This window comes from Ricinus communis, chromosome 5 (genome assembly GCF_019578655.1).
Source record: "Ricinus communis isolate WT05 ecotype wild-type chromosome 5, ASM1957865v1, whole genome shotgun sequence".
Classification (NCBI taxonomy): Eukaryota; Viridiplantae; Streptophyta; class Magnoliopsida; order Malpighiales; family Euphorbiaceae; genus Ricinus; species Ricinus communis.
Window position 1 is genome coordinate 12,960,001 of NC_063260.1, and position 70,417 is coordinate 13,030,417.

The window sequence follows — 70,417 nt, forward strand, 5'->3', positions numbered from 1 at the left end:
GGAATATTACTGCCTTAATCACCACCTGGTAGGGAAGCAGTTGACCGTAACAATTTGCTCTCCTCATGTTTTTAGCCGTAATTATACTATCATGCCATATGTGACCCAAGTTAATGGAGCATAACTCATGTTTGGAGGACAAGGAAATATGAAAAGAAAATAGGAGGAGAGAGAGAACAAAGATAAAAAGAAAACTAATAATTTGTGTATGATACTGGATAATCTTGAATGCTACTTCAGATTTATACACCAACTATCCTACTCTCCTAAACAATAGCTGCTCTAACAGTTAATTGCCTAGCATTCTCTATAATTCAGCCTGTAAAATTAATCATACTACTTCATTTCTGCTCATTCCTAACAATTTGTGAGAATAATGAATTTTAAGAGGAAATAAAAGGAAGGTAAAAACAGCTTAAGCAAAAAAAAACTAAAGCTATCAACTGTTTAAGAGTGTTATTGAACAATCTCATGAGAAGAAGCGCTCGAAACACAAAAAGAGGCTAAATTTTTTTTTTTTTTAATATATAACACCAAACCAAAGTCAGTTTATCGATTTAGCTTCATTTTCAATCCACCCCAACACATATGACCCATAAATTCCTGTTTGATTTTCTTCATATTACTTGGTTTCTTCGCTGATTTGTTCTGGTTAGCAGGTTGGCTCTGCCCACCACCACTACACAATGCCAACATAGGAGAGTTGTTCTTAGAAATCTAAGAATATACAAGTAAAAAGAATAAATAAATAAAATAAAATAAAATAAATCTAGTATAACCACAAAGTGTAGGATTTGGAGTTTCAAAAGGCAATCAACTCAAATAATGTTGAAGATCAAGTTGTGCAACCTCATCATCAGAATATTTTAGTGTCTAAACAGATAACTCAATACTAAAAGATATCAAGCTAACACTTTTACTTGGGAGTAGCGCTGCTCTGGTTGCAGAAGTTCCACCAGTTTCTTTGAACTATAAAATGCAATGAAGTGGACTAGAAAGAATCAAAACAAAAAAGGTTATGAATTTAACCAAGCAAACACCAGTCTGTTAAAATAAATGTGTATTAATACTAACTCTTTAATGTCTATATGTTCAAATAAATGTGCGCTAATACTAACACTATAATGTCCATATTCATGAGATGCATACACACTCCATATGTTTGACTTGTTGCTCTAAAACTTGGCTGATCTATAGATTTCCCATCCTCACACCAGTGTCTCTACCATATGAAGCCTGACCGCCGTTTGCCCTGGAATAGCTCACATAGTAAAGTTCAGATATTATGCCTGTAAATATAACAAATGCAGCTCCAGCCCCAAAAACTCCCTTTCTCAGTTCCCGACAATTTGGGGAAAATCTCGCCAAGTAGAACTTGGTGTGATAGGCATTCTGAATAGAAGCCGCTAACAAGCACACCTCAGCAATAATAAAAAATACCCTGGCATAAGAGTGAAGTGAGAAAATTAGGAATAATGGTAAATTGAATATTTCATTTTTCTTGCAGGAGATTTTCGAGCCGCATGAAAGTTAAAAGAACAAATTAAGTAGCAACAACTAGGTTATGTTACCAGCAAGTGATAAAAAGCACAATAGCCCATGTCCTAGATCCACTAGGTCTAATTGCCCTTCCACAGCACAAGCATCGACTTGCCGCCATTATTAGGAGTTGACTAGCCAAAAGAAACAACAAGGCACCCACACCCAATCCAGTTGCAATATCTGAATCGTATTGGCAGTAGTTATAATCTCCTTGTTTTTGGACTGTGGCCTGTAGAAGAAGACAAGGAAAGGATACATTGGAACTGGCCTTTCTACAATACAAGACTGACATGTGATATACAATTGCTCGTGACCTCAGGGAAACGAAGTAAAGATGATCACAATAATCAAGCCTTTTAAGAGCCAACAGCCCCTTTTTCCCCTCAGATGGAGAGAGACTAGTGCACAACAAAATGACTACCCCAGAAACAGGGGTTTTGTTGGTCACGTTCATAATAATAAGAAGAAGAAGGAGAAAAAACACTTCAATAGGGTTGCAAGACTTAAAATAAATGGAGTAAATATTAGTATCTTCTAATTCAGTTAGTCTTACTATATGCCCCCGTGGGGTTCTTAGCAAAACATAGATAATCGTCTCATTGTATGTCCATAAGCAAACTGTGAAAGACACTTACTTTTCCACTATAAAAAGAAGTACCATTTTCACTCTAGTTAATACTTTTCAAAAAACTATCAGACTCTTCCTTTATTTAAGCTGCTCCCTGCTAGTAAAGAATAACCTTGAACTGAAAATCAATTAATAGAAAGAATAAGCAAGCATGTAAAAATTAAAATTGAAATTAAGAATTAAAAAAAAAGCAAGGACTCAAAACCCTAAAAAGTTAGTGAACATTTAAATAAGCCACGGCAAAGAAGATGCACAGATAGCATAAGTTCAGATTAGCATCAACTAATAAAGAATTCTTTACAAATTTAATTGAGAATACAGACTTAAGTAATAACTTCCTACTTTGCACTAGAAAACATAGCAAAACACTAAATCTGCACTTCTTCCTACATAAAAATTCAAAGAAAAAAAGAGAGAAAGAGAAAGAGAAAAAGAAATAAGACAAAAAGAAAAAAGGGGGGAACTCACGGTGTTCCTTCTCTGCTCAGCGGCAACAGCAAGACCAAAAGCTATCAGATCAAACACAAACACAATCACTAGTAACAGTGTTGAAGCCATTTTTCAATACCTAAAATCCAAAATCTCTCCTTTCTCTCTCTATCTCTCTCCCTCTAAACAGAAAGCTACCAAGCCAAAGCGTTAGAGAAAAAGAAGAAGAATGAAAGTTGATACTATTTAAATTAAAGTGGTTATTAACTATTAATAAAACCAATAATTAATGCAGCTATATTATATGCACATACACAAGCCTCTTAAGGATCGATTCCTTTTACTTCTCGAGAAAGCGAATTACTAAGTTATAGTAATTAAAAAAAAGTTAAGCTTAACGTATGATACCTTTGCTTAAAGTTAGGGGATAAGTTTTCTAGTGTTTGTCTCCCCTATTTAATTGTGTTTTCTTTTTATATTTCCAGGTGAGGTTAAGGTGCTTTTGCTCTTCAGTATGGGAAACACGTGTCAGTCAATTACAGGAGGAGGAGGTAAGATATAAGCATATGTTATTATTAACTTATAAATAATACCAGATATAGAGATGCTAAATTACTACATTCTAACATAATCTTCAAGAAGCATATATTAATTGAATGTGAATGTGGATTCTAAATCCACTCAAACTACTGCTCCTTGGGGGTCATTTTTTTAAATTAAAGAAAGTGGAATCCTCACAGCATAAGAAAAGAAGGGAGACAGGAATCATGTGAAAGACAACCACAAAGACACTCACCTCTCCTTTTTAGGAAATTGCACTTCCTCATAATGTGTTTGCTTGTTATATTAAATTAAATTAAACTAGATAAGTAAGCAAGGCATATATCCCTTTTTCAAAAAAGATTAAGATCTTTGGGTCCTATGTAATAGTGTCTTTTACAGATTACAGGTTGAGTGGTAGGCGTAAGCATGGCAGCCAAACTCTAAAATAGTAAATCAATGATCTTAATAGAATAGGAAAATGGAGAAGAATAAGCAAGTACTCTTATCTATCTAAAAACAAGAAGAGGTTGGCAATGGGTGTCAGCGACCAGTCGTTTTCTACTAAAAGAAACTGCCATTTTGAAATTAAAAAGACCATCTGTAGGTCGTTCCTTCAAAATCCAATGACTGATTACCAAAGAAACTAACCATTTTGTCCGCACAATTGTTGGCTCTATTCTCTCGTTTATCAATCATTTTCTAACATCTCCCCTGTTCTGTCAGGTACCTGAAGATTGTAACTGACCAATAACCAGAAATAGCTAGTACAGGAAGAAGAAAAGAAGGAAAAGAGGTCGAAGAGAGGAGTGTAGAAGAGAATTGAGGGAGATAAAGGAATTTTATATTGATCAAAATTGACAATGATTACAATCAATTCATTCCTTAGATATAGGAATTCTCTCACAAACGACAAAGCAATAACAGAATTGAAAGATGGAAAAACACGTAAAATATCTGTAACAGAAACAACAAAATGACAAAATAACAATAAAACAATTCCAGCAATAACCAATTTGCAGGATTCTCATTCTCTTCATCCAGCCATACTCATTAAGCTTTCATGGACCTAGATTGCCTAACGTTGGGCCTGGATTCATGACATTTTTCTAGTCCCTTTCAAGTTCAAATACGATTACTATACTGGATACTAGAGAATGGCTTTATTAGGAGTTGGAAATTACCTGCGGCATATGTTCAACAAAAAATTGTCGTTTCTTAAAGATAAAATGAATGTGGTGGTTCTTTCTTTGAAAACGTTGTTCCTTAAGAGCCCTAATATATGTTCTAAAGTTGAAAATATCATAAAAAATTTTAGAAAATCTTAAATTTCTGGCCAACAAAATGTAACCATATAATACATTGATCTTTCAGTTCCTTAAAGATCTTTGAATTCTTTTTCTTGATTTTGGCTATACATGGACATATATTTGTTATGCGAACACAAACTAATCAACTCTGAGTCAGGGCTGAAAATGAATGTTACAGATTCTGATATGCTTTCTTCGTATAATACTGTTTTCTTGCTCTATCAATAAAGATTGAAGTTGATGTTCAGAAATAAAAAAAAGACAGACAAAAGCGACATCTAATATCATTTGCATTCTTTTCTCCGATATTTCTTTATAACAACATGCTGTCAATAAAAGAAGAATCATCGGGTCAAACCATTAGCTGTCACTTAGCTAATTCCTCTTATTATGTATTTCCTTGTATTGGTTATTTCTTGTATAGATACACAGATAGCTAGGTTTTCCTTATATAGCTGTTAGCTTTCTATATATATAACTAACATGTAATATGTAATGATATAGACATATTTCTTCTTTTCTTCAATCTTGACATGGTATCAGAGCTAGGTTGAGAAAATTATTAAATTTGTTTCTTTGCTACAGCTATTTTATAAATTCTTTTGAGAATTTTTTTTTCAAACATCCTTTAGAAGATTCGATATAGATGCAACCAAGAGTGAATCCATCTCTGTCAAATTTAATGGCAAAAATTATGCTCTTTGAGAATTTCAGTTTTAGATTTTTGTTGAAGGAAAGGGACTTTCTACCATTCTTGATGGGTCTCAAAATGAAAAAGGTGATGCAGAAGCAAAACGCCAATGGAAGACAAAGAACGCTCAAGTTATTACCTAGATATTAAACTCAATTGAACCTGATATTGCATTAAGTTTGAGGTGCTTCAAAACAGCTGCTGCAATGTGTAATCATCTTAAAGGAGTATATTCTCAGGTAAACCAAGCAAGGCAATTTGAAATTAAATATGAACTAGCAAGTATCAGTCAAGAGGGCAGAGATATTCGAAGTTTCTATGTTGAAATTATGAAATTGTGGACTGAACAAGATCTCTTCTTGATCAATCTCAGATACAGCTTATGCCGAGATTAAGAAACAGAGAGACCGTGGAAGGATTATGCATTTTCTCATGAAGCTTCGCCCTGAATTTGAGAACGCGAGATCCACTTTAATTAATCGAGGTAATTTGACTATGGAATCTATGCTTGGAGATCTGATCCGTGAAGAGTTAAGGCTGAATACACAAGCCCAACTAGATACTAAATCAAATTCTGTTGATGCAATTTTTATTGCTTCACGTGGAAAATTCCAATCAAAACCAAAGCAAGGAGGCAAAGAAGATACTCGTTGTAGACATTGTGATGAATTGGGGCATATTCAATCTCATTGCAAAAAGCGCAATATTTGTAATTATTGCAAGAAGCCAGGCCATATAATTCTAGATTGCAGATTATTGAAAAAGAAGTAAGGTTCATCTGTTTTTGTTACCATGAGCAATGATAAAGGAAAATCAACTCCCAATGAGACTCTATAATCAGCTCTTCCAGATGCTATTTCTTCCGCTTTTTCTGTTGCCGAGTTATCAGGTAAAGGAATCAAATGGTTTCTTGATTCAGCTGCCTTTAATCACATGTCTGGACAAAAACATGTTTTTTCAAAACTTAAACCTTATCATTTAAAACAAACCATTGTTACTGCTAATGGAAGAGAATTACCAATTGAAGGGATTGGCACTATATGTCTGACCGATAAATCCAAAAATTCTATTTGTTTGCCCAACGTTTTTTTTGTTCCCCGATTAATTGATAATTTGATCTCTGTTGGACAATTGACTGATCAAAATTGTTTGGTTAAATTTTCCTCTCTTTGATGTGATGTACAGGACCTTCAAACGGGTCAAGTGATCATGAAGGGGCATAAACAAGGACGCTTGTTTCATCTAGATTTGGTAAATGAAAAGAGTTTCCCAGCATATCTCACAGTCTCATTCTACACTTCAACTGCTAATAATACTTAGAATCTATGGCATCGTCGTCTTGGTCATCCGCATGCTAGTAGGTTAGAATATATGTTCAAGTCTAATTTTCTTCCAGAAAAATTGAATGTTAAGTCTGACTTTTTAAAAACTTGTCAAAGTTGTGTTCTTGGAAAATTTGCAAAGTTACCTTTTGCTTCCAGTACTACGGAAGTTAATGAACCTTTTTATCTTATACACTGTGATTTATGGGTCCTTCACCTGTTTTTTCAAGAATTGGATATAAGTACTTTGTCCTGTTCATTGATTAATATACACGTTTTACATGGGTATATTTCTTACGATCAAAATCTGAATTGGCTAATATAGCAAAAATCTTTTTCACCATGATTGAAACACAATTTGACAAAACAATTAAAATATTTTGTTCAGATTCTAGTGGAGAATTTTTTGCTTCAGATCTTATTAAGTTCTTTCATGAAAAAGGAACTGTAACTCAACAATCTTGTCTTGGGACACCAGAACGGAATGGAGTAGTAGAACGAAAAGATCGCCATATTGTGGAAATTGCTAGAACTCTTTTACTTGAATCTTGTGTTCCTCCTCAATTTTGGGTCGAAGCAGTACATACTGCAGTTCATCTTATCAACGCCAAACCACTTCCACATTGGGAAATCAGTCTCCATATTATTCTCTTTATCATAAGTCTCTAGATTACCGACATCTTCGTATCTTTGGTTGTGTGTGCTTTGTCTTGCTTTCTCCACATGAATGAAATAAGCTGACTGCAAAGGCTGCCAAATGTGTTTTTCTTGGTTATAGTGATACTAAAAAAGGTTATGTTTGTTATGATTTTCAAAATAAAAGAATGTGTGTCTCTTGTCATGTACTTTTCTTTAAAAATGTGTACTTTTATGGTTCCTCTTCTATGCCATCAGATTCCAGTTCGTCCATTTCCTTTTTGCTAAATTTTTGTGACTCTTTTCATAATGATCCAATCAATGATGATGAAGCAACTATTCAGCCTACTATTGATCATGATCCAGAAGGTCCTCCTTCAACCTCTTCCATCACTGCTCCAACACAAAATTTACCATCCTTGAAAAGATCAAAACGTTAAAACCTCCTAACATGTATACTTTATTTACTAATCTCAATTCTGTTAAGATTCCTTCTGCTTTTAATCAGGCATCAGACCAAGCATGTTGGAGAAAAGCCATGGAAGACAAACTTGAGGCATTAAATGAAAATCATACATGGGATTTAGTTCCTCGACCATCAAATACTTTTGTGATAGGAAGCAAATGGGTTTATACTATTAAGGTTAAAGCTGATGGTACCTTAGATAGATATAAAGCTCGTTTGATGGCCCAAGGCTATATACAGGAATATGGGATTGACTATGACGAAACATTTGCTCCTATTGCTAAAATGATGACTGTTCGCACCCTTCTAGCTATTGCATCCTGTAAACAATGGCCATTGTATCAGTTAGATGTGAAAAATACTTTCCTCCATGGGGACTTAAAAGAGACAGTTTATATGAAGTGTCCTCCTGGATACTTTCTTGCTAATCGTAATCTGGTTTGTAAACTCAGAAAATCTCTATATGTTCTGAAGCAAGCGCCGTGGGCTTGGTTTGAGAAATTTTATTCTACCATTTGTGCAATTGGTTTTCAGTAGAGTCCTAATGATCCATCTTTGTTTACTCGTCACTCTCATGCTGGTGTTGTGATATTGGTTCTTTATATAGATGACATGGTCATTACGGGTAGTGATGAACAAGGAATTATAAATTTCAAGAAGCATCTCCATGATTCTTTTCATATGAAAGATCTCGGTGTTCTCACTTATTTTCTTGGCCTCGAAGTATCTTACTCTTCTAGTGGCATTCTTCTTATTCAATGCAAATACTTTGATGACTTGCTGAAAATAGCCAATTTAACTGATAACAAAGTTTGCTCCACCCCCATGGACCAAAATTTGAAATTGACACGTGAAGATGGAGCACTTATCTCGGATCCTACTTTGTACCGCTGGTTAGTAGGTAGTCTTATTTATCTCACTATCACACGGCCCGATATCTCCTTTGATGTATAGGTTGTAAGTCACTTTGTTTCTCAACCTCGTCGGCATCATCTCTCAGCTGTTCATCATATTCTTCATTATATTAAGGGTACTTGTGATCGTGGCTTATTTTTTCCTTCAAATAATTCTCCAACTTTGACAACATATGCCGATGTTGATTATGTCGAGTATGTTGATACTCGGCATTCCACAACAGGCTGGTGTGTATTTTTGGGTGCTTCTCCCATTTCCTGGAAGTGTAAGAAGCAGGCGCGGGTGTCTAAATCATCGACAGAAGCTGAGTATCGCTCAATGTCTTATGTTAGTTCAGAGATTTTATGGCTTCAACGATTCCTTGCAGAACTAGGTGTTCCTTGCTCACAACCTATCACTCTTTTTAGAGACAATACTAGTGCTATCAACATTGCGACAAATCCAGTACAACATGAAAGGAATAAGCATATTGAGGTGGATTGCCACTACATTCGTGAATTGGTTCATGATAAGATTTTACATCTTGTCCATGTTTCTTCTCATGATCAAATTGCCGATATATTCACTAAGCCTATGTTTTCAGATCGCCATGCATATCTTACCAGCAAATTGATGATAATTGATGCTTGTTGATAACTATCATCAATTTGATGGGGGATGTCAATAAGAGAAGAATTATCGGGTCAAACCATTAGCTGTCACTTAGCTAATTCCTCTTATTATGTATTTCCTTGCATTGGTTATTCCTTGTATAGATACACAGATAGCTAGGTTTTCCTTATATAGCTATTAGCTCTCTATGTATATAACTAACATGTAATACGTAATGATATAGACATCTTTCTTCTTTTCTTCAATCTTGACACATGCAACTAATCTATGACAAAGAGTATCAAAATTCTCTATGATATACACTGAATATATATAGAAAAAAGAAAGAAGAAGAAAAAATAACCAAGAGAGAAGAAAAGTACTTGGGTTGTTGTTTGTGAAGTGAGAAATAGGAAAACAATGGTAAAATGGACGAAAGCTCAGTCAATAAAGATTCGAACTGGTTTTGTGTGAAAGAACTCATAGAAAATGAATGACTGTGATGAATGCAAAGAAAATAAACTCAAGAAAAAAATATGATTGTAATCCAAACCTCTATTAATAGAATCAGAATTTAGTGATTAATATTCATTTGTAATATGTCATCCTTTGTAATTATTAAAGACAAACATTAATATGTAATTTATTTATTTTTAGTTTTGTTGTATTTGATTTTACGTTTTTGGATAAAGTTAATTATAAATGGTTTAAGTTGAAAAAATATAGTTGTTATTAAATAAAAATTGAAAAATTTCTGCCTTATTATTGTCTTGAGGAGAATCTTTCGTATGATTGTTGGACCTATTTGCGTACGGTGTTATATCCCATCACCTGGTATGTAGAAGACAAAGATTATGCCTGATCGAACAAGACTGCCCAACAAGTTCAATGTCTTAAAGATCAAAGAATCTAAAGTTTGTCTGCGACATGGTTAGCTACGGATATTATCTCTTTCGTCATTGACTTTGTAATTATTTGCTATGTATTCTTTAATTGCTTTCAAATTTTGATATGATTACTGCAGGAAAAACTGGAAAATGGATTTATTAAAAGTGATTGGATAATGAGAATAACATTCAATGCTATGCTTTGAACTTGGAGCTCTCAGGTTAGTAAATTACCTGCACAAATCAACAAAATCTGTCATTTCCTAGAAAATAAAGAACTTGTCGTTTGTAGCGGTTTTTTCTTTGAAGATGTTGTTCCTTTAGTGCCTTAAATTTCACAGCCAATTCATCGTAGTCTGGGAGCTTTGGATGCACATGGCTACAAGATGATGTTGCACTTCCTTCTGACCGTTGATCTTGATGAACTATGATACTTGAACTAGCTGCATTTGCAACTTTGTCTGCCTCTCTACAAGATTCAGGACAATCTGATACTTGTTTTGTCCTTAACGGATGGATGCAAGAATTGAACAAAAATATTCTTTTGTCCTCACTGTACTGGTCTTGTAGTACACTAAACTCTAACTCTTTTACTTCTTCTAGATAGACATTTTTCGTTCTCCCAGGATCTTCCGTTTCTTCAGAAGAGGCTGTGGAAAGCTTGCTTGAGCCACAACTTTCTAAACTACTACTTGGGCTGGATGTTTTTCTAGGCATTACTGTTGGTTTTTTCTTGCATTGTGCTTGAATATGTTTTGCAGGTACTGAGACAAAAGACAATACACTCTGGCTATGCTTGTTGTAGCTGACACAAGCCTCTTCTTTGAAAATGAACCCTTCCAAGTGACGATCATTAATTTTTCCACACTGCGAGGAGATAGTGCACACGATTAATTTCAGATTAAATTCCATGGTTCATTGAAGGACAAGGTTTCAACTCGAGCAAGCAGATGAGGTTGAGAAAGTGGGGATCAGAGTTTAGACAAACCTGCAAGAGATGTACTTTGCTTGTGCTGTCGCATCCAAGCTGCCCTGGCATGAAAACGTACTCCTTGGCTCCTTGAATGATCAATTTTAATTTTACATCATCAGGAACGGACTCTATATAGAGTTTCTTTCTTATCTGAGTATAGGACAAAAATCAGAGGGAAGTGTATGGTGTCAGGAATAAAAACACGAAAAAAAAGGCTTCAAAGATTATAGTAGAATTGCCCCAACCTCAGGATTAACAAAGTTTCCAGAATGCAATTCAGCAGAGGCCTTTGTGAATTTGTTCCCGAAGCGCTCGCCAAATAGCTTTCTGATCACTGGTAGCTCAGGCAGATCCCCACACCACGCAGTAGCAAATATTAATGTTGAAATTGCTTCAATAATATCTTCAGGACAGTCCCTGGAAGCAAAAGATAGCATGGTTGTGATTATCTTCCAAGTTGATTTATTAAAAAGACTATAGTCACTAGCTGTACAACTGATTTCATACTTGTATCTGCGTATATAACGGAATCGGATGATGATAAATTCACAGTAATTGCCCAACAAATCATATGCATCCAATAAGCTCTGGTCCCTGAACAGTTGCTCAGCCTGATAAATTTAACTGAAGTCAGCTTTGCATAATTAGGATCACCTCCAGCAAGATCAATTATAAAAAGAATGAATCGCATCAGCCGGAATAGTGAAAACAGGTTTAATTCAAAATTTCATTTTGCATTTTGTATGAGATTGCTATGGTAATGACCAAAATCAATCATAGAGCGTGCAAATCCAATCTTAGTGCCGCTAAGAATTACATTAAAATAAGAAAATAGGACAGGAGATTAGGATATTGAAAATTAGTAATGTACCAGGGAAAATGCTCGTTCATATTGACCATTATTAAGAAGCTGAGCAATGTCCTCACGTAATTGCCTCACAATTACGTACCTCTTGCTCTTCAGTAGTTTAAGACGACAACGAAGAAGATTAACTAATTTCTTGCTGCAAATTGGACAAATCAATTTTCATTACTCAACACATTACAGGAAGTCTAAAATACTTAACAATAAATGGAAATTAATGAAGTTGTATAACCGACTGATTACCACTTGGAAGCTTTTCTCCACCCAAATAGAGGACCAAGACCAAGCATGTTCACTAAATAATGTTAAGGAATGGCAAGAAAGAATAAAGAAAAATTAATGAGAAGAGGAGAAGGGTTTTTATTTATTTAATTAACCATTGATTAATTAGCTTATAATTCCAAAAGCAGGTGTAAGTAATTATAGTGGTGGACTGTGGAGGGAAATGGGGACAGCAGTTTCCTCAGAGCAAACTGCCCCACCCACTTACAAGCGGTTAAAATTATATTTTATTCAACTTATTTTCGAAGAACCCTTTCTTTTTTCTTTTAGAATTTTTTTCTGGGAAAATAAAAGCTTAAAATTTGATTTGAAAATGTATTGCAGTATAATTAATTCAATCTGAATCTGTAAACTGAAGTGCTTAACATGGTACAAGTCATACATGTTTAAATTTGACTACTGACCTCTCAATAGATTTATTTCCCAACTCCATGTTAGATGGAACTAATGTATATTAAAAATGATTAGGAATTATTAATTTAATTCCTATTCTGATGAATACCCAAAAAAGAAAGAAGAAGAAGGAAAAAAGACACTTGTCATCAAGAGAAGCAATTTAAATTTCATGGGAATTAAACACTAGGTAGATCCCAGGTTTAAGGAGCTCCCGAATTAGGCAATAAAATTACATTTCAACCATTTGTTATTAGTACCTACAAACTTACAATTTAAGTAGACAGAAGAAATACGGCATGGATATGCTCATTTTTCTTCAATGAAGATGAGAAATTGAGACCTCAGCAGCTTTGCTTGTCCCGGTTTTCAAGTCATGCTTAGCAGCGGTAAACTGAAACTTAGTTTTTGCTACGTTTAATTTTAATTTAAATGATGTTTAACATAATTATTGAAGAGCAGCTATTTTTCAGTTTATTGTAGCCATGCTAATGATATCTGCTAATTCTTTAATTTGGAATATTTCATCAATTATTTTATTTATTACAATATATATAACAAATAAATTTACTAAAAAATTATTGACCGATTAATTAATTGAATTAATTAGATCATTTATCAATTAGATTTATTAGTAAATAATATTATGATTTGTTAAATATAAATCTATCTCTAAAAATTTTAAACAATCAACACTAATTAAAAATTAATAGTTATTTTATGTTGACGAGCTAAATATTAATATTTATATTTATACGTGTAAATATGTCAATAAAAATTGATATAAATAAATAGACTAAATATTTTTTTATTATTTTATTTTAATTATTATTTTTTAATTTCAACCAACACTAATCTAATTTGAATTTTTTTAAATAAAACTGACATCATAAAACTATTTCTTACGTCTTTCAAAAAAAAATTAAACAGCTAAAATAAAATAGAATATTATTTTACTATTTCTTATAAAATTAAAGTAATATATAATATCATATATAATATTTTACTTATAAATATAAATTATTTATCATATAAATAAAAAGTTTCAGTGTATATTTTATAATAATTTAATATATATAATTCACTAAACTAGTAATATAATGTTACATATTATCAGAAACAAAGTTTGAATTACCCACTGTCAACTATTAACAATAGATTAACTAGACAAAACTTTGAGCATTAGTTTAGATTGCTCCATTGACCAAAATTTTATAGCTTCAGCTGCGTTCTTAACTCCTTATTCTGCTTTGCTCTCATTTTTTATTTTCTAGACAACAGTGGTTTAGAACGAGTCTGCAAACACAAAGATAACGATGTTTAAATCTAATTAATACATTAGATACATCAGTCCATGTTGTCGTTATAATATTCTTGCTTAAGATTGGCCGCAATAAATGCTCGACATTTCCAGTTTCAAAAGCCAAGATTCAACCTAAAACATGGCACCAAGGTATCTAAATAAAATTTCGTTTCAAACATCTATTAATCTTTTAAATGTTTATAAATATATATACCAATTTATAACACAAACTAAATTTATAAATATATAAATTTTGGATTTATATGCCAAAAAGAATAAGATGAACAGTTTCAAAGAATATAAGTGAAGTTTGAAGTTTAAGTTATTTTAATTGTATATTAGTAGTTTTGATATATGGATAAAATTCTTTACCAAATATATATAATGATAACATATAATTTTTTATATTTTATGTAAACAAAATAATATATGGCAAATAAAACATCTTCCCAATCAAATAATTATATTAATCTTGAATGTAAATAATAATTATAATTTTAATAATTTATAAATGTAGTTAACATCTTAACTAAGAATATCAAAATAAATTAAAAAAACCCCAAAACTACGTGTCAAAGTTAGTTTCCCTTATTAGCGCCAAAGCTGAATACAAAAATTAAAAAGTCCGTGTATATGTAAAATTATAGTAATAAAATGATCTGTTGTAAAAAATAATAATAATAATAATAATAACAACACTAAAGCCTAACTCGAGTGGCAAAAATGTTTGCTTTTAGGAGTGATTCGAGCATCTTCTTTGCATATGTATATTCTTTTATTGTGTACTAATCTCTAATAAATAATAATAATAAAAAACAGACATAGTAGCAAGAATTTTATGCTTATTAATTGTAGGATAGTTAATATATATATATATATGCCCATGATGTTTTTTCTCACGTAAAACATAGAACTTTTGAAAAATTATATCTAAGCTTAGCTAAGTATATGGATTTGGTAAACTAATTCAATAAAGGAATTAAATAAAGTTATGGTGTAATATTACTGCCACACAACAAATCTCAAGTACAAAACCTGCAGTTAGCATAAACAATTAGTTGCAAATCTGCTACTAATCCCTAAGATTCAAATCTCAATTTTCCTTGGATACAAAAAGTAGTTACTATTTTTCTGCACGCAACGTAACCTTAATTTTCCAATTCTCTATTTCCCCATATGGGATCTGTCATTGCTATTGTATCAACTAATTGGAATAGTTGGCAATCTGTACATTTAACAAAGGAAAATTAGAATCAGTATGCTTGCATTGAATTAGGACGTATACTCGAGACTAGTATTCTAAAAAATCACTCTGGACCCTATAAAACCATAGGCAAGTTCATTTGATCTTTAGCCAAATACCAGTCCCATGTCTTCTTTCACTACCTCAATCACCATTTCCACCTCCTCATTCTGCCCCTTCCTCTCCAAAACATCCCAACTTTCCATACCCAAAAACCGAAACTGTAACTATGTTAATCCTCATCTAATTTCATGCAAAGCAACAGCAAATGACCATGATCAAAACCCTACTACTAGAAGAGATATTCTAATTGTTCTTGGAGGCCTGTATGTTGCAATCACTCTTGGTGACCCCTTGGCATTTGCTAAGCCAGTGTCAGCCCCCGACCTGACCAAATGCGGCAAAGCAGACCTGCCGTCCAGTGCCAAACCCACAAATTGTTGTCCTCCGCCCTCTACCAAAATCTTAGACTTCAAGCTCCCTTCTTCTAACTCCCCATTGCGCATTAGACCCGCAGCTCATGTAGTTGATGATGCTTACTTGGCCAAATATTCTAAAGCTATTGAGCTCATGAAAGCTCTTCCTGATGATGATCCACGTAGCTTTATGCAACAAGCAAATGTTCATTGTGCTTATTGTGATGGTGCTTATCATCAAGTAGGGCTTCCAGATTTAGACCTTCAAGTTCACAATTCCTGGCTTTTCTTTCCTTTCCACAGATATTTTCTTTACTTTCATGAAAAAATCTTGGGCAAACTGATTGATGATCCAACTTTTGCTTTGCCTTTCTGGAATTGGGATTCACCTGCTGGAATGCAATTGCCAGCTATTTATGTTGACCCTAAATCACCACTCTATGACCAGTTTCGTAACAAAAATCACCAGCCACCCACGCTGGTGGATCTTGATTATAATGGCAGCGAAAACCCAACGTCAAAGCAAGAACTACTGTCGAGCAATCTTACTATTATGTATAGACAAATGGTGTCTAATGGCAAGACGGCTAGGCTTTTTCATGGAAGTGCTTACCGTGCCGGTGATGAAGCTGATCCTGGAGCAGGTTCCATCGAGAATATCCCACATGGTCCAGTCCACGTCTGGTGTGGGGATAACACGCAGCCAAATCTTGAAGACATGGGCAATTTCTACTCAGCTGCTAGAGATCCAATCTTTTTCGCTCATCACTCGAATGTTGATCGGATGTGGACGATATGGAAAACGTTGGGAGGCAATAAGAGAACCGAGTTCACTGATCCTGATTGGCTTGATGCAGAATTTATATTCTATGATGAGAATGCTAATCCTGTTCGTGTTAAGGTTAGAGACTGTATTGATACTAAAAAACTAGGCTATATCTATCAAGATGTTGATATCCCTTAGCTCAAATCTAGGCCAAAATCACGAAGGTTAATCAAGAAAGTAGCAAATAAGGTCTTTCATCATGATGGTCAGGCAGCGCACGCAGCTGAAACGCTAAATTTGCCACCAATAACAGCATTCCCTTTAGTGTTGGATAAAGTGATAAGTACAGTGGCTAAAAGGCCAAAGAAATCAAGAAGCAAGAAAGAGAAAGAAGAGGAAGAGGAGGTGTTATTAATAGATGCGATAGAATTTGAAAGAAATGCACTTGTGAAATTTGATGTTTATGTTAATGATGAACACGATTCAACTAGTGCTCGACCAGATAATTCTGAGTTTGCAGGAAGTTTTGTGAATATTCCTCATAAGCATAAACATGGGAAGAAAATGAAGACATGTTTGAGACTAGGGCTTACTGATTTGTTGGAGGATATGGGTGCTGAAGATGATGATACTGTTGTAGTAACTTTGGTTCCTAGGTACGGTAAAGGCCTTGTTAAAATTGGTGGCATTATGATTGACTATATTCAAGATTAATTGTCACCGATAGACTTTTTTTTTTTCATAAATAATTTTCATGTTGATATGCTGCTCTTGTAGGCTTCTTATTCCTTTCTTGATACTGGCATCGTCTAATTGGATTATATACATATATACCATACTATTATTTTATATACATCACATATTTAATAATTAGATATTATTTTAATTATAAATAAAAATATAAGATAAATTTATAAAAAAGTTAATGATTGATATTTTATAATTATTTGTCGCACTTTTAAAAATAATAATAACTAAAAATATTCTTAAGTATTATTTTAAATAAAATTTTTAATACTTCAGATATTATTCATACAATTTATACAAGGTTTTTTCTAAAACAATATTTACTAATTATATACTTGATACCTAACTTAAATGACAAGGCCGATTGCTCTTAGGAGGTGAAGGTCTTGAATTCAATCCCTATATCCGCACTAGGTGAGATTTCACTTTTATAGCGAGTGTAAGTGGATGGTTACCTCTTGTGTAGCCCATAGTCTATTGGACCTCTTATAAATGAAAGAAAGAAATATTTATTAATTATATATATAAGAATTCAAGTCCTATATCTGCACCAGGTGAGATTTCGTTTTTATAGCGAGTGCGAGATGATGGTTACCTCTTGTTGTATAGCCCATAGTACATTAGATCTCCCATGAATCAAAGAAAAAAATATTTATTAATTATATATATAATAAATATTGCAGATGTTACTAATATACTATTTTTAAGATTATAAATAATTATACAATATAAAACTAACTTATTAGTTAAAATAATATTAAAAATATAATTCAATGTTACTTTAAAATAGAGTAATTATTAACTAAATATAATTCATTAGTTAATACTTTATTTATAAAAAAATATAAAATTAATATGTTAGTATATATTTATGTGCCAAAAATAAATATATATACTAAAAAATCTATACATAAAAGGTAAATACACATATTTAAAAGAATATTTATGTCTTGATTTATTATTTACATATATGTCTAATATGCTATATTTTAAGATAATAAATTATTATATAATTAAAAAACTAATTAATTAATTAATAATAACATATAATATATGAATAAATCAAAATATTCTGAAATTAAGATCATTCTTTAATTAAAAAATTCTTTACTAATAAATTAATTTTTAAAGTTATGTATTATTTTAAATATCATGTGTTAAACATGTTAAAGAGAAATCATATATGTCAAGTGATACAAATTAAAAATATCAAAATTTTAAGAGATTTATACATATAGATTATCATATTGTTTCGTGAAGAATAACAGTGAGTGGAGAAAATTTTAAATTTGATTGGAGACCTAAAATTATAATGGGCTTAAAGGGCCCGGAAAGTAGGGCCGAGCCTAAGACGTGAGAAGCCTAAAAGCTTAAGCCCATCATCTTCTTATTCCAGCACGTTGTAGCTACTAGCCGATGCTAGCATGAACAAAACTGCAAATAAACAAAGGAAAAGACGGTGAAAGAATGTGGTGCATGTTGAACCCGGTCTAGGCATGCAAACTTGCTCACCCTACATACACATACGCCCAGCTGCAAATTGGGAAAGCGGTTATGGTGAAAAATATAGTTAACGAATGGAAAGGCTGAATATGCATTTTGGAGCAAGTCCTGTGCTTCTAAATTTTGGTACCACATGCTTGATGATATGCCAGTGAGAAATGCATTCACTATTTCGAAAGAAAGTGTTAAACTAAGCTGTTTAGGAATCCCATGGGCTACGAAATGTGTTATTGGGTGTAAGAAAGAAAAGAAACAAGTAACAAGAATATAATGTAATGTTTTAGAATGGCGCCTGTAGAAATTTGTATAGACTTGTATTGATAAATAGTGATGAGTATTTTACAATTCTGAGTTTATTTCAACTGATTGAAGAATTTATACTGATACTTGCATATGCCTAACGGCTATTTTCTGAGAAGGGAAAGGTAGAAGTGACCTTTCCGCTGCGAGAAAGATTGCTCTCTTCACCCTGTCGATGATGAGCAGCTTTGCAAGCAATCCGACATGCGATCTCCGAACCATGCCTTCCATGTCCTTTATTCTGCTTTCTTTAACACTCCCCCTCAAGCTGGGTTCATATAGGTTTATTGAACCCATCTTGCTGAGAATAGATCGATGACTCTACTTGTCAAGGGCCTTTGTAAATATGTCTGCCAATTGATCTTAACTCTTGATGTAAGGAGTTTCAATTTCTCCTTTTTGAACCTTTTCTCGGATGAAATGATAGTCGACTTCGATATGCTTGGTCCTTTCATGAAACACTGGGTTTGATGCTATGTGTCGAGCAGCTTGATTGTCACAAAATATTTTCATAGGCTCCATCATTTCTACTTTCATGTCCTTGAGTACTTGCTTTACCCAAATGAGTTCGCTAGCCGTGGATGCCATCGCACGATATTCTGCTTCGGCGCTTGATCTAGTAACTACGCTCTGTTTTTTGCTTTTCCATATCACCAAGTTTCCCCCGACAAATATACAGAATCCAGTGGTTGACTTTCTATCACAACTTCCAGCCCAATCCGCATCCGAGAAACCGACTGCATTAGTGGAGCTATTTTTCTTCATCCAGATTTCCTGTCCGGGTGTTCCCTTAAGATATCTGAGGATCCGATCAATGGCTTCAAGGTGGCTGGTACGAGGAGCATGCATAAATTGACTTATCACACTAACTGTAAAAGAAATGTTAGGTCTAGTGACAGTTAAATAAATTAATTTCCCTACTAAACGCTGATAGTGCCCTATGTTGGTCAAAGGATCTCCGTCTTCTAAATTGAGTTTAGTTTTAGTTTCCATTGGAGAGAGCAGGTTTGGCTCCTATCTTGCCAGTTTCCTTTAATAGATCAAGGGTATATTTTCTTTGGGATTGGAATAAACCTTTGCTGGATTTTGCTATTTCTATGCCTAGAAAGTATGATAACTGACCTAGATCTTTAATGTCAAATTCCCTTTTTAAACGTTGTTTGACATTTTCTATCTCTTGATTATCATTCCCGATTATTATGATGTCATCAACATATACCAAAAGAATAATGGTGTGTTTGCGGGTGTGTCTAACGAACATAGAAGAATCAGAATCACACTTATTCAAATTAATACTTAATAGAAAACAGCTGAGTTTAGCATACCATGCCCTTGGAGATTGTTTCAGGCCATAGATTGCTTTCTTGAGCTTACATACCAGGGATGAGTCTGAGTTTGTCTTATACCCAGGAGGAATGGCCATGTAAACTTCTTCTGCTAAATTTCCTTAAAGGAAGGCGTTCTTGACATCCATTTGGAATAGATTCCAACATTGATTGATTGCTACTGAGAGTAGGATCTTAACCGTGTTCATCTTGGCTACTGGAGCGAAGGTCTCTTGATAATCGACTCCGTAAGTTTGAGTGAAGCCTCGGGCTACGAGTCTGGCTTTGTATCTGTCAATAGTTCCATCACTATTGTATTTGATCTTGTATACCCATTTACATCCCATTGGTTTGTTATTTGGTGGAAGAGAAACAATACTCCATGTGTCATTCTTTTCCAGAGCTAGAAGTTCTTCTTCCATAGCCTTACACCATTTGGGGTCGGCATTGGCTTCGTAGAAGTTTGTAGGTTCAGAATGATTGGAGAGCTGACATAGATAATTACGGTATTGGTTAGATACAACATTATATGAAATAAAATTCTAAATGGGATACGTCACCGTATGAGACACATAGTCTCTAAATTTCACAGAAGGTCTGGTTTGTCGATTAGAAGGTCTCAAGGCAATTGCTTCCTCTGAGACTTCGTGAAATGAAGCTTCTTGTTCTTGTGAGTGGTTATTTCTCCCTGAAGGAATTAGCCTTGAGATGTCAGGTGACTGTTCTGGGAGTGGACTGTGATCAAAGCTGCTAAGAGAAATATCAGAGTTAAGCGAAAAAAGAGAATTAAATTCAGCACCGGTAGGGTTGGTATAGTAGGACTCATTCTCGAGGAAGGTGACATCCCGAGAGACATAGGTCTTGTGAGTCAACGGATCATAACACTTGTACCCTTTTTGGATGGAGGAATATCCGAGGAAAAGAGTTTTAACCGAGCATTTGTCTAGTTTGTGGTGGCGAGTGACGTGCACATAGCACACGCACCCAAAGACCCGAAGGTGACCTAAATCAATTTTCCGATCTTTGAGAATTTTCAAGGGACTTATATGATTTAAGGTGATTAAGGGAAGTCTATTAATAAGATAGGTAGCGGTTAGGAGGGCATCTGACCAAAAAATGGAGGGAACATTATGTTGAAATAGGAGAGTACGGGTGACATTGAGGAGATGACGATTCTTTCGCTCAGAGACGTTGTTTTGTTCGGGAGTATTGACACAGGTAGTTTGGTGAGTAATGCCATGTTGGTTAAAAAAGGTGAAAAAATTTTGATTTATGTACTCTGTACCATTATCTGAGCAAAAATGTTTATATGTGCATTATACTGGTTTTTAATAAAGTAGTAAAATTCTTGAAATCGTGAGAAGACTTCGTTTTTGCCTTTTAACAAATAGAGCCATGTAGTGCGGAAATAATCATCAATAAAGGTAACAAAATATCGAAAATGATTTTATGAGGTAACGGGGGCAGGTCCCTAAACATCGGAATGTCTTAATTCAAAAGGTTTTTCAAACATGCTTGAAGATAATGAAAAAGGAAGCCGTGTGTGTTTGGAAAATTTACATACATCACAGTGGCTAGAATCCAAGTTAAAACAAAATAATTTGTTGAGAACATGGTCGGAGGGATGCCCTAATCTTCGATGCATAAGCATGTCTTGGGGGCTTTGGACACTAGACATTGCTGGGGAGGATCAGAAAGGCAATATATGCCATTTTCTAGGTGTCCCTTACCAATCGTCTTCCTGGAAATTCGATCCTGAAAAAACACTGAGGATGGTGAGAAAATAACATTACAATTTAAATCGCGAGTGATTTTACCAACAGGTAAAAGGTTAGATTTAAAATCTGGTAAGAATAAAATATTCGAAAGAGATGAATTAAATAAGTTTGAGGTGCCATAACCCTGAATTTTAACTTGATTTCCATTAGCATTGTCACATGCTGAGAATCTCTGCTCTGGTAAATTTTTTATAATTTTGCAGGATTCCAAGTCATGTGATCAGTAGCACCTGAGTCAATAATCCAGTCATGTTGATTAGATGCAGTATTATTTTTAAGTGACTGAAAATTAAATTGAACCGAACCTGACCCATCGAGTTGAGAGAATCCAAACCCGTGGGGTTACTGGACCAAGACTTGCAAGCCACAATCCTAATACTTTGAGAAGAGGCGGATGGGCTGAGGTAGATGGGCACGAGGGCCGAGCCCGGCCGAGCCTGAGAAAGGCGGGCCTGGATTAAAAGTGGGTAGGCCGGTCGGTGGGTGGATCGGGGAGGTGGAGCCCAGCTAGGGTCGAGTTTGGTCGGCCATATAACTTTCGTATGACGCCTGCACTACACCCCTTCGCCTAGGGTTTTCGTCCCTTTTCTCCCCAATTTTTTTGCCTCCTTTCTTCCACACTCCCGAGCCTTCCCACCCCATGCGGTGTCGCAGCGTCACAGCTCGATGGCGCCGACTCTCCTCCCCTACCGATCAGTCGCGGTGCCTGGAGTAGGCTCGATTGTCGGTGGTCTCTGGAATCTCGTTCATCGAGTTCCTTCTTGTTTCCTCACGCTGAATCGAGGCTATTATGGCTTCGATTGATGGCAGTTGAGGAGCGAGCAGGATCTGCGATCGTAAGCCCTCGTAGCTTGAATCCAGACCCCTCAGGTATGTGTAAATGAGATCTTGCTCCGCTCTCCTCTGTAGTTCTTCCAAATCATTTGATGGTGGGAGGTAGTTTTGTAACTCCTCCCACCTGGTTAGAATTTCTGTCGAATACTCGGTTGAGTTTTTGATCCCTTGAGCAATCTGGGACAGTTCTTGCTTTAATTTGAATATATGTGCGAAATTGTTTTGATGGCCGTAGAGGATCTTTATTTTTTTCCATATTGCTCTTGATGTCTCCATAAGGATACATAGCCGAGCTATTTTACTGTCCATTGCGTTAGTGAGCATGGACATGACCAAATGGTCAGATGATTGCCACTCTTCTAGTTTTTCTAATTCTTCTTCTGTTGGTGCTTCTGGAATTGCTGGTTTTGGCTTTTGTTTGTTGCCTGTGATGAATCCAATTTTTTTCTAGCACTGAGGGCGATAAAAATGGATTTTGACCACTTGAAATAGTTGTGATTGCCCTGCAGCATAATATTGGTGATTTTGGAGGTTTCATTGTGAGCCATTATTTTTGAGTGTTGAACTGTGATTTTTGTGGCTCAGTAGGTGATGACTGGCTAAACCAGCTCTGATACCATGTAGAAATTTGTATAGACTTGTATTGATAAACAGTAATGAGTATTTTACTTTTTTGAGTTTATTTTCAACTGATTGAAGAATTTATACTAATACTTGCATATGCCTAACGGCTACTTTCTGAGAAGGGAAAGGTAGAAGTGACATTTCCTGCTTTGCAGGAAAGGTTGCTCCCTTTCACCCTTGGTCAGTGATGAAAAGCCTGCATAAGCAATCCAGCTTGTGCAGTCTCTGAGATCATGCCTTCCATGTTTCATTCTGCTTTCTTTAACAGCGCCTGTATTACTATAAAATATAACTTAATATTTTTTATAAGTAACTGTTCGCAAAAGAAAGATAGAATTAACAAAATGAAACAATCAGTCACTCAACATGTATAACTCCAAAATTACACACAATACACAATTTATAGCTAGAAATTCAGCTCAGTGTTTCTTCTTCAGAGAACTCATGGATATATAGAAACTCAAGGCAGCAGTTGCTAAGTCCTAGTTCTTCAAAATTAAAACAAAAGTAGTGCCTAGGAATTGATCCTTCATGACAATCATTTTACTTGGATCTTTGCCGTACTATATAGCATATAACATGTACTATAATGGGGTTTCCTTTTTTTCTTTTTTCTTTTTCTTTTTTTAAGTAATGATAGATTAGCGGTGATGAGGATCAGTCTCTATTTCATGAGCCAGTTCCCTTGTAAGCTTGTCGGCACGATCATCATGTCCACCAGCAAAGGTATAAACTCTGAATGCAAACTGAAAAGCCCTCCAAAGCATCTTGGCATTAACTTTTTTAGATTCTGCTGCTTTTGCTTCTCTGCTCTCCTGATAAATCCAAAAGCATATTAAACCACTTTCCAAATGATCGTGCTATCTACTATTACAACAAATGATGAATTAACTACTTACCTTGAGTGCCAATTCCATACAGTTAGAGGAAACATCCACCATTGACTCCTTGATTTGCACAAGGATATGGAAGTCAAAGTCGATATTTTGACTTTGGAATTTCTTGGACTCCTCATCTTTGGTTCTCTCTAAGGTGTCTATTTCTCCTTTTATCTGTATGTTGTTCTTTTCCTTAGTGGATATAGTGAAGATAACCTTACATTGAGGCTTATGACAGTGAGAGTTAGAACTTACCTTATTGAAGTAACGTTCAGTCCTGTCAAGGAGTAGCCCCAAGGGAGTTTCTACCTTCCAATTTTGTAGTTCAGAAGTAATTCCATTCAACTTCGAGTATAACGCTGCTGCAGTCCTCAATGCTTCCAACTTCTTTTGAGGGAAACCTTCAAACCTCGCAAGCACCTGCGATATGTAAAATTGCTTTTCTGATCATGAAATTTGACATAATTACTTTCAAGAATAGTGAGCTGGATTGCCAATCTTTTCTTCTATATTAACCTGTGTTTCATCAGTTAAATGCTCAAGGATGGATTCAACATGTTGGTGAAACTTGATTAGCTCAGTCATGTCCTTGGTCTTGAAAGTACTAATGGTGGTCTTCAGCTCTGTGATTAACTTTGCATAGTTCTGAACGTCTTCTTCTATCTGTTGGAAGTATGCTGATCTGTGACACGAATAATGGAATTTGTTAGCTTTTGTAGTTCAAGATTTTTCCAGTTTCCTCGATATTAAGTTGATTTAAGTGGACCATAATCTGATGCTGTAATGCTTCAAAGACTACACCTCTTTGTCATCTCTGCTAGAGCATCAGCCATTCCTTGCTTTCCAGAAGCACTACTTGCAGCTGTATTCTTCCGTCCATTGGCTGATTTAATGTTTTGATTTCCTCCTTCCAACTTATTCTTGAGAACACGATACAAGTTGCCCATTTGGCTTGATCTTCTCAGTTTAGTCTGTGCTTTCTTGGGGCGTAAGGATCTTGCAGCACCAGGTGGTGGAGCAGCTCCATTTGCAAGTGGCATGGGTGGAGGTGGTGGCAACGGCATGGATCCTTTTGAAGACATCACAGGTGGTGGCGGTGGAGGTGGTGCTGCCCTTGCAATTCCTGATGTCTTAAGTGGTGGAGGTGGTGGCAGTGGCAGTGCAGCTGTTACCGCTCCTGATGTTATAGGTGGGGGTGGCGGTGGAGGCGGCAATGCCAATGGAACACCTACTGCTGCTGCTGCTGCCTGTGCTGATATATTATTAAGCTGTGACATAGGTGGTGATGGTGGTGGTGGTGGTGGAGGTTGTTGCGGAGATGGTAGTGGCAATGGAATACAAGCTGCTACTCTACTGGGCTGCAACATTAGTGGTGGTGGTGGAGGAGGAGGAGAAGGAGGACGAGTAGGCGGGGCTGCTACATTTGATTGCAGCATAGGTGGTGGTGGTGGTTCAGATAGAGGCAATGGTGCTACTACTTCTTTGGCTTGTAATGTGGGTGGTAATGGTGGGGGAGTAGGCGGTGGAGCTGGGATGAAATTTGGCGATAAAATAGGTGGTGGCATTGACAGCTCTCTGATTTCAGTGGTTGCAATCTCTGCTGACCCATTTTTCATACTGCGAACTGTTGAATCATAAAGAGTTTCAGCTTTTGCTACTTCAGAGTTGCTGCTTGCTTCCATTTCAAATATCAAGTCCTCATCTACGTTGGTTTGGTTCGACGATTTGTCCTCTGCTTCCATTTCTACCATTATATCTTCTTCCACATTGTTCTTCAGGTTCAAGGTGTTATTGTCTTGAACTCCGAAATTTGGGGGCATGTGGAATGAGAGGCGTTTTATATCAATTGGACTCAGTTTTCCCACAGCCTGAACTCTCAAAGATCGGAGAAGAGGGGATGAGCAAGAAATATTGGGAAATTCATCAGAACTGGGAGAACTCATATACTGTGGAAGAACAGATGTTGGTGTGACCGGAGAACTACAGAATGAGGGGCTATTGCTCTCTGAATAGGACCCCATTAAGATTTTGCCAAATGCGGTATCTGGTTGACCATCTTTATTCTGGTCATCTTCCTCATCCATCATATCATACTTTTCTTTTGCTATCTCGATTATGCAATTGAGTGTTGCCAGTGCCTTTTCAACTGCCAAGAGAAGGAAATCAAATAAACACCATTTAACTCAATCAAGAATCTCCAAAGTTATACAGTTTGCATTTCAATATTGGAAAGTTCAAGGAGACAGTTAAGGAAAAATACTCAAAACTTCTTCAAAACCTTTCTTTCTTAAGTATTTCTAGTCAACTTCTTTCCTTTGTTCAAGACCCAGAGAGATGTAAACAAGCAAAAGGAAAGAAAGATATTACTGACTACATCCTGGATAATTATATAATTGTACCAAGTTTTTCTGAATTGAATTTGTCATTATTGTGAAACATATCAAATGTCACTTTGTCCATCCAGTCTTGATTTTTTGTCCACGAATCTCCAATAATTCTCAGAGCCTCGCAAAAGTAGATCAAAACCTGTTTGAACATACATGTAGAAAATTAACTCAGAGCTTTTCTGGAAACATAATTCAATGTTTTCTTCAGTCCAGTTTATGAAGCAACAAAATGGTAAACCTTGTCGATACATGCTTCCTTAAGTTCTGACGATTGGCTTCTGGATATGATTTCAGGTTGAAACTTGTATAGATCCTTAATGGTTCTCGCCACTAGCTGCAAGAGTACAAATTAGTGGTTTCAGATTCAACATGTGGTGTGTATTTTTCTTTTTTTATTGTTTGTGAAGAGGAAGGTGGGTTATGCTACTTCATTTATACTTTCACTGCCATCACAAGGTGGCAGGTCAATGATGTCCCTGAAAGTAAAGATCTTCCTCCTAAATTCCATCATCAAGATAAAGTTGCCTGTGCATCGACGTGAACGTTCCATCTTTGGTCCTTTCACGTCCTTCTTCTGACTCTTGAATAGGTGAGCGCTTTTCACTATCTGCAGAAATATTTCTATTTTGTCAGTCTGAAAGAGCCAACACCATCTAACTTATCCATGAATTTTTATTTTTTAAAATGTCAAAGCATATGTATATATTGTACCACTTTCTGTTTCATGAAAATTCATCAAATTCAAGTTTACATAACCTCAAGAAATTACCATTTGAGAAAGTGCAAGCTTTTGTATTTCAGGATGCTACATAATTCAATTTCTGAGTTGGAACTTTCCATGTGTTCATAATCCTTGAAATGAGGAACTCTGCTTGGAATTTATTCTTTCATTAATTTGCTGTAATTGTTCTCAAAATATGATCAAAAGGGCTATTCTAGGCTTCTCAAAAGCTACATGTCAATTTCTTTTTTCTTTCATGTCTTGATTCATTGCTAACGTTATTTGACTTACGAGTGCAGGAAATTCAGGAGATCATGAAGAAAATGAAACAGAAAGAATTCTTAAAACGGTAAAAAATTGATAAGAACGGTTGGGGAGGACTACAAATAGCTGTATCAGAATCAGAAGAACAGAAATCTCATTTGGCAAGTTCACAGAAATGTCAAGATGTCGGAACACGATGAACATGAAGGTAACAGGATTCCTTACTTCTCTAAAATTCATAAAGTTATTGTATATTTGCGGATCAAAGCATATGTTCCGATGCTTTATGAGATACACATGGAGATGATAAGAGATTAAAAGGAAAAAGTCATACCTCAAATCTTGAAAGCTTGCGGTGAGCGAAAAGCAATGGCTTCAAACCGCAGAAACCACCAGTAGGCATAGCGTGGCAAGCTAACTAGAGAAGTCATATAAAGAAATGCAACAGCAATGATGGTGGTGGTGATTGACCATTAATTCTTTAAACAAAAAAAATGACAGAATTATTTATTTATATTTTTTGGTAAATTTTCTTTCTTTCTTTTTTTCTTTTTTTTTCTTTTGGTTCAATAATTTATTTTATGCTTTCTTGCAGGAAAACAGAAGAAACATTCAAAACGCAAAAAAGTTGTGTACAAGAACCATTAACGTGCCCTGCATTATCAATTCCAAGTTGAAAAAGAATGAAGAAAAGTTTTGTCTCTGGAACTCCTCTGACAGAGAGAGCCAAAGAGACAGAGAATATAGGTGCCCTTTTTATTGCAAGTCTTCCCTCCGCATAAGATGTGACCCACCTTGCTGCTATGTTTCGTATCTGTTAAAATTCTTTTTCTCTGTTTTTGTTTTAGTGTCTATGCTTTTAGGATGAAACCATTGTTTCTAACAGCTACCTACAGCAATTCCAACTGTACTTTTTTAGGGTTATTTTAGATTCTTGCCAACTAATGTTTCAAATATCTGTGTTGAGGTAGTTTTTATTTATCCTCTTTTCTAAATATGTCTTTTAACATTCATCTCATAATACAAACCAAACTATCCTTTTCTTTCTTGATCTATTCTAGAATTATTTGTTTATTTTGCCTAATTATATCATATTACAATTACAGGAATACAAGAAAAGTATTTCTTTTTTTTGTCTTTAGGAAATTGTTCAATCTTTTATTATTATTTAGTACTAGCAGTACTGCAGGCAAAAAGAGAAAGGTCAACTTCACCATTGATTCTATTGTGATATATTTTATCACATAGTGATGCTTAAAATAGGGTTTTTATTGATTGCCCTTTTTAAAGTCTAGAGTTATTGAGAAAAGAAAACTTTCTCAATGGATTTTCCTTTGAATTTGTCTGAATAAATTCTATTGTTTTCGTTATTTTAGTTTATTATTTTTAAAATGATGGATAACTAGAATTTGAATAAATGTATGAACTTATAAATCATAGCTGCAACGGTGATCATAGCGTTTTAATGATATTAATATTTTTAAAATGAAAATATTATACACTGGTGTTTTTTGATATTATAACAATGAATAATTCTTATTAAATAAACATTTTGATATAGTTATTGAAAATTAAAAAATTATCGACTACTCTCTAATAATTATGCAAAATATAGGTTGGCTTCATTATTTTTTTATCTTTTCCTCTTAAGTTTAATTTTCTTTCTACAAGGGGGTCAAGTAAGAATAAAGTATGTATTTGCATTATTGAACAGACATTCTCCCACAGAAATTAATATCTTTTAAACTTTAGTTTCAATAGAAGACAAGTTTATGGCAATCTGAAATTCTGATGGGTCAAATTTAGGAGGAAAATACAAATTTTAGTGAATTTTAGAATGTGATAGTTTACAATGAATTTTAATGATTTTATATATTTATTTAAAAAAAATATAAAATCTGAATCAAAAATTATAAAATTATAAAATTATAGAAATCTCTTAGAAATACTTTTAATATAAAATTAAACAAAAATCTTATAATTTGGTAAACAAAAATTGGTATCCTATTGCCAGTCTAGGCTTGATGGACCCTGTAAAACCTGCTCCTCGTGTAAACCACCTTTTTGTGTCTCTAAAAGAACATGTGACAGTAGGAGGACTAATAAGTGAAACTGGGTAAGATTTATTTATGCATATGTGTGCACTTTTTTTTCTGGATACTCCTGGATCACCGAGTCAATGTTCATATACCTGTACGTCACATTAATGCAATGCTTAATATGGTACTGATAGGTTTAATCTCATTGCAAGCTGCTTTTTTTTTTTTTTTACATTTGTTGTTTGTCATATAGAAATGGCGTTGATGGCAGCCACAATGGGCAAGGTGGCGTTGATGGCAGCCACAATGGGCAAGGTGGCGTTGGTGGCAATAGAGGAGCAGGTAGAGGTTCTACTGGTTGGAGCAGCAGTGGGGTGGAAATGGAGATACTGGGGGTGGTGATGGAATGGAGGAGTGGGAATGGAGTTGGCAATGGTCATGCAGTAACATGATTGTCGGAATTGCTAGCTCTATCTTTCGCTTGATCTGGGATTGCAGCCTACCTGAAATTAAGGACAAGCTTCTTGGTACAGTAGCTTTAGGCATAGTGCAGGGATTGTTGTCACCAGTACTTGAGAATTCGGTAAAGCAGATAATGCCTGCAATAGCTCCTGTAATTGTAATGACAATGATACTTTCAACTCTAGTAGCAGCATCAGTGCTGCTGCAGAAGCCATTGGTCTTGGCTATATTGTCTACAGCGGCTACTTTAATAGTGGACTTCTTTCTAAGGGTGGGAATACTGATGTATGCTAAAATATATATTTTGTATTTGCTATTTTTTATATGCCTGTTCCTTTTAGAACACAACTTCAGTGGCAATAGCTTCATACAGGCAGGACTGGTGTTGGCTAACATATATTTCCTGTATTTGATCTGCCTGTTCTGCCTGCATTATGACTGCAGTTGGCTTGTACTAGGACAGCATTACTAGGCCATAGACAAACACAGTCTTAGTCTATGGTATAAGCTTTCAATTCATCAATGTTCACAATCTCTTTCTTTTTGGGTTTCTCTCTACCGTCTCAGTTGCTGCAATCTGGACCAAATGAACTCAATATATACTGATATAGCAATTATTATATGGAACATAACTCAATTCAAACAATCATGAAATGTATACAACAGTAATGAACTTTTACTACAAGGTTTAGAGTTACATTCCAGCCAAAAACAGAAGCTAAAGTGAAGGTTTCTTTTATTTTCCTGACGTCTCTTCTGAATATATTCTATCTGCCCCCAATATTACATACAAAAGAATGAGGAGCTGAAAACTATACATTATGAACTTGTCATATAGATTTGTGACACTATATGAGCAATCATAGGGAATTAAGTCTCAATATAATGTAAATGGATAAATAAGGCATAATCTTTCCCCATCTGCCTCAAATGGCAAAAGAACAAAGTGAAAAACATCATGAACTGAGGATCTACGCATCCAAAATTCCATTTAGCTTTAGTCTTTCTTAAGCTGCCCTGATTTTAGTGGAACTTACCTTGTTTGTCTGTTGTGTATTGGAATGAGTTTTATTCTTGTCAAACTTAGTGGAGCCTTTGACTTCTTTACTCTCTAATGGGGTTTTCTTGGTTGCTGCAGGAGCAAAACCACCAGCTGCAGTTCTTTCTGCAATTCTTTTCTGGCGCTGGATCGATAATTCTTCCATCTTCTTCCGCATCTCTTCTTCCTGTTCACAAGCATGCCTTATAATATGTTGAAAAGATAATCAAAGGACAATTTGAATAAACGAATTAGGATTTATCACTACCTTCTCCAGCTTGCTCTTCTGAACTAAGGGCCTATTTGCTAGGGATGGCTTCCTACTCTTAGACACTGCGTCAATCTTGTTGTTCCGAGGGAATCCAGGCAAGACCTTGGGCCTGGCTTCTTTGCCTGGAACCCTTCTTCCTTTAGTTTCCTCTTTCTTGGCAATAGTGCTGTCACAATTTGGAGTAAGCTTCTTATCGGCACCATTACTAATTTCACCATTTGAGCTCCTTCTATCAGTTTCCATGAATAATATGTCAATTCCATGGTCTGTAGTCCAGGATTCCCTAGCAGATTCAAATCCAGAATCCCTTTCAAGCACCACACAAAGGTCATCTGGTTCATGGGAGCCCAGTGCTTCATAGCTGTCTTTTACAGTGCCATTTTCTGGCTTGGAAGGTAAAGTTAGATCTGCATCCATGCTTATGTCAGTTCTCCACTGGGATTCGTACAGATTATCAACTGCTGGTCCAGCATGTACCATGAAAGAATCATCAACAACTACATCTTTTCTACTTTTCTCGACATTTAAACTATCACCATTAAAGATTAGGTCCTCATTGGTTGAATTCTGGTTTTCTGGTTGCCCTGAGTGGTTGATGACAAACCAATCTTCTCCTCTTCCAGGCTTGATTATGGATGACTCAGTTGCTAGGATACCCCTGAGCCCGCTTCCAGTATCTTCCATTCTTTGTGGAATTACCAAATCCCCATCTGTGTAATCCCTTCTCTTCAGAGAAGATCTAAGATTCTCTGCATTTTCAATATCTTCCAGCCTATTTCTTTCCTCAAATCCTCCATTCCTCTCAGTCACAACAAAAGAATCACTAGCCATTTGTTGCTTTGGTACTTTCTCTGATTCCAAGTCCAGAGCAGCAATGTTTGTCAATGCAGTTCCATCTCCCGAGTCTCTAACAGTATAATGCTGATCCTGTGCATCTATTGGATGCGACCTTTCTACTTCATTAACATTTGACTCTTCATCTCTCATCAGAAGGTTCTGGAGAACATCCCAGTTCTCGCTTTTCTTTCCTCCCTCTACTGGATCATCTTGGGCAGTGACATCATTTGACCCATTGCTAATACCGTTGCTTTTATGTGAACCTCTTTTCTTATGATTACTCAAGTTTGACTTGTGCGATTTCTCCAATAATCCAACTGCATCATCTACCTGCTGTCTAAGAGAATCTTCATCAATGAAATCCTCCTCATCAGAAGATTCATCAGAGGCACCAGCTTTTTCTCCATTTCTTCTCTTAGAGGTAATATAGTTAATATTTCGGATAACAACTGTTTTAGAGGACTTCTTCCTATGCTTTTTCCTGTGTGAATCCTTAGAAGAATGCCCCTTGTTTTGCCGCATGTACAATTCCGAGTCACTATCTGCCTCAGAGTCGTCGGACTCAGTTTTTTCATCTTCTCCCGAATGTTCAAATCCCTTATTGTTCAGAGATTTCTCCTTTTTTGTTGGACCAGATTCTTTCAAACTTGGAGGCCACTGCATATTTGTCGCATAGTGAGGAGGAATAGGGAATGGATATCCTTGATATGGAGGAAGTTGTTGAATAGGGTTCTGGAAATTGTACATATAATGAGGCATCTGGTTTGGCCATGGCATTGCCACTTTCACTTTGGTATTATTTGACAGCATCTGATCTGGCATTGCTGAGTGATCATCTGCAGAATAATGCACTAGACATGAGAGAAGAGATATTTATAGGAAATGAGTATCAACAGATATCATTGGCTTTTGGAGAAGTAATATGAGAATTACGCCATTCTCAGACTTCATAATCTCAAAAGCCTAGTGGTTTCATCCACGGAGCACCTCAATCAGGTGGAAAAGGTGGGCATGGAATACATTACCCTTTTTGCTGTCAGAACTTGCATAACTTGTAGTTGAATCAGATCTTGATGCATCTAAGGTTCCATTTGACACAAGATCACCATCATTGTTAAGTACTATTCCTGATGTTCCCAAAAATGACAATTCTGATGGTGGACATGCCTCCATTGCTGCTAATTCCTCCATCCAAAGACCATCCCCTTGCTTTTTTTTACACAATTCCTTAAAGTTAGTGCATGCTTCTCTGCATATAAACAGTAGACGCTACTTGATTTCAGAACTATAGGATCAATATAAGAAGAACCCCTCTTACAGAGTATATTAATGCATTAACGCTCCCCTCTACTTGGAAATGTTATGGAACCTCTTCTAATAGAAAATTATAAGCACCTCTTCTAATAGAACAACCAAACCATTTGCAGAAGAAGTTGTATACAAATATTTTCTTGATAGTTAGAAGTTCTTCCAAATCATACCTTAACCGTGAAGCTCCAAATGCGTCGGCAAAGGAAATAAGATCATCTATATTATCAATTTCAAATCCAGCGACAAGGCCTCTGGCATAAGCCATAGCTTGCTCTTTGCGAAGCAATGTTTTCCGAGTTTCAAGAAGCCGTTGAAGTTGAATCCTGCCATCTCAAAACAAATGAGTGATTAGTGATAAAGATGGAAAGATATAGTATAATGTATAAACCAAGTTTAATCATTTAAAATAAAATGGAATACTTGGAATTTCCTTCTGGTGCAGCATCACCGCTTATGGCAACTTCCCCTTTTACCTGGAAGCAAAATGCCAAAAAATAATTTAATCACTAATCTGATTATCTAGCTAAGCCTGATAAAAAAATCTGTAAAAGCAATATACCTTAGAGGAATTGCTCAACCTCCTCATATTAGAATTGGAACCTAATCGGCTTCCTGAAAAGAAATTAATGAAAAATTAGCACACAAAGGAAAGTGACACACAAAGCACCACTTGTACTCAAAATTGGAACATTACAAAAATTCTAAGTTGGGCAGAAACCTTGCTTATAAAGATTTGTACCTTCCTCCCTCTGTGCAGTCACATTAGTATTTGACAATTCATTTGAACTCTCAATATGAAATATTTCCTTTTCTAGATTGACAAATCTCTCAAGTACTGCTGGTGTGCTGACAAAGCGCACAAATCTGTGCAAAAGAAGTGAGAATATCTTTCAAAAACAATTTTTTAAACTTTTGGGATGAAAGTTAATGCATCATTGCTGCTAATTCCCTTATAGCATTTATCTTCTTAGCCTGAACATGATTTCAAATAAGCTAATTAACTGCCAACAGGAAATTACAGTATCCGAGTATTTATTTAACATAACCAGAACCTAACCAGTGAATTAAATGGTTCTGTAGATCAACAAAAGATTTATGCCATAAAAAAATGACCATTTGCGAAATTACCCACCATGAAGTTAAACGAGAGAATTATGGTAGGAAAAGAAACTAAGATGGAGAAGTCACATCCCACTTGTAAATTGCAGTAAATTTGAGAATTTATAGCACAGTATATAGGACGTGGGATAGAACATGTTTCCAAACCAAAAGTTCCAAGTCCATTAATTAGATGAGAATCGAGAAACTACAAATAATCAGCAGTATTATTCAAATACATGGGAACAATATCATGCCCTTGCTCAATTGACTAATGTTTGAAAAATTCAAAACAAATCCATGATATTAAGTAACGATCCAAAATTAAATTTATGTGAGGAACAGATTATCAAATTATTCAAAAAGGAAAGGAAGCAGATAGCAGAATAGAGGAATGCTCGGAGAATAACCTCTCAAAAGTAGCTTTGGTGAACCAAGGAGCATAAGTAGTGGGTGGGCAGAGTTTGATGGAATAGCCACCTTTAGAAATCTGATCTTTAGCAAATTCAAGATGTGAAACAAAAGGTTCAAATAGCCCAGAAGCCAATTTCTCAGTCTTTCCTCCATAGAATAGAACAAGATCGCATCTTGACATGCAAAAAAGCAAGCAAAATTAGTCTTTTATCACTAGTAAAAAACACAAAAATGACAACTTTGAGGTAGTGAAAATACCTGGTTCGAGTTGGGGTGAGTTGAAACAGAGCATAGTCGAGTAGGGTTGATGTACCCATTGAAAGAAACAAAGAAAAAAGAGAGAGAGTGTCTCTGGGTGTGTCAAAAATTCATAATCTTGAATATAGAGAGTGAAAAAAGGAGGATTCTTTCTTGAAGTGCAATCTTGGTATTATATGAAATGAAATGAAACTGAGCAAGTGAAATAATAATAATAATAATAATAATAATAATGAGTAAAGTAATGTGTCCAATTAGCTGAAGCTGAACTGGACATGAAAATGCCAGAATATGAGTGAGAGAGAAGACAGCAGGAGATGATGAGGAAGATGAAGCTTTGCACATGCATTAAGTGATCTTTGGCTGACTTTGGACATATATGAGAAGAGGTCCACAGAATAAGAATGCAGATCAAGCTAGCCAACAGCATCTTTTTGTCACTAATAATTATTGTGTTATGGTTTTTGGAAAGAGGCATCTTACTCGAGGAAAATTGTTTGATTATAGATTTCAATAATTGAATTGAATCCTCTATTTTCTCTCTTAATTTTCTTTAAGAAATGTGCATGAAGTGGATTAATAAAGAAAATATGATATTTAATTTTAATATTAAAATATTGATTAAAATATATGGAGAATTTTGTCTTGTCTCCAAAAGACATTCAATGAATTTTTAGATTTTTGTTCATCTGTATCTGTCATGTTTGATTTCTATCTGAAAATCTTTATGTAATTCACATCTCAATTTTTCCTCTTGGAATGGGACATATATGGCAAAGAAAGAATATAAATATACTCATATTATATAGCTGAATTTCTTTATTCTTGATTGTTGTTGTTGTATTAAGAGAGGCTGTACCCTATGATTTGAGACAGTTTTATTATTTTATTTAAATTTAATGAAAAATTAATAAAAAAGTAACATAAAGTATATAATTTTAATATAATATTGAAAGAATATGAATGCTTTAATATGATTTTAGAAAGTAAAAGACTGAGTAATTTAATATAATAAATATCAACAACGTAATAGTGATTTATTTTAAGATTTTATTTTTTGAGCAATTATATTTGCTTATTAAAAAAAAATCTAAACTTAGTGTATATATCATATTTAATAGAAGAATAACATATATATACGAGTGCTTTATATTTTGAGATTGGATAATTGATGTATATTTTATTATTTAAAATTAATAAATATGTGTCAATTATTTATATATTTGACATATAAACGAGAATATATAAAAGTCTACACAAAAAATTTTCTAAATTTTTTATTAATAATTAAATATTATTTTATTAACCTATAGGATATTTTAATTTTAATAAGTTATAGATGTAATTTAAAAATAAATTAGTAAATTACATATAATAATTAATTATGAACTAATAAAATATAATATTTTTATTTGTATAATTTTTTATTTATTTTTATAATTTAAGTGGTATTATTTAATAATTATAAACTGTGTTTACAAAATTCTAATTTATAGATAATTAAATATTATATATAAATTTACTGACAGTATAAATTAATAAAATATATTAATAAATTAAGCAAAATTCAATGATAAAAAGATCTTCATATGAGATTTAGATTCCATGGTGGGAGCCCTAGACACACATTTGTGAAGGAAAACGACCTAATCTAATCATTTTCACAATTTGGCAATTCTAGAGAGAGAGAGAGAGAGAGAGAGAGATTAAGTGGCTAAAGGTGACATGATAGAGATACCTTTCTTTCTCCATTGCACGTGAAAATGCAAATAAAAACAGGCGGTATTACCATGGTTAATAATTAATCGGGATCATAACCAAAATTAAAAAGGATTAGCTTACTAATAATGCTACTGTGATTTATATTTTAAAAAAAGATAATCGTAGTTTATAGGCAAGAATTTTAATTAATTGAAGCTCCATTAAATGGGTTCAATTATGAATTGCAAGATTTTCCCACTTGCATTGTGAAGCCAGGCATGAGACAGCTATGAAAAGGCACCTTAGCTGGAAATAGAGACATGTGGGGTTAAGTTTAACCACTTTGTATACTCATACAATATAAAAATTACATCAATATTTCATAAAAGAAGCAGCCGAAGTCCTTGTTAATGCAATAACTTCCTTAAGTCCTAAATCTATTATTTCCAATAATAATAATAATAATAATCAAGATTTGTCGGACCACCATATCATCTTTATATATCAAACGAAAACCGTAAAATCACGTATAAACTAAACTTTACTTTCAAAAATATTAATGGCAATTAAAAATATCAAGTGACAAAACTGATTTAAAATTGTCTAATTTATTTATCATTCATCAATTGTATTACGATTTATCTGTTTCAATATTGGCCATCAGTATTGTTTGTCTTTGATAAATACAAATTATATATAGATATTTAAGGATATTTTAGAGTTTTAATGATATTTATGAAATTTATAAAATTAAATCCTTTCACTTCTTTTTTTTTTCTTCATTCTAAATTGTTACATCCTTTTTTTTTTTCTTTTGAAATTTAATCGTTATCGTTAACAACTATCAACTCATGCAAAACAACAGAACTCTCAATATTATTAATTCATAAATAAATTAAGAATGAGCATTGGAGGGAGTTTTTCATTAAGAAAATATATTAGTCTATTTTGATACATGGTAGTAGCGTGTGATTTTTCTTTTTCTTTTTTCAGAAATAAAAATAATTATTACATAGATTCATTTTATAATTAAATTAGATGCTTTGAGAAAGAATACGAGCTCAAGATTTTAGAATGGAAATGTTATAAAATATTTTCAATATTAAGAATGGTTTTTACATTTTCTTATTGAGAAGAAGAATCAAAATGGCATGCAAAAATGTTGTCAGCAAGGAACAGTAAAAAGCCCAAGAAAATTAATTAGCCATAACAAAAATTTGTGCGTTACAAAGTTACTTTTGAATAATCAGTCCAACAAAAGGAGTCATGTAAAAAGGGCATTTTGAACGAAGAAATCCATTTACAGTAAGACATCGTGAATTAGGCTCATTTAGATTTATTCAAAAGGCGTAGTGGTAAAAGAATTTCCAAAATTATACAATTCACTCTTTTAAAAAAATTATTAAAATAAACTTAATCTATGAGTGTTAAATACTATTTACTTTCTATGCTTTACTCTAATATATAAATTGGTTACTGTATTTTTTATTGTATATTATATTTCTTTTAATTTTAATAAATTTAACTACTATTTTCTTCTCTGATGGTCGAATGACTAAACTAATAATTTAATATTATAATTTATTATCAAGTCATTTAAAATTATTTTTGTTATTAAATTAGAAAAAAATTTTATTTTTAAAACAAGTTAGTTTTAGTGTCTAACTAAAATTATAAATTTAATATTCTTTTTCTTACTCTATTTTTTTTTAACAATTTAATTCAAGCAAGTTTAGACATTATAAAACTACTTATATTTATAATAATATCATTAAATTACTATATCTTTTAATTTTGTTATTAATATAAGATAAATATTTCTAATTAAAAATATCATTCTATTGTTATTTTTATTTATATTATAATTAAATTATATAAGAAGTAAAAATTAAATTAAACAATCATATGTCTTAATCTAGTAAAATAATCTATACACCAAGTTGACCAATTCAATACCAATGGAAAACATTATAATAATCTTTTATGTTAAAAATGAAACTTTTATTAATCATTTAAATGAGATTATACATAAAATTTTTATTTTTAATATAGTTTAATTTTAGTATTTTAAAAAATAATAATTTTTAACTATTTATTTTATTTAAAAATTTAAAATGAAACTACATAATAATTTAAAAATATTAAACAAAAAATAAATGTGTTTAAAACATTTAAATTTTCTAGAATTATATTATGTTGAAAAGATAAAAGATATAAACATGTAAAAGAATATTAAAATTTATTATTTTAATTAGACACTAAAATTAATTTCTGCTAAAAATAAGAGTTTACTCTAATTTGATAATAAAATTAATTTTAAACGAGTTTGATACTTAATAATAAGTTTAAGGATTAAATTATAATATTAAATTATCAATTTAGTCTTTCGCCTAACATAAAAGGAATAGTAGTTAATTTTAAACTGAAGAGGATTCTAATGTAATAAAAAAATACAAAAATTGAATCATATATTAGACCAAATCTTAAGAATAAATAGTATTTAACCCAATTTATAAGATCAAATGCAATTTTAGTCCAATTATAATTTTGTACAAAATTAAATGACGTGGTATATAATATAAATTTTTCAATTAATATTTTTGCCACATCACAAAGCCACATGATTACCACATATGATTGAAAATAAAAAAAAAAAAAAAAAAACTAGTTAATAAAAATATATGACCTCAATTTTCTCAATTTTTTCATAATTTCTCTCAAACCAAACACTAAAACAAATTTGAAAAAAACCTACATAAATCAAAACAAATCCAAAATACAAAGAGAAACTACTCAGCAACACTAAGACGAACTTGTCTATGCCATACAACACCAATATTGTCTTGCCATAAGATCTGTCTCATGTCCTCAAGCAAAGACTCGACGAAGATGGTGCATTTGATATTATGTGAATCCTATTGGTACTAGGAGTCCTACTCTAATAAGGAGTCATACTTTAATGAGGAATCTTACTTCAATTAAGAGTCTTAATGATATTAGAACTTTAAATGACATCAAGAATTCAAATTAGATTCAAGATCCACTTCACATCCATAAAGGTCTAATTATAAGATCGGAGGCTAAAAAGTTAAAAGAAACTCTTAATGAGCTTATTCAAAATATTTGGACAAATAATACATCAAGGCTTGAAAAGTTGGATTCAAATTTAAGGCTTATTAATCTAATTCAGTTTATTAAGCTTGAATGAATCTAATATGGGCTTAATAAACATAAAAAAGCTTGGGCCTAATTAGCTCCATCAAATAAAGCTCATGTATGTGACTTAAGAAACTAGAGTTTTTTTGCTCCTAATGAGTAGTTACTTATTGTTTTAGGAGTATTATGACTTTATTTTTTGTTATCTCTTTTAGTTAGGATGTCTATCTCTATCCTATTTGAGTTGTAAGTCTTTAATAGCTTAGATTTAAAGTTTTCTAAGGGCTATATAAGCATAGTATGAATTTTCATGTGTTTTTAACTTTGATTAATACTATATTCTTAGTTCCTATTGAGAACTAATTCGAACTTATCAAGCAATTCATTATTTATAATGTTCAAATCTGATTTAGAAATTTAGAATTCAAACTAAATTATGGTGTCTTCTACCATTAATACTTTAAGTTTAATAGTTTAATATACTTGAAAGGTCTAAGGTTTCCATAGATCTAATTCTAGATAAATCTTTGGAAACAAAATTAAACTTTGCATACGGATTTAATCCTTTGATATAGATTACATTCATATTAATATGTTTGAAAGATATGACGAATCTGAACTTGCCAATCCCTATGAATGAGGTGCTGACAAACATGCACAAGATTGGACACCGAGGAATCGACTATACACTCTTGCCTTAGCCATTGCACGACTAGCAAAGAGTGCATCTCAAGGATTACCTTGCAGAAACCGTGGTTCCAAGCAAGCAGCAGACCTTGAATCACAGCCTATAGCTCAGCATCACAGGCTTCTCAAGCTTCAATATTGATAGTGAACCCATGAAGCCACTGACCATCAAGATCCCGAATGAGACTACCACCACCAGCTGAGTTGCCACGATCCTAATAGCTCCTATCGATATTCAGCATAAGGAGATGATGACCAACTAACAAGATAAGATGTCCTCTGAAGAGGGGTTCCAATAACATGAGCCTGAAGAGATATTATTGTAGCAATTTTTTACATATAAGAAATAATCCAATTACTTTTAACATTAGTGGATAAAAAGGCATTATTAAAAGTTTTTCCATTTCTCCAACGTATATCCACCAAAGAATAAAAATATAAACCTTATTCCAATGGTCTGATATGCTACTAGCAAAATCACCAACAATATTACGTCTCTTCCAATCATAGAAATTGAGATTCCTTTAATTATGATATTCCAAAAGAGGCGGGAGATCATCTCTGTTGCAAGAATAAAAACATGGTTCACACTTTTAATGTGTTGGTTACACATAGAGCACGATGGATCCAACACGAAGCCTCTCGCCACTCTTTCCTCTTTCCTCATTACACATGATCTTTTGATTATATACCAACTAGAGAAAACTTCAAATTCTTTGAGGAACTTCAAGCTTCCAAATCTTCTTGAAAACTTTATCCTTCTCCTACAGATCCATCCAAGAAAATTATTATAAGTCGAGCTAACACTAAATTGACCACTAGGAGAGTGACCCCAACACAAATGGCCTCCATCTCTTCTCGGAGGATGAACGCGAGAGCTTATTTTTAACGTTTAGTATAAAGAGCGGATTAGTTCTTAAACTATTTTTTATCACAATTAAACACTTAAACTTAATAAAATCTGTAATTTATGCTCCTCTATAAGACAGAAGAATTAACACCGTTCTTTAAAACTGATGTGACCATTATTAAGCCCATAAAACTGAAAATAAAATTTATACTTTGAGACTGATGGTTTTTGCTTAAAATTGGTTTCTCTCGTACAAATCCTATTTCTTTGTAAAAATAGATATTTTGGGGCAGGGTATCGTACGAAATAGAAAAAGGAGGAGGAGGAGGAGGCGGAGACAATTACTTTCCCAAGATTTGACAAGAATTGCACCCACCATTGGTTCCACATCAATCGAATTTATGCTTTTCAATTTCAATCTCCATCTTTCACATTCAAAATTGTTTAATTTCTATCCCAATAACAAAATTTTTCTGTCAAAATCAATTACAAAGGCCAGTCAAAGAGACCGAGCTATGAATATGCTGTTGCAACGATTTTGATTCAGAAGAAGTGATAGCCAATGACAACGATGGGTAGGAGAAATAGTGAGGTTTGGAGTTGTTGATTTTGTTTTAAAAGGATAAATATAAATTTGTTATTTTTTGTTCTTCATGCTTCGTAAACAAGGCAATACCAAAATTGGTGCTGTTTAAAATGACTACTTGACGAGCAAACAAGGCGCAGGTCCTATACCGAAATTATTTCTACCTTCTTCTTCTTCTTCATACCTGTCCAGACTCACGTTGTCAATTGACGAGTCGCGATTTCTTACTTTTTGCCTTGGCGCCGACACATTCTTTTTTTTTTGGTGAAAAGCGGACACATCCTTTAATTTAATTAGTATTCACTTTTGCGACCAAAGCTTACGTACCCAGCTTTCATTTATCAAATTAATTTTTTTTATTTATGCTAATTAGGGTTTATTAACTAAAAATTTTACATTCAACCACAAGATTAATCACATAATTAGGCAAGAATTTTCACGAGTGCACTATAGTCTAATTCAAAGCATTAATCTCTTAATTTACTATATATATTTAATTAATTGCACTCTGAACGAAGTTTCAATTCAACATCTCATGACTTTGCAAAATACTTCATACCATCAAATAAAAAATTATAATTATTCTGTATATTACTAAAGAAAATATTCTTTAAGATTAATACTGATACAATTTAGCCATTAACGCTGGTTACAGTAGATTTACTGGGGTAAAAGTCTATCACGAAGAGAACAGATGCCGGTTCGCAAATAACCCTTAGGCTTGCATGGCAACTCTAAATTGAAAGAAGGAAACATTACCAAAATCTCACTTGCATGGCTAAAGCAATACACTTAAATTGAGAATTAATGCAAGCATGTGCGGTCGATTGATATAATATATATATATATATATATATATTTATATATTTATATTACAGATAGATGCAGGAAGATAGTAATCTAGAATCCATGGGGATGTCGAAGAACAAGTGTAGCAGCGGCCCAGTCAATCAATTAATAAAAAATTAGAGTTACTGATTCGGATTGTGGAAATGTATACATCTCTTTTATATATATATATATATACAAACGTGCATGTAGAAACAAGTTAGTGAGTAATATTATAATTTCTGCGTATTTCGGAGGAAAATCTAATATATATTGCATATATAATGTAAACTCACAACATATCAATAAATAATTAAAATATATTTATTAGTTTTAAATATTAAAATATTTATTAATTATTTAATATTAAAATATTAATATATATATATTATAGATATATGTCAAACTTAGATAATTGAGAGGAAAATCTTGTGATCGGGAAATGCCTAAAACCCAAAACTTGATTTGCGAGGGAGGAAAAAGCTGACTGAGTTTCGTTTTTGTTAGGTCATTTTCAATTTACATATAGATTGAGATAGTTAATTTTTATATATTTAGTATGTTTAATCTTTATTAATCTATACCAAAAGTAGTATTGTTAAATATTTTAACTGCCAATCATTTATACAATTTTGTTGGACCTACCTACTAATCTATTATTGCTATAATCTGTATCTGTTGAAATTTAAATAAAAAAAATATTTAGTATTATATTGACATTCAAAAACTATTTAATAAAACTATAATTCCAAAGTAAGGAAGTTAGAGATTTAGATTATAATATTTATGTTAATAAATAAATAAATAACATATTTAATAATTAAAAAAGAAACGTTAACTATACTTTAAAAGGAATGGGTGAAAGGGAGGGAATATATAATTATTATATGAAGAGTAAAACTTAACCTCATAAAAATATATGCAAGACTAGACTAAATATAGATGTATATATTAATTTAATTTTGTAGTAATACATTCTATCTTTTACATACTAAATATTTCATCAAACTGAGCTCAAATCTAATAATGATACTTGATCGAATTTAAAATTTATTATTTTATAATTCTTTTAATAAAATAATCAAATTAAGTCCGAGCTATAAAAATAAAATTCCATCAATTTTGAGTCAAATTCTAAATTTGAAAATCAAGTGGAGCTTGAACCTAGTAATATTTTAACTCAAATCAGCTCGCTGCACCTCTTGTTGGCAGTTTTTCATTCCCACAATTTGCTTTTGGTACGGTTTAATATGAAATATTTTAGAAGAAAGTGTTATTAAAAAATTCAATAAAAAGAAAATTACATTTTTTTTTGATCGAGCATTGTAATTTAAGCGCTGGTGAGGGAGAGAGAGAAAAAAATCTCAATTATGGTGTTTTCTGAACCTTAAAATTTTAAAACTATAAGATTAGCCTATGGGTTGGGTTATTAAATGTGTTGTTTGTTTATTTTATTTAAATTAATTGGTTATTTTAAAATAATAATAATAATAATATTGACTGTGGCCAATTGATAATGGAGTTATTTCTGAAATTGTGAGATCCGAATCCCTATTTTAATGAATCATAGTAAAAAGGGAAAAGAAATAGACAAGAAATTTCATATTGTAATATAATTTTCTGAGACAGAAAATTCAGAAGTGGGAGAGAGAGAGAGGCAGAAAACCTGAGTGTGACTATTTCAGCAATCCCTAAAACAAATAAAAAGAAAAAGAAAAGTTAAGAAATAACGTGTTTGAAGGATTATGCAAAACACAGCTTAAGCATAAGCAGTAGTCAATAATTTCAAAGCCTTTGGTTAACAAATTAAAATACAAGGTACTTTCTCTCTACCATCTGGTCCAATTAGAATTCTTTTCCCTTGAACATCCAGCAATTTGGACTCATTTAAGTTCCCCTATATAAATGCCCACCTCCCCAGTATTTATCAGACAACCCTCCCATCGCTCTACCACGTACCCCATTATTATTCTTGTACAATCAATTTTAATTTTAATTCTTTCTTTTTTGTTTTTTTTTTGTTTCTCTTTTCCTCTTTTAACGAAGATTTTTTTACTTCTCCAAGAAGCCATGCAGAGATTCCCTTCAACAGCTAAAAACCTGTCTCGTAAAATCTTGCACTACCATCACCTCATTAACACCCCCAAACCAGCAGTTAAACCAGCCTGTGACATTTTCATTAATCACAGAGGTATCGATACGAAAAGAACCATTTCAGGGTTGCTTTATAACCATCTCTCCAGACTCGGCTATAACCCTTTCTTAGATAGCAAGAACATGAAACCCGGCGATAGACTGTTCGACAAGATTAATTCAGCTATAAAGAATTGTAAATTAGGTGTTGCTGTTTTCTCTCCGCGTTATTGCGAGTCTTATTTTTGCCTGCACGAGTTGGCTCTGATCATGGAGACCAAGGAAAGGGTTATTCCCATTTTCTGTGACGTGAAGCCATCTCAGCTTCAGGTTCCGGACAATGGAAGCCGCCCGATACAGGAGCTGCGAAGATTTGAAGATGCTCTTGAACAGGCAAAGTACACGGTTGGGCTTACATTTGACTCGCATGAAGGGTATGTATATGCTATGCACATGCATAATTAGGCCTTTATTTAACCATTTACATATATGATTAAATTACTTGGGTAAAAAGATTAGATCTTTTATTTACGTTTCGTGTTTGATCTGTATGCAGGGACTGGTCGGAATTCTTGATCATGGCGACTGACGCAATTGTAAAGAACCTGATTGAGTTGGAGGAGGGAGGATCCTCATTCAAGCATCCAAAAAATTTTGTGCATAAATATTGCTAAATAGAAAAGATAACTATAATAAGATTCTCTACTAAGAATACCAACACTCACTTCTGGTTTTTTTTTTTTTTTTTTTTTCTCTCAAAACAACGTTACAACGCAACCGATTCTTTGCGTACAATTTCAACAAGGATCGGGGATTTTTTTTTTCTTTCCTCATTTCTTGATTTTTGTCAATAACCAATTCGTTGATTCAAAAATTTAATTCTTTTTTTTTTTCTGTATAGGCATTGCTTACTTATAAAATGTAAAAGTACCATTGCCATACATCATGTAATGAATGCCGTACTGATTCAATAAAGGTGCACACAAGTTGAATAAAAACCCTTCTTGTAACAATTAATTCTTTATCGTATGATTATCTTTCAATTATATATGTAATATGCAGATTATATATGATTCAAGCTTGCTAATCCATTTTCATTTTTGTTCTGGTTGATACGGATTTCGTGTTGCTTAAGAACTTCCGATGAAATGATCCACGAATTGCACTGAAAAATGCTAGGGTCTGTATAAATCAGCTTTTTGCAGAAAGTGTCATTTGTTCAGTATGTTTTACAAGAACCAAAAGAACATGAACAATGATTACATGGACTATAAACAGAAGATCAGTCAAGTTTGTAGAATATAAAAGAAAAGCTAGCTGATTCTAGATGACAAAATCTGAAGGGAACATTCTGAAAGAGAGACACATATTTGCCCCAAAGCGGTGTGATATAAATATTTCACATGCATGCCCTTTTTGAGGTTATTCATCAAAATCAATAAATTATTAATTAATGGTTTTTGTCTGCACCATCGTTGTTTAATTTTCATGTTCCATATATTTGTCTACAGGCAAATGACAAAGATGAAGGTACAAATTCTGTCATAGTACTTCAGTCATTTCCTTATGTTATCCCATCAATCAGCAAAAGAGGTTTAATTAGCCTATATTAAGATGGACCCAATTATATTGTTTCAGCATTCCAAATTAATAAGGTACAATCCTCATGCAAAAAATTGAAAGTTATGTTTTGGCTAATTACTTAATTTGTTTTCTATTGCATCGCTTCAAAAAAGAAAATGTACAAATATCTGAGATTTATAATTAAGAAAGCTTGCTAAAATTAAGTCAATATATGGTTTTTGTATTCTATGCCTTATTTTGTTGACTAGGATTCAACTGTCAAACCTTTTTTTTTTTTACAGGGTTCTCGATTCTTAAAAAAATATATAAATAAAGAGAAAGATTTGAACTTCAAATTCTATCCGATTTAAATAATTACTTACTATGAGTGTAATATGAGTTAATATGATATGTTAAGATTAAAATTAATGTAACTGAAATATTTATAAATTAACTACCTTAATTAATTTTTTTCTTATAAAATATATTGAAGATTGCATTTTTTGACAAATTTTAATATAAGGTATGTGCCTTATATTGGGAGACCAATTTTGGAAGTTTCAAAATGTTTGCATAGCAGTAGCAATGTAATTAAGGCAGGGAGAAAAAAGTTGATAGAATTGGAGAAAAACCATGGCCGAAAGTTTGGACCCACATCAGCACCGAAAGTTTATGCACATCTAGAGGGGTGTGCGTGTGGTGTTGTCCAGCAAAGAGGAAAAGAGCCATGAGTGCAAGACCTTCTACATTCAGTACTATTTATCTCAACTTTACTCACCTTTGGTTTTTATAGAAAAAGAGAAGGTTTATGTTATTGGGACGAAAAGAGAAGAAAAGAAACTGTTTTTGGGAGTTCAAAGAGACAGGGGTTTTGAGTGCTGCCTTATATCTTTTTCTCTTATGATCTAATGTTCTGCATCTAATTTAAAGTATGCCAAAAATGATCTTTGGGTTGAATTTGGAGCTGGTATACGAAAAGGATGCAGTTTCTGTAGTTTATCCACCCCTATAGTAAAAACGTTTTTGGCATTCTGATCCGAGGAATTAAGTATATATATATAATCTTTTCATTATTTAATCATTGGTTAAGAATATAAACAAAAAAAAAATTTGTTTTTTCTTTTTAGTTTTTTTAATCTTATCTAGATTTAATGTATACACCACAATTAATAAAAAAATGATCATATGCATTAAGATTTCATACTTCGAAATTAGATGGCCGACACATATTTCATCTTTTAAAACCAATTAGATAAGTCCCTTCAATTTTTTAGAGACAAAATATAAATTCTCCATTTTACTCACGTCTATTTCATGTAAAATATTAACTATTTGACTTATTATAACTTTAAAAATAAAATAATATATATATTTTTAAATTTAAATTATAAACATTTTTAGTGTTAAGATAATGACAAAATTTTTTGTTATAATAAATTCCTATACAAATAATACCAATTTCTAATTTATAAAATTTATATTAATTATTTTTACAGTTAGCAATAAATTAATTTAATATATTATTAAAAAATTGAAAATTCACAAATATTATAAAAGCCTATTAATTTTAATGAACTAGTATATGGTATTATTAAAAATTAATATTTCTAATAAAAATAATGTAACCAGACTCTATCTATTTAAGTTTCTTTAACATTAAACATTTCTTTTATCAAAGCTCTAATCTAACAGTAATATACATTAAATCTTAACTTGTCATTTTTTCTTTCAATTTTATTTTCTGTTTTTGTTGTATATTTTTATTTGATACATATTTTAATTTTTATAAAGTAAGTTATCACTATTATATAAAACTCGTATATTATCAACCGAAATATAAGATTATAAGAAAATATATCAATTGTCAATAATATTAATTTTAGATAATAATATTATAAAAGTATTAATTTTTTTTAAATCTTCTCCTAATTTATTACTGGGGGCTGGAGAGCCTAGGCACGGGAGCATGTCTGGGCTGCAAGATAAGCATTGGTATCCACGGAATTGATCTGCAACACCCTAGCCCTGTCCCGTCCTGGATGTCAGAGTATTTCTCGAGATATGGTTAGCCCACTTGGGCTCATTTTCGAGAAAATTCAAAAATAGCTCATGCATGCGGGCTGGCTCACCGGTGGTGGTTGGCGGGCATGCGATGTTACTGCCAACGGACCTGATGGGCACTAGCTCGCAAGAATTCCTCGCCTACGGGCCCATCAGGTTTGTTCATTATTATTTTATATTCTATATTTTCATTGATAGTATTTTTATTATTTTATTTATTATACTATATTATTTTTATTAAATTATTAATAATAAATTATAAATTAATTTATATTTTAATTATATTATATTTCATAATAAATATATAATTTATTTAAAAATAAATTATATTTTTAATGGTAATTTAATATATTAACAGTAACAACTAAAATCTTTTATGAAATATTTTGATTTATCAGTTAACAGTTACTAGTTGCATAAATTAGTCAAACAAAATATATCCAAAATAGTAAATATTTTAATTTATCAGTTAACAGCTACTAGTTGCATAAATTAGTCAAATAAAATATATCCAAAATAGTAAACATCGATATATAGATCCTAAGATCATTTTTTATTATGAATAATGAGGCTAAAATAAAATTAGATAGAATAAAAGAAAATGAAAGGGTATATGGCGGAAAACCACTGCTTGATATTTTGAGTGGTGTTTAGGGTTGAGAGATTTTCTTTTAAAAGAAAAAATTTCAAATAGGTAACATTATTATATTTTCACTTATCAAAATTACAGAGATTTTAAGTTAGAACTTGCTACCATATCATTCAATATTATTAGTAGAAATTAATCAAATTTAGTAGAAAATTAGTTGTTTATCCGTATGGTCCTTATTATTATTTTGATTGTATAATCAAGTTGATAGATATAACTTAATAAAATTTTAATAATAATTAATAAAATTTTATAAAATAATAGCAAACTAACTATCTTTAATATTTTTAATTTCTTAGAATTTTAAAATATTATTAATGTAATAATACAAAAATTATTTACTAATTAATTCTTATATTATATAAATTAATATATCAATATAATTGATATTACTATTTTGTAGAATTAAATATTTTATTATATAATTTAAAATTAATATAATATTAAAAATACAATTTAAGATATTATTTTCTAGAATTAAAATTACTATTTAATTATAAAATTAATTTATTAGTTAATATAATTAAAATATAATTAATATGCTATTTTTTAGAATAAAATTGGTATCATGATCAGATTAAGAAATTATTTATTAATTAATATAATATTAAATAATAACTAATATACTATTTTTAGGATTAGAGTCAGTGTTTAATTAGGAATGTAACTTATAAATCAATAAAAAAATAAAAAAATTATAAAATTACATATAAATTTGAATTTCATGTTTCAAAAATAAGTGTACATGTAAAAACAAAAATTTTATGTGTCAAAATGAAACATACATGTCAAAAAAAATTATCCATGCATTTTTCTATTATAAAATCAAGTTTATAAATACAATTTAATAAAATTTTTATAATATTTTAAAAAATAATAGCAAACTAACTATTTTTTAATGTATTTAATTTTTTTAATTTTATTAGTTCAATAATATAAAATTATTTAAAATATTTATTTATTAATTCTAATATTGTATAAATTAATACTATTAATATAATTGATATTACTACTTTCTAAAATTAAAAATTATTATAATAATATAAAAATTAATTTATTAGTAAACATAATATCTAAGAATATTATTTTTTATAATTAAAATTATTATTTAATTAAAAATTTATTATTAATTATTGTAGTATTAAGATATAATTAATATACTTTTTCAAATAAATAAATTTATTATTAATATATTATTTTTTAGGATTAGAATGAATGTTTAATTAGGAATATAACTCATTAATTAATAAATTAATATAAAAATTATAAAATTACATATAAATTTGAATTTTATGTATTAAAAATAAGTATATATATAAAATAATAATTTTATATGTCAAAATTAGATACACGAATTAAAAGAATTAAAACTACTAGTTTAATTAAAAAAGTTAAAGGTGGAAGAAATTAATGAAATTAAACAATATCTTTAGAAATTTAAAATATTAATTACAAAAATTAAATATAATATATAACTAATAATTATAATAAATAAGATAAATATCAGCCGCAGAAAACACAAGCTTTTTTAAAATTAGTTGTTACGATGATAGTGGGCGCATTTAAATTGTCCATTGTTTGGTAGAAAAGATAGAAACGGATGCTTCCTCTGATAATTTTACTGCAGCAAAAATTGTATAAATTGTACTTTTTGACGAATAGAAAGCACGTCCCTACAATCCCTGGATTTCGTCAGAACTTCAGGACGCCGTGTCTCCTCCCACCGACATCCTCCGCAGTAAAACCACACTCCCTATCTATTTAGCCATCTCTCTTCTTCAATTCACTCAATCTTCTTCATCTCTATTTTCTAATCAATTGTTTCATAGCTCACATATACATACACAAAGATGAAAACAAGAGTTAGAATCGGGTACGTTTTTGTTCTTGTTCTTGTTCTTCTTTTATGCACAAGCGCCATTTCAAAGAATATCAGCAGTGAAGAAGATCATTACAGTCAGTTCCTTCTTGCAAATGGCGTGGGTCGTACACCACCAATGGGGTACGTGAACATTTATTATATAAATAAATGAATATGTAATGTATACGTATATCCCCTTTCTCTATTCATCTTCTTATCTCTCTTTCCAAGATGACTCTGTCAAAGTCTGAAGGATCTTAATCGATAATCAATTTGTTAATTAATTTTTTATTTTATGGTGCAGCTGGAATAGCTGGAATCACTTCCAATGTAATATAGATGAGTGGACTGTCAAGACTACTGGTACCCGTTTCTTTACTTTCTCCTTTTACTTAGAATGAGTTCTCCTTAGAATTGATCAACTCTATTCTTTCTTTCTTTCTTTCTTTCTTTCTTCTTCTTCTACTTCTTTTCTTCTTTAAACAAAAAATGCAATTCGTACGGTACTGTGTTGAAATCTTATGTAATTATGTTTTACTAACCCTTTCAATGATACAATATTTTATTGGCAGTGTATATATATAAATATGCATAGGTATAAGATAGTTAAGAAAGGTATTACGTAAGACGGATTGGACTAAAGAACATGTCTTGGACCCAATATTGTTTACGAATTGTGACTACGACCAACCCCAACAAGTATTTATACTTTTCAATATAGTCCATAACTGTTCAAATTTTTGCACTATTCTAAATGCTTGGTTTGTAATTTCAATTATCCAGAGTACTTTGAATTTTCTATACTGGTATCTTATTTAATTTCGTCATGACTACTTGTTTTCTTTATTTATGGTTGTGGAGCATCATCTAACATGGCATTTTCTTTTCTTTTTTATTTTTTTCTTTCTTACAAAAGAGTACTTGCACAATTCGTACTCTTCCCATATTGTACTCAAGTAGAAATGCAGCGCTATGTAATTTCCAAAAGTTAGTTAAATGGTGTTAGGATTGTTTGAAGTGGACCGGTGGATGCAACGTCTATCAAGATCCACTGAAAAATCAAGAATATAAAAGAGAAAGTCTAGCTTTAGTTAATGTGGCATTGAAGCTTACTTTTGGATGTGAAGTTTTGGTCTTGTAAATAGACATCTCATCTGCAATGCATTTCTTTGATCTCATCTCATAATTTCAACTCATTTAAATAAAAGAACAAACCTCTTTCAACATTGACCTTGTTTTTTCTTTTCTTCTTCTTTTTTGTGCTTGATTTCTGAGAACAGCGGATGCACTTATTTCAACTGGGTTGGCTGCACTTGGATACAAATATGTGAATATTGGTATGCAGACTTTCCTTTAAGCAGAAAGATTAGACGATTTCTTTTTCTGTTTTTGGTAACTGTCAAATATTATTAACAGAAACATCACTGTTTCTAAAGTCTCCAAAGGAGGTACTGTTCAGTGGTCTAGCAAGCAGGCAATGAACCAGAAAGAACATTGGAAGCTATCCAATCTGCCGCTCGTTGCAAACTCTCTTAGCAAAACAAAAAGAACGGAACTCAAAGTGGACATATAATTCTCTAAGCATAAGAACTAGAGCTGCAAATTCCCAGTAGGTTAGCTGATCAGCAAAAACATATAACAAACTACTAATATACCAGAAAAATGAAAATAAGGTTGCCAAAAACCATTTAATAGCCTGGACTAATGAGCTAATAATAATCAAGGGATTTTAGTCATATTAGTAATCTAAAATTATTCTAATAATTAGTATGTGACACATTGTTTTAATGGTTTTAAAAAGCGCAGATGACTGTTGGGCTGAAGAGAACAGAGACTCGAAGGGCAATCTGAGGGCAAAATCTTCTACCTTTCCTTCTGGAATCAAGGCCCTTGCAGATTATGTTCATTCAAGAGACTTAAAACTGGGCATATATTCCGATGCAGGGTAAATATCTATTAATTTATACAGCATAATGATCAACAGACCTGGACCAATCCTGGCAATTTTTATCAATGACTTCCGGAAATTTCCATTTTCTCTATCTCCTCAGTTATACAACCTGCAGCAAGAAAATGCCAGGTTCCCTTGTGCATGAAGAGCAGGATGCAAGAACCTTTGCCCAGTGGGTTAGTAGTGTCTTATTTACATAGTGGAGGTTGTTAAAGAGCGTCTGTTTTTGTCCTTTTATTTTTGCTCTAGGGGTGAGATTATAAACCTGAAAAGATGGGTTATTTTTCAATTTAATGCCTGTGCATACAGGGGGTTGACTACTTGAAGTATGATAACTGCTACCATGATGGTTCCAAACCTCAAATCAGGTACCATTTTTTTGTGAAGAGGGTAGAATAATTTATCAAGTAATTTCACCCAGTCTGGTCAGCTATAAGCTAATTCAATTCCAAATACATTAGATTTGAGGGAAATTGGTATCTTATAGCTATAATCTTTTTCACAAATACAGTGATTGTGCCAAATTATTTATATCCTCCTTGGAAACAGATATGCCAGGATGAGCTATGCATTGCATAAGGCAGGCCGGCCGATTTTTTACTCTTTATGTGAATGGTACGCCACTATACTATATGACACCATCAACTTAGCCCTATTTTTTCTTTCTGTTGTTGTGAATTTGTGCACATTTCTTATCCCATACCTGCATTCAGTTTGATAATGTTGTCCAGAATTAGAATTTGGCTGCAATATATTGATACTAGAAATATATCAGGAAACTATTTGATATTATCTGATAAGAATGTTAACACACCAACCTTATCACAGGGGACAAGAGGATCCAGCAAAATGGGCTGGCCGGTATGGTAACGCTTGGAGAACTACAGGGGACATCAAAGACAATTGGGAGAGGTGCTACCTTTTGGTTCTTTCTCCTTTCTGGGCTTTGATTTTTTTTTTTTCCAAGCATGATATTGAGTTGAATTTTTTTACATTCTTTGTTTCAGTGTCACATCACTCGCAGATGAAAACAACATTTGGGGAAGATATGCCGGACCTGGCAGGTGGAATGGTAAAATTAAAGTTTGGTTCAAGATTCTATCAGTAGTATGATGATCAATAATTTTTGCTCAAACTTAATACTATTGAGCTCGAAAGGTTCATAGCCTAACTTCATTATTTATATATTTGTAACTGCTAATATAAGATATGATCATTACTATATAGATCCTGACATGTTAGAAGTGGGCAATGGAGGAATGAGTCTAGAGGAGTACCGCTCTCATTTTAGTATTTGGGCTTTAATGAAAGTGAGTACTATGTTTGAGCTTTTTCTGTGTCCATTCCTGCAACTGGTATAATAATATCCAAGCCTTGGTTGTGATAGGCTCCTCTACTCATTGGGTGTGATGTCCGATCCGCAAGTAAACAAACTCTTAGAATCCTTGGAAACAAGGAGGTAATAGACGTTAATCAAGATCCACTTGGAATTCAAGGCAGGAAAATACGATCGGGAGCCGGTCTAGAGGTATGTTCTGAACATAGTTTCTGCCTCATGAGCAATAACTCCCCCAATTTTTCTCGAGGAAAATTTATGTACAAGTGCCATTCATTTCAATTTGACGCAGATTTGGGCAGGGCCATTGTCGAGGAAAAGAATTGTTATATTGTTATGGAATAGGAGTGGGTCCAAGGCTCCTATATCAGTAGGATGGAGGGAAGTTGGACTTTCCCCAATTACTCCTGTTAATATCAGAGACTTGTGGGCAGTAAGTAATGTGTTCTTAATATCTCTGAAGGACATAAAAGTATGTGGATAACCCGCATATGATAAACCATTAAAGAAACTCCTTAATAGTCCTTTTTTCAGATAATTTGTACTGAGAATGTTTTTCTTGAATTGCTCATATTCTTTCTGTTTCTCTAATTGCAGCATTCATTTATTTCGATGAGAAAGCGTTTTGGCCTAACTGCATATGTTGCTCCTCATGCTTGCAAGATGTATATCCTGACCCCATTGTAGAGGAAGGGGAGGAATTGGTGGAGAAAGAAAAAAACACCATGCCTGTGCAAGCCTGCTTCAAAGCCTACATATTTAATTACCAAAATTTTACTGCAACTCTTCTTTGCTCTTTTTTTCACTGCTTTTGTTTTTGCTGGTTTTCTTGAGAAAAAGAAAAAAGGACATCCTCATGTTTCCTTACGTTCCATTATATAATTTTTTTTTCCCAACAGAATACAATTGTAATAAGAGAATAGAGGATCTTTGAAGTGAGATTTAGCAAGTGCATATAGATATATAATGGCAGTCCAGAGGCTGCAACATTTCTATCTGCATTGTTAGAATATGCAGTAGAAGCTTGTAGAGATTGGGTAAAAACAACCAATTGATTGTTGTGGGTGAATTTGAGCTACTATTTGGATACTGAACATACAAGAATGGTCTGACTTCAACCCACAACCAAAACTTTTAACTTCAATCCTTCCTCAGTTAGGCAATAGCACAACTGAAAATTTGAACCATATTAGTGGAAGCGATTAGTAATGAGCATTCTATCCTAGCCCTCTTATTCTCACCCAAAATCATTATTTGGGTCCTTCTTGACTCTCCATCTATACCTTTTACTAGGATCTTATCTGCTGGGAAATACAATAGTGTTGAAATGAAGTAATCTATGAAGAAACTGATTTTATTATTTGTAGAATTCTGAGATTACAATCTGTTGTTTGAGTATATATACATAAGATGTAATGGTAGCCTAATCTATACATTGGTTGCCTTGTAAACTATGTCCAACATCCCTTTCTGTTTCTAGGAAAGGTTGAAGTGATCTTTCCCTGTTACACGGGCGGTTGCTTCTTTTCCTGATAGCTTGTGATGAGTGACCCTGCACAGGCTTTTCTGCTTGTGCAGTGTCTAAGGCTCCTTTTCTTGTTCTTTATGTTTACTGTCTTCAACACTCCCCCTCAAGTTGGGTTTGTAGAGATTGATGGAACCCATCTTGCTGAGTATGGTTTGGTGACTATTTTTATCAAGAGCTTTCGTAAATATGTCTGCTAGTTTATCATGGCTTCTGACAAAGGGTGTCTCAATTTCGCCTGATTGTACTTTCTCTCTGATGAAGTGACAATCCACTTCAATGTGTTTGGTACATTCATGAAATACTGGATTGGATGCAATATGTCGTACTGCCTGATTGTCGCAGTACATTTTCATAGATTCATTGCATTCGATTTTTAAATCCTGGAAGACTTACTTGATCCAAGTAAGTTCGCTAACTGTAGAGGCCATGGCTCGATACTCCGCTTTTACACTTGACCTTGCCACAATACTTTGTTTCTTACTTTTCCAGGTTACCAATTTCCTCCTACAAAAGTGCAAAAACCTGTAGTTGATTTTCTATTGCAGCTCCCTGCCCAATTTGCATCAGAAAAACTATGCTGTTAGTGTTATTTTTCTTTATCCATATTCATTGTCCTGGGGTGTCCTTGAGGTATCTAGGTATCCTGTCAATGACTTCCGAGTGGCTGGTGCGGGGAGCGTGCATGAATTGGCTCACCATACTTACTGCATAAGCGATGTCAGGCCTTGTTACGGTTAAATAGATCAACTTCCCTCCCAGGTGCTGGTATTGGCCTATGTCCAAGACAGGATCACCATCTTCCAAATTAAGTTTGACATTGGTCTCCATTGGAGTATTGGCTGGCTTGACTCCTAGTTTCCCAGTTTCCTTTAGTAGATCGAGAACGTACTTCCTTTGAGATAAGAACAACCCTTTATCTGATTTCGCCATCTCTATTCCAAGGAAATATGACAACTGACCTAAGTCTTTGATGTCAAATTCCTTTTTTAGACTTTGCTTAACCTTTTCAATTTCTTGGTCGTCATTACCTGTTATTATAATGTCATCAACATATACAAGGATAACAATAGTACGTGTGTGTGTATGTTTGATAAACATAGAGGAATCAGAGGTAACCTTTTTGAAATTAATATTTAAAAGAAAGAGGCTTAGTTTGGCATACCATGCTCTTGGAGATTGTTTCAACCCATAGATTGCCTTTTCTAGTTTACATAATTTATGTCCTGGTGGAAGGGTCATATAAACTTCTTCTTCCAAGTTACCTTGAAGGAAAGCATTCTTCACGTCCATTTGAAAGAGGTTCCATCCTAGGTTAGTAGCAACAGATAATAGAATCCAAACAGTGTTCATCTTTGCAACGGGGCCAAAGGTTTCTTGGTAGTCTACTCCATAGGTTTGGATAAATCCCTTGGCTACTAACCTAGCTTTGTATCTTTCAACTGTTCCATCACAGTTGTATTTTACTTTGTATACCCATTTGCATCCTACGGGTTTTTTTGCTGGTAGTAGAGGCATAATATCCCATGTGTTATTTTTTTCTAAGGCTTGGAGATCTTCTTCCATGGCCTTACACCACTTAGGGTCGGTGTTGGCTTCATAGAAGGATGTGGGTTCAGTGTGAGCTATAATATTACTTAGGTATGTCTAGTATGTGCTTGAGATTTTATCATATGTGATGAAGTTCTGAATTGGGTACAATAACTGATGAGACACATAGTCTCAAAGTTTTGCAGGGGGCGAGACTGTCGAGAGGATTGTCTCAAGACAATTGCTTCTTGAGTAGTGTCAGGTTCGTCTTCTAAGTTGGTGCTTTCACTTCCTCCCCCTGAAGGAATTGTGCTTGAGGAAATAGATGGCTCCCCCTCAGAGTGAGCACCTTGATCGTGATGATAGCTGTCAGAAAAAACAAAATTATGCGGAAACAACGGAGTGTGTGGCCCATAAGGGTGTGAGTGGGAGTTGTGACAGGGACGCGGATAATAAGGTTCAGTTTCAATGAAGGAAACATCTCGAGAGATATATGTTTTGTGAGAGGTGGGATCATAACATTTATACCCTTTTTTTTTTTGGGAGGAGTACCCTAAGAATATGGTTTTGACTGAACTTCTGTCAAATTTGTGATGACGATTGATATGAACGTAACAAATGCATCTAAAAACTCTGATGTGTCCCAATTCTATTTTTTGACCTTTCAGAAATTCTAATGGACTTAGATTCTGTAAGGTGACACTTGGGAGGCGGTTGATCAGATATGTAGCAGTAAGAATGGCATCAAACCAATAGGTATTAGGAACATGATTTTGAAAAAGTAAGGTTCTAGTGACTTTTAGAAGATGACGATTTTTTCTTTCAGAAACCCCGTTTTGTTCAGGAGTGTTAATAGACGTAGTTTGATGCAGGATGCCCTTTTGTTTAAAAAAGTCAGTGAAATATTTATTGATATACTCAGTACCATTATCTGATATAAAGATCTTAATTTTTGCATCGTACTGGTTTTGAACAAAGTGAAAAAAGTCTTAAAAGTAAGTAAAGACCTCATTTTTCCTTTGAGCAAGAAGACCCAAGTAGTGTGGGAATAGTCTTCAATAAATGTAACGAAATATCTGTAATGATTATATGATTCAATGGGTGCAGGACCCCAAACATCCGAATTAATTAATTCAAAAGGTTTGGTAGAAACAATAGAAGATAAGAAAAAAGGTAATCGAGTATGTTTTGAAAATTTGCACACATCACAACAACTAGAATTTAATTTAAAAAATAAAATAGATTATTCAAGACAGAATCAGATGGATGCCCAAACCGCCAATGCATCAATATGCCTTGATTGACAGTAGGAGAGGCTGTGAGACATTGGCTGGTTGGGTCGCTAAGGTAATACAGGCCATTTTCTAGGCGCTCTTGACCAAACGTCTTTCCTGTAACTCGATCATGAAAGTTTATTGTGGATGGTAAGAAAATTACATTGCAATTTAAATCACGGGTTATTTTAGCAACAGATAATAAATTCGATTTAAAATCAGGTAGTAATAACACATTAGGTATTTGTTTATTAAGCAAGGTGGCAGTGCCTTAGTCAGATATAGTGACATGATTCCCATTAGCGACTGTCACATGTTGTAAAATCAACAATGGGTGCAAAATTTTACAGATTGATTGGATTCCAAGACATGTGATCGGTAGCTCAGGAATCAATGATCCAGTGATTATTTTGACAAAAATTAGCAATTTTTAGAGAAGAATGAGATACCAAACCTGACCCATTTGACTGCTGTTGGACCAGGGCTTGGATTTAGGACAACAAATGGGTAAGATGCATGTTGGAGACTACCGGGTCGGATCAGATGGACCGGGTCGGGTCGAGTCAGCCAAACCGGGTCGGGTCAGGTTAATAAAATCGGGTCGGGTTGGAGTAGATGAATCAGGTTGGATCACCAGGTGAACTTCAGACCTGGGTTGGGTCTGTTGTCCGGGTCGGGTCATATGTGTTTCGAACCCCGCATAAAACCTATCATATCCACACCTGTCATTAGGGTTTTTTTCTTCCTCTTCTCTCCCAGCTGCTCTGCCAAACCTAAATCCCTTATCTCTCCTGTCTCCTCTGCCTCCTCGCCTCGCCCCTCCTCTCTCCTATCCCCGATTAGGCTTTAGCTGGGGGTGAAGATGCCAACAAGCGTCATGATGGTGGCTCTATTTTTTACAGTGGTCACATCATTCGATGCTGCTCGGTTCTCCCCTTAGTCGAGCTGTATCGTGAGTCGGGAGGCATCGAGTGGAGCAAGCACGGTTTTCGGCAGCTTCGAGTGAGAGAGAGACAATCATTAGGCTTCTACGAGTCTCTTCTCGCTGGATGATTGCTATTACCGCATCAATGTTCGGGAGCTCGGTCGACAGGAGGATTTGCGACCTCAAGCTTTCGTAGCTTGAGTCTAATCCTCCCAGGTAAGTGTATACCAAGTCCTGTTTAGTTCTTTTCTGGATTTCTTGTGAGTCAGTTGTCGGGAGAAGATAGTTTTGAAGTTCTTCCCATCTGGTAAGAATTTCTGTGGCATATTCTGAGCCACTTTTTGTCCCTTATGTGATTTGTGCAAGTTCTTGCTTGAGGTTGAATATGTGTGGAAAATTCTGTTGATGCCCGTATAGCCCTTTCATTTTTATCCATATGGCCTCTAATGATCCTAACAGCATGCATAACCTAGATATTCGGGGCTCCGTTGTGTTGGTTAGCATTGACATGACCATGTGGTCTGTTGTTTGCCATTCTTCTATTCTTTCTGCTTCTTCTTCTGTCGGGGCTTCTGGCCTTTCTGGTTTGGATCTGGATCTTGTCCTTGTAATAAACCCTAGTTTTCTCTTGCCACTGAGGCCGATGTAAACAGATTTTGACCATTCGAAGTAATTTTGATTACCTTTCAAAATTATACCGGTCAATTTGTTATCATTTTGAGACACAATGAATTTCTGAAATGAATTTTGAGGAATTGTGGGGTTGACTTTTGTTTTTCTTTGATTAATGCTTCACAGGTCTGAAACCTGCTCTAATACCATGTTGAAATGAAGTAATCTGTGAAGAAATTGATTTTATTATTTGTAGAATTCTGATATTACAATTTATTGTTTGAGTATATATACACAAGATGCAACGGTAGCCTAATCTATATACTGGTTGCCTTGTAAACTATGTCCAACTTCCCTTTCTATTTCTAGGAAAGGTTGAAGTGACATTTCCCTGTTACATGGATGGTTGCTCCCTTTTTTGGTAGCCTGTGATGAGTAACCTTGCACAGACTTTTTTACCTGTGCAGTGTCCGAGGCTCCTTTTCTTATGCTTTATGTTTACTGTCTTCAACAAATAGAAACAAGCCATCATCTTTACTTGCCATAATTTTGGAGTGGAAATGCTGTCGGTCCAATAATTTTAAAGTTATGTATGGTTTGGAGTTTGGACCGTCGCCCTTTTGTTCTATATGTCTTAGCTTAGGCGGGGTAATAACCAGGATGAACTTAAATCTTACCTTGCTTTTAACATTAATTTTCATCTTCTTAAGCAGAGCCGAAATACTATAATTGATTAGCAAACACATTTCCTACAGCCAGTAATTAATGTTTAGATTCAGCAATAAAAGGGTCAGAAAGTAAATCCAAAAAGTAGGAGTTAAACTACATGTTCCACATTATTATTATTATTATTATTATTATTATTATCATTATTGGGTGTTACCTGTGATTTTTTTATGATGTTTAGTTTGGATGTATGACACTCCATTATTAAACGAATAAAATTCATAAAATAATTTTAAAATTTATAAATATGTATTATTGTTTTACTGCTCCAGTGTCAAGCACAAATGATTTGTATTAAGCATCCAAAAGTTTATAAGCAATACATCAGGAGGTACCGACAATTTTCCTCAATAATCAACTCACTGGCCTAAAAATTTGGTGATATTTGTGATCCTTATCATAACTAATTGAAAGAAAACAGGAGCCATTATTTTTGTGAACTTTATTCAGAATATGGCAAGTGATATTTTCCTTGACCCTTAAGTTTAGATTAGGGTACCACATTTCTGGTAAGACAAAAGAAAATCTAGCGGCTGCCTCCTTCTCGATAATATTGAAAAGTTATAGTCAATGGCCAAACATGTCACTGTATCTTCTTTCTTCTGTCTCCCATTTCATTTTTCAATTGGATTTTTTCACAACACTTTTGGTAGTAAATGACTTTGAATAAGGGACATGCATCATTTCAAAAGTAATTTAATATGTCAAGCTGGTTCACATAAGGTAGGTTTCCAAGTTAATTGTACGTTGAAAGCCTTCAAATACCATTGATGTCATTATGTACTGCACTGATAATCCATGTTCTTTTGACCATGTTCGTTGAACATAATAAGTAGCAACTTGGTTATGAGCATGTTGAATTTAACTGAAAATTCAGATTATAAACCCATACTGCAGTTACATTATGCAGGTCTAGTTACAGGAATATCAAGAAATTAGTTTCACTATAATTAAAAGATAGGAATCGAGATATATTCTCATCGATTACTCATTTATATGCAAATAATAATGAAATTATCATTTTATATATGTAAGGTTTAACAAATTTGTCATATACATTCAGTTTATCAACAAAAGAAAAAGAGAGAGAAAGTTGAAAAGAGGTGCAAGAATAGTGAAATACGTACCGATTTACTGATATAAGATGAATCCGATAGGAATATATAATAAAGGAGAAAAATAATTTTAAAAAAATAAAAATAAAAATACTGAATATGTAAAAGTATTAAAGTTTTTATGAGAATGGATCAGTGAATTCAAATATTTTAATATTTCTAAACTGTATATTTTGTTGAATATCTTTTTCTCAACCCCTCAAACTACACCAATTAAAATTGACAAAAAAAAAAAGAGTAAAGTATTGGGGCAAATAATTCAAGTGAAATGAAATATATAATAATTCGATTACTGAATCATTTATCTAAATCAATATGTGTTTTGCTGCTGGTGTACTTAGTAATTACGTACCAAAAAATTTGTGGTCGATTGGTCATTCAATTGGCTAAGAAAGTGAAAGATAAAAGAAATAATTATTTGAGTAAAGGGTACAAATTGTTGGACTTAAAATTTTAAATCATGTACTTCCAGGTGTGTGTGTGTGTGTGTGTGTTATTCTCTAGAAGGTTACTCGTTGAAAATTTGTATACCTGATCCCCTATTTTCTCTTATGCTTAGATTCCATCCCCTTCCCTATTTCTAATTTAGCAGCGTTCACTGGCAAAATCTTACTTGTATGGACAAAACAGAAATTAAGAGTTTGTACGTAACAAAATAAAAATAAATTAGACTATTGAATTAGTCAATCTATCTACTGGACCATCGTTTATTTGCATTTTATAATTTTCTATTTCTTTTCTATAGATATTCACTTGCTTTTTTTTTAATATATATAGTGAACCGTTTCAAAATCGTCAATAAAAACACAAAATATTCAAAGTTAATAGGGCCAAAAGATTTTCTTACTATCACTTTATAATAAATAGAAAGTGATAGTAGCAACAGAGTTTATCATATGAATTCCTCGTTAGTAACATAGATCAATCAGATTAGGTTGGAGGTTTCTTTTGAGAAAAAAGTTAGAAACATAGATTTTTAATGGGTTCATAAAAGCAATATATAGTGCTCATGACATGTAAGAAAAAGAAAATAAGGTGGCGGTAGCTAGGCACTGCTGGTGAACGTCTGATTATATAACTTACATATTGGGAGTAACAATGGTAAGAGTACATGGAAGGAGAGGAAAAGTGTTAAGAAAAAAATGTCAGCAAGTGCAGAATACAATATATGCAACACGTTTTGAATCTGACCTTCTTCTTTATTTTTTCGCACGTTAAAAAGATGGGTGTGTGTGTGTGTTACAGAGCTTTGATTAGATCATTAGTATAAACATATATATCTATATATATATATATTGAGAACGAGATCATTAGCTTTACATAAGCTAAAGGATATTTAGTGGGTTCTGTAAGAAAGTCTGAAAGGTGAAGGAAACTGTTCTATCTTTAATTTATAATTGATCCTTGTCGCAAACTGAATCTTTCTTGCATCATCTTATACTCTCCGTTCACATACACCCATCACTCTTAGCCAAGGATCCGATGGTCGTGGATGACAAAACTGCACATAAACTAATTTCTATATTAAATTTTAAGATCATGCAAAAGCCAAGAAGATACCTAAAATTTATTAGTGTACTCAAAACAAGTATTAGCATTAGCCATTAGGTTTATTAGGAGCTTCTTGCGGACAAATGCACTTTTAACACTCTAACTTTTAATTTAATCTAATACAGATATGCTTTCTTAATTCGAATGAACTACTAATAAATGACAATTAAAATGAAATGAGGGAAATATTAGTTATGCATAGAATTAATCATATATATATACATGCATATAGGTTCAGAAATACATATAAGGCTTGGTATGGTGAAAAGAGCATGAGGTGACATTGCCTTTGGTCTAATCTGAGTATGATTTGCACCACGTAGAAAAAGATATGGATATTTCAATGCTGAACATGGTCATAAGATGTGTCTACCACTTCTTCTTCTTCGTCACATCTTTTGTTTTTATTACCCTTAAATGCATCACTTGGTAAATATATAAGAATATGACTGTGCAATAAAATAACTGAGACAGTAAAATTAGATAAAGCTAGGCAATAGCAACTGTTTATAAATTGACAATATTAAAAGGGATAATTATAAAAACAAACCCCATCTCTCAATGAACAAAGCATAATTGGAATGACATTTTCATAATACAATGGTCTCTTATACTTAAATCCATCTCTGAAATAAAAACGAATGAGCACACAGCTCTAAATTTCCGTCGAGGGCTTAATTAAACTTTGTTGCAAATAGTTTCAGGGGGTAGTTTTGACCTAATAATAAATATTACAAAAAAACAAAAAAAAAAGAAAAAGAGGACAGGATCCGTAGCATGTGCACACGTGCAAGTCCACACACTGGAAAAAAAAAAAAAAGAAAAATGAATATTTGGACTGGGGTGTGTGGGCTATTGCATAAGAAAAGCATGACACGAAAGGCGTATAAGGCAGTTCAAAACCTCCGACCCATAATTCCTGCCTCTTCCCTTATTTTTCTGTTTTCTTTTGCCCCCCCCTCTTCCTTCTTTGTGGTCCCCACTGACCCACGTTCTTAACACGTGTCCTCGCCTCCGTGTCTTCGCTCTTCTACGTGTCACTCGATCATCCGTCCTCTCCATTTGGCACATTCGCGCTGAGTTGCCTAACAGCCCTTGATAAATATGTAACCTAATCTTTTCATATAAATAATTCATTCAATTCATAAGGCTTTTATATTAATTCTTGGATTTCGCTGCCGAAAAATTCATGGAGAGTACTGATTCATCCTCTGGTTCGCAGCACCCCCACCTGCCGCCAGGCTTCAGGTTCCACCCGACCGATGAAGAACTAGTAGTCCACTATCTTAAAAAGAAGGCTGCATCAGCTCCACTTCCTGTCACCATTATTGCGGAGGTTGATCTGTACAAATTTGATCCCTGGGAGCTACCGAGTATGTGATTTCTATGTAATCCTTGTTGAATCATAATATGGTATTTAGGACTTTTCTTTTCCTATTTATGAAACACACTTGATTGACTTTCTTGAATTGGTAATTCGTGTATAGGCAAGGCTACATTTGGAGAGCAGGAATGGTATTTTTTCAGTCCAAGAGATCGCAAGTACCCGAACGGGGCTAGGCCTAACCGGGCTGCAACTTCAGGGTACTGGAAAGCAACTGGAACAGATAAGCCGATACTTGCATCTAATGGAGCTCAAAAGGTTGGTGTCAAGAAGGCACTTGTCTTTTATGGTGGTAAACCTCCAAAGGGAATTAAGACGAATTGGATTATGCATGAATATCGCCTTGTCGATAATAACAATTCTAGCTCAAAGCCTCCTGGTTTTGATCTAGCTAACAAGAAAGGGTCTTTAAGGGTATGTTTGTTACATCATCATTTAATTTTAGATTTCTTTCAATTAATTAAGCTGTGCTAATTATATATAAATATATATGGTGCTGGTTATCATGGCTCTTTTTCTTGTTTATATATAGCTTGATGATTGGGTCTTATGCCGGATTTACAAGAAGAACAACTCACAAAGAACTATGGATAGGGACAAGGAAGATTCAATGGAAGGATTTCTTGCGACACTGCCAATAAACCCAAAACCTGCTTCTTCATCAGTTTCAAAACCTGCACATGCTTACGGTTCTGTACTTGACAATGAAGAGAATTTCTTTGAAGGAATACTAACAGGAGGTGATGGTATGCAAAATAGTTCAGTCTCTCATCAGTTTCCCTCTTCAAGCCCAAAACAACATATGTCCATCGCCTCAATTTCTACTTCTAACCCTCTTGCAATAAAACGTGTAATCCCATCTCAGTACTGGAATCATGAAGCTATCGCAGGATCATCCATTGCTGCGGCTTCTTCCGGAAAGCGTTTTCACGGTGATCTTAATAGCTGTAGCACTGGCACTGAGGATAACACCTCTTTTGTTTCTTTGCTAAGCCAGCTTCCTCAAGCCGGTGCACCATTTCATTCAAATACTTTTATTGGCTCTCTCGGTGATGGTGTTTTGAGACAACAGTTTCAGCTTCCAAGCATGAACTGGAACTCTTAAGGAGGGATCGAATATAAAGGGACGGAATCGTATACGTAACTATCACATACATGGTACATGTCATCTATATACATACATACATATATATATATATATATATGCATGTGAAGTGCTTCAGGATGAAGATCATAAAGAAAGTCATCAAGAAACTCTCCAGGGAAACATTTCATTTCTTGCCTACATTTTCAGGCCAAGCGACTGTGTTTTCAGGGATTTGATTTTTACATAAAGGAACTCGTTAGAAGGCTTTCAATTAAATTAATCCAGTGTAAGTAAATCATACAGGTGAGGTCTTTATATCAATTACTTTTTGTTTTCCTACAATTAAAATATATATATGTATGTGTGTGTTTACACACAATTAGACAATGAAAATGATAACTAACATATTGCTCTATTAAAGTGATTACTGTATACTTGAAAGAATACTTATCTCTTTAATCAGTATCTATAAATTTGCTAAAGATTTGTATACGGTGATGGCTTCGTCTGCTTGTCTTTTTAATGTTAATAACAAACTTGCAAGCACACTAAAAGCCATGTGCAGTGTTGCTTGAAGGTGTGATTAATTCCAGAAAGAATCAGGTACCTAATTTTCTTGTATGCATCTGCACATTTTCCTTTTTCTTTTTGACTTCCTAACCTTTTATTTCTCTCCTTTTTATTCCCTTTCAGACACCAGTATATGTAACCTGAGCTTTTACCATCCTTTTCTTTTTCTTTTTTCTTTTTTTCAATAACTTTTAAGAAAATAGAACTGAGGAATTAGAACATATAAAACAAGTGGAAGAATAATTTGGACCGTATGTTATCCACTAATGACAACTTATCATAATCATGTGGAACATGGTAAACATGGGAGGCTGATCTCAACATAAAATTGACTCTTGTTATAATTAAATCCTTTCGGCCATGGCTCATGAAACACTACTGCGCTCGGTGCCTCCATTTAACTATTGAAGCTAAGAACGATTAGATTTTAAATGTAACGGAAATTCTATGGTAATTTTATTTTTAAAAAAGTAAAGTAAAGATTGTTCATTAATTAACCACCATTAGGTTATTAAATAAGAACTTCATAAACTAGAAATAAAGCAAACAAACAACTATAACAAAGTTACAATTTAAAAAAAAAAAAAACACCTTAAACATAATTGGTACGTTTTATGTGTAATTTGGCACTGACAATAATAATCTTTAAATTTTGATTATATAAAGTAAAAGAAGAAAAAAAGAATTGAGATTTCAAGTCCAAATTAAGATGCATCATTATTGTACTAAAAAAAAAAAAAGAAGTTTACTAGTGCATTTACTAAAAAAGAAAAACGATTAAAGGGTCATCAATGAATGTAATTGTAAAGAAGGGATAACTGATAAGACGTAAAAATAAAAGGGCATTTGTTTGTGATGAAAAAGGTCATGAATCATGACAACAATGGGTACCTCAGAAAACAGAAATGGTGTATTGGATAGTTGACAATGGGACCCTATTATACCGCCCAATATCCATCCAGGAGGAATATCACATCTTTTTGATATGCCAAATTAATTAAGCCCTATAATATGTTTCCTTCCTTAGGTAAGAGAACAAAAAGACTTTCTAATGATACTTGACCATCACTGCTTCATTTTGGAAAAATAGGTAACATCGAAAATCAATTCATGATCTCATTTCTCTTGTGTTTTTTGGACCCTCTAGAAAACCCTTCAAGATATTACATTCATAATTAATATCTATATATTATGTAAATAAATAAAAAATAACAAAGGAAGAAGAAGAAGTTTGCCCATTATTTCAAGTTTTTGTTGAACTCCAGAGCTGGGCCTTCGACTAAGATAAATCCAGCCTCTTTATTTAAATTACTCTAAGCAATACATTTTTTGTTTGAATCCAATAACTGGAGTGAAGAAACTTACTCTTGTTGAAAGACAATTAGAATAAAGAAGAAGAGCAAAACAAGAATAAAATCTTTGATTATATACTAACCCAGTATAGCTGAAGTTGTCTTTAAGGTCTCCCGAATTCTAAAACCTGTTAGAGCTGATTAATAATTCAAAAATAAAATAAAATAAAGAAGTCTGAGACCAACCGGTGCACCATCTTTTGCATGATTATGAGGTCCATATTTTCCCAAGCTGGCCTCAACCGGTGCATCATCTTTTAGCCTTCTGTTCTCTGCTTGACTTAGGCCTCTTCTCAACTTAAGCTTTATAGTTTGGGCAAAGTATCGAATACCCCCTCAAACTTTTACCTGGAGGCTACATGAGTTCAATTTTAATTATTTTACTAAATAAACTCATGACCTCTATTTAAAAGCTAAATAGATCTAAAATTTCATTAAATTTAATGAGATTAATGACAATGGTTTGGCAAAGTCGGGCGATGTTAGTAAAATAACGGCAACAATTGTTAATTTTGATTTTTTTTAATAAAATAAAAATAATTTTTAATTTATAAGAATTTAAAAGTTTAATTTTCAATATTAAAATTAATATTTCTTTAAATTTTTATTTATTTAACTAATTTAAATTAGAAGTATGATAGACACGTCTGTATTTTTTAAAAATTTAGATCTATTTGATTCTTAAATAAAGAATTTAAATCTATTTATTAAAAAAATCAATTTTAGATTTATTTGGCCATGAGGTACGAATACAGAACACTATTTAACCTTATTCCTTATAGTTTTATTGTTTTATAAATTCGCAAACCCAAACATTTCTTGTACAGAAATTAGAGGATGTATCTGAGACCATAGAGCTATATGGCCTTGGGGACGCAAATAGTGTGTCACTTGTATTAGTGATATCTCATTTTAAACTAGTTATTTAAAATTATAAATTGATGTACTTTTGGCTTTTGGGTACCTTTTTAAAATTTGATTTTGCACATTTTCATTTTTTTTTGTTCTTTTTATTATGGTAATCTTTTTCTTTATTTGTATTTTATTTTCTTAATCACAAATTTATTAAAATAAGTTAAAAAAATACTCCAAATTATTTTAATTTTTTTAAAATTAATCCATTTAGACTGAATTAATTAATTTTTCATTTTTTAAATTATTATGTAATTAAGAAGTTGATAAATATAAAATCAAATCAAATCAAATAGATTTATGATGATTTCTTTTAGAATAAGATAAATTAAGGATGTATATTTGATTTTTTATTTTAATTATTTAAAATAGATTAAGTTGTATATTTATTTTATTTATTTAAAATAAATTAAGGGTGTATTCTTATTATTTTATAATTATTTGTTTTACTTATGTAAATTAGATTACAAAACTTCTTCATTTACACATACATTATTTTATTAATTATTAGTTATTGTGTTTCATTAATGATTTTATATTTATTGCTTGTAGTTGTAATGTCAATTACATGTATGTTTAATGTTTATTACTTTTATTTTTAATGTTCACTATGTGTAGGTTTAAAATTCATTTAATATCGTTATAATGTTTATTACTTTTATTCTTTAACAATTCATTCCACAACTTTCTTTTTTACTGATAATTTATTAGGACTATTTTGTGGAATCTGTTAAGGAAGCTTATAATCTATATAATGACTATGCCTTGAGAATGAGTTAGTGTAAAAAGGAGTAAGTAAAGATATATAGCTGATGCACAATTAGGACAATAAAAAAAATTATTGTTCGAGTTGATTGAAAGGAAATATAGAGAAAAAAATATTACTTAAAATTTGACATGCAAACTGATTATTAAATATTTATAGAGTTTCATATTGACGAAGAAGGAGTTTCGATTGTAACGAAACATTAAAAAGAATACAATCGTGACATATGTTCGTCAAGCAAAATCCGTCCTCAATTATATTATAATATATAGAATTAATAAAAATAAATAATTAAATATGGGGAACATTGAAAAATTATAACGAATCCTGAATATAATATTAATAAACAAATAAAGAAAATATTAATACACATATAAAATTATACTGATGAATATTTCAAAGTAATGTAAATTAACTTATTTGAAAAATGTAAATCAA

At 33.0% G+C, this 70,417-nt stretch overlaps 8 protein-coding genes across 11 annotated transcripts; 4 read left to right on the top strand and 4 right to left on the bottom strand.

The window, feature by feature from the left end:
- Window positions 1-998: 998 nt before the first annotated feature.
- On the bottom strand, window positions 999-3,975 carry LOC8278547. The gene is made up of 3 exons (XM_002518972.4): window positions 2,639-3,975; window positions 1,572-1,771; window positions 999-1,441 (listed from the first exon to the last, which is right to left on the bottom strand). Exons 1-3 carry the CDS (start codon window positions 2,726-2,728, stop codon window positions 1,192-1,194), a joined length of 540 nt encoding a protein of 179 aa, XP_002519018.1. The 5' UTR covers window positions 2,729-3,975; the 3' UTR covers window positions 999-1,191.
- Window positions 3,976-10,134: 6,159 nt separating this feature from the next.
- LOC112534830 lies at window positions 10,135-12,157 on the bottom strand. Its single transcript, XM_048374763.1, has 6 exons — window positions 12,039-12,157; window positions 11,802-11,934; window positions 11,438-11,541; window positions 11,176-11,347; window positions 10,946-11,080; window positions 10,135-10,824 (listed from the first exon to the last, which is right to left on the bottom strand). The coding sequence occupies exons 1-6, from the start codon at window positions 12,083-12,085 to the stop codon at window positions 10,201-10,203; spliced, it is 1,215 nt and encodes a 404-aa protein (XP_048230720.1). The 5' UTR covers window positions 12,086-12,157; the 3' UTR covers window positions 10,135-10,200.
- Window positions 12,158-15,142: 2,985 nt separating this feature from the next.
- Window positions 15,143-16,912, top strand: LOC8278545 (polyphenol oxidase, chloroplastic). Its single transcript, XM_002518970.2, is given in 1 exon segment — window positions 15,143-16,912. A coding segment is annotated over 1 exon segment (1,770 nt).
- Window positions 16,913-23,654: 6,742 nt separating this feature from the next.
- Window positions 23,655-28,180, bottom strand: LOC8278542 (uncharacterized protein At4g04980). 2 transcript variants are annotated; one of them, XM_048373537.1, is made up of 9 exons: window positions 27,894-28,180; window positions 27,002-27,181; window positions 26,813-26,908; window positions 26,587-26,713; window positions 24,989-26,333; window positions 24,704-24,869; window positions 24,443-24,607; window positions 24,209-24,361; window positions 23,655-24,124 (listed from the first exon to the last, which is right to left on the bottom strand). In XM_048373537.1, exons 1-9 carry the CDS (start codon window positions 27,960-27,962, stop codon window positions 23,951-23,953), a joined length of 2,475 nt encoding a protein of 824 aa, XP_048229494.1. In that variant the 5' UTR covers window positions 27,963-28,180; the 3' UTR covers window positions 23,655-23,950. The 2 variants fall into 2 exon arrangements, with proteins under 2 accessions (XP_048229494.1, XP_048229495.1); XM_048373538.1 differs by lacking the exon at window positions 27,894-28,180 and having other exon boundaries at window positions 27,013-27,174.
- Window positions 28,181-30,693: 2,513 nt separating this feature from the next.
- LOC8278540 (COP1-interacting protein 7) lies at window positions 30,694-35,710 on the bottom strand. 3 transcript variants are annotated; one of them, XM_015719139.3, is made up of 9 exons: window positions 35,289-35,710; window positions 35,027-35,203; window positions 34,237-34,382; window positions 34,078-34,130; window positions 33,939-33,991; window positions 33,689-33,841; window positions 33,233-33,456; window positions 31,368-33,043; window positions 30,694-31,286 (listed from the first exon to the last, which is right to left on the bottom strand). In XM_015719139.3, exons 1-9 carry the CDS (start codon window positions 35,345-35,347, stop codon window positions 31,068-31,070), a joined length of 2,760 nt encoding a protein of 919 aa, XP_015574625.1. In that variant the 5' UTR covers window positions 35,348-35,710; the 3' UTR covers window positions 30,694-31,067. The 3 variants fall into 3 exon arrangements, with proteins under 3 accessions (XP_015574625.1, XP_015574626.1, XP_048230315.1); XM_015719140.3 differs by having other exon boundaries at window positions 34,258-34,382; window positions 35,289-35,709; XM_048374358.1 differs by lacking the exon at window positions 34,237-34,382 and having other exon boundaries at window positions 35,289-35,708.
- Window positions 35,711-44,656: 8,946 nt separating this feature from the next.
- On the top strand, window positions 44,657-45,941 carry LOC8278539 (TIR-only protein). Its single transcript, XM_048375156.1, has 2 exons — window positions 44,657-45,663; window positions 45,786-45,941. The coding sequence occupies exons 1-2, from the start codon at window positions 45,002-45,004 to the stop codon at window positions 45,901-45,903; spliced, it is 780 nt and encodes a 259-aa protein (XP_048231113.1). The 5' UTR covers window positions 44,657-45,001; the 3' UTR covers window positions 45,904-45,941.
- Window positions 45,942-51,087: 5,146 nt separating this feature from the next.
- Window positions 51,088-55,591, top strand: LOC8278538 (alpha-galactosidase). Its single transcript, XM_025157329.2, has 14 exons — window positions 51,088-51,240; window positions 51,332-51,504; window positions 51,668-51,726; window positions 52,644-52,700; window positions 53,170-53,308; window positions 53,415-53,490; window positions 53,624-53,682; window positions 53,864-53,929; window positions 54,143-54,226; window positions 54,322-54,386; window positions 54,542-54,624; window positions 54,702-54,842; window positions 54,943-55,083; window positions 55,248-55,591. The coding sequence occupies exons 1-14, from the start codon at window positions 51,103-51,105 to the stop codon at window positions 55,335-55,337; spliced, it is 1,371 nt and encodes a 456-aa protein (XP_025013097.2). The 5' UTR covers window positions 51,088-51,102; the 3' UTR covers window positions 55,338-55,591.
- Window positions 55,592-65,043: 9,452 nt separating this feature from the next.
- LOC8275575 (NAC transcription factor 25) lies at window positions 65,044-66,871 on the top strand. The gene is made up of 3 exons (XM_002518962.4): window positions 65,044-65,281; window positions 65,396-65,706; window positions 65,825-66,871. The coding sequence occupies exons 1-3, from the start codon at window positions 65,098-65,100 to the stop codon at window positions 66,395-66,397; spliced, it is 1,068 nt and encodes a 355-aa protein (XP_002519008.1). The 5' UTR covers window positions 65,044-65,097; the 3' UTR covers window positions 66,398-66,871.
- Window positions 66,872-70,417: the final 3,546 nt, after the last annotated feature.

What these genes read in the sequence shown, in the direction of transcription:
- LOC112534830 (XM_048374763.1), bottom strand. Translation starts at nt 12,085, where the DNA reads ATGCTTGGTCTTGGTCCTCTATTTGGGTGGAGAAAAGCTTCCAAGTG. An exon ending in TGGAGAAAAGCTTCCAAGTG is followed by an intron (nt 11,935 to 12,038) that starts GTAATCAGTCGG and finishes TCCAATTTGCAG; the next exon opens with CAAGAAATTAGTTAATCTTC. An exon ending in CGTTATATACGCAGATACAA is followed by an intron (nt 11,348 to 11,437) that starts GTATGAAATCAG and finishes TTTTGCTTCCAG; the next exon opens with GGACTGTCCTGAAGATATTA.
- LOC8278547 (XM_002518972.4), bottom strand. Translation starts at nt 2,728, where the DNA reads ATGGCTTCAACACTGTTACTAGTGATTGTGTTTGTGTTTGATCTGATA. An exon ending in CTGAGCAGAGAAGGAACACC is followed by an intron (nt 1,772 to 2,638) that starts GTGAGTTCCCCC and finishes CTTCTTCTACAG; the next exon opens with GCCACAGTCCAAAAACAAGG. An exon ending in GTGCTTTTTATCACTTGCTG is followed by an intron (nt 1,442 to 1,571) that starts GTAACATAACCT and finishes CTCTTATGCCAG; the next exon opens with GGTATTTTTTATTATTGCTG.
- LOC8278538 (XM_025157329.2), top strand. Translation starts at nt 51,103, where the DNA reads ATGCTTCCTCTGATAATTTTACTGCAGCAAAAATTGTATAAATTGTAC. An exon ending in GGTCGTACACCACCAATGGG is followed by an intron (nt 51,505 to 51,667) that starts GTACGTGAACAT and finishes TTTATGGTGCAG; the next exon opens with CTGGAATAGCTGGAATCACT. An exon ending in GGCATATATTCCGATGCAGG is followed by an intron (nt 53,309 to 53,414) that starts GTAAATATCTAT and finishes CTATCTCCTCAG; the next exon opens with TTATACAACCTGCAGCAAGA.
- LOC8278542 (XM_048373537.1), bottom strand. Translation starts at nt 27,962, where the DNA reads ATGCCTACTGGTGGTTTCTGCGGTTTGAAGCCATTGCTTTTCGCTCAC. An exon ending in GCAAGCTTTCAAGATTTGAG is followed by an intron (nt 27,182 to 27,893) that starts GTATGACTTTTT and finishes ATATTTCTGCAG; the next exon opens with ATAGTGAAAAGCGCTCACCT. An exon ending in GCAGTGAAAGTATAAATGAA is followed by an intron (nt 26,909 to 27,001) that starts GTAGCATAACCC and finishes GTACTCTTGCAG; the next exon opens with CTAGTGGCGAGAACCATTAA.
- LOC8275575 (XM_002518962.4), top strand. Translation starts at nt 65,098, where the DNA reads ATGGAGAGTACTGATTCATCCTCTGGTTCGCAGCACCCCCACCTGCCG. An exon ending in TGATCCCTGGGAGCTACCGA is followed by an intron (nt 65,282 to 65,395) that starts GTATGTGATTTC and finishes ATTCGTGTATAG; the next exon opens with GCAAGGCTACATTTGGAGAG. An exon ending in ACAAGAAAGGGTCTTTAAGG is followed by an intron (nt 65,707 to 65,824) that starts GTATGTTTGTTA and finishes GTTTATATATAG; the next exon opens with CTTGATGATTGGGTCTTATG.
- LOC8278539 (XM_048375156.1), top strand. Translation starts at nt 45,002, where the DNA reads ATGCCCACCTCCCCAGTATTTATCAGACAACCCTCCCATCGCTCTACC. An exon ending in ACATTTGACTCGCATGAAGG is followed by an intron (nt 45,664 to 45,785) that starts GTATGTATATGC and finishes ATCTGTATGCAG; the next exon opens with GGACTGGTCGGAATTCTTGA.
- LOC8278540 (XM_015719139.3), bottom strand. Translation starts at nt 35,347, where the DNA reads ATGGGTACATCAACCCTACTCGACTATGCTCTGTTTCAACTCACCCCA. An exon ending in TACAAATCTTTATAAGCAAG is followed by an intron (nt 34,131 to 34,236) that starts GTTTCTGCCCAA and finishes ATTTCTTTTCAG; the next exon opens with GAAGCCGATTAGGTTCCAAT. An exon ending in AAGTTCTGACAGCAAAAAGG is followed by an intron (nt 33,044 to 33,232) that starts GTAATGTATTCC and finishes ATTATTCTGCAG; the next exon opens with ATGATCACTCAGCAATGCCA.